The sequence below is a fragment of the Diadema antillarum genome, unplaced genomic scaffold, assembly GCF_040938485.1.
Source record: "Diadema antillarum isolate AM-2024a unplaced genomic scaffold, OU_Dant_1.0 seq00001192_RagTag, whole genome shotgun sequence".
In the NCBI taxonomy this organism is placed as follows: domain Eukaryota; kingdom Metazoa; phylum Echinodermata; class Echinoidea; order Diadematoida; family Diadematidae; genus Diadema; species Diadema antillarum.
Window position 1 is genome coordinate 423,995 of NW_027271989.1, and position 72,089 is coordinate 496,083.

A 72,089-nucleotide genomic window follows, 5' to 3' on the forward strand; every position below is an offset into this window, starting at 1 on the left:
GCAATGGAAATTTCCCGTTTTGTTAAATTTATCAGATGCCTAAAATGTCAAGGAATATTTCTACCAAGTTTCAAGTCAATCCAACTCAATATGACGTCATACGGGCCCGTCAAAGTTGAAATTCCGCGCGCGCGTCAATGGCGATATACAGTGCAACGATGCCAAAAAAACGCCAATTTTAAATCCGATTTTACTCGTCAGGATGGACGGTAACCTTCCATTTTCTTTACATATTCTGAAAGTTGATGAGTTGGATATGTTATTTCATGGGTTGGCGATGCTGGCAAAATGATTAAAAGATATCAAATTTCTTAATAAAGTAAAAAAAGTAAATTTTCAAAATGACGTCATCAAATTTCAAGTTCACTCGAGCGTATCTCACTTATCCTTTGCCAATTTACACCCAGATTTCAGTATGTTGTAGCTTATTAAATGATCTTTCATTAATATAATTACAACATTTTGATTGGAGGACGGCATCACCTCGTAAAAATGGATTGAAAGTAATATTGTCAAATTTGACCAGTTTACGTGTTATCTCTATGGGAGAGCAGTTTTTCTGGCAGTGAAAATTGACATGACTCTCTTTTTCGAGCACTAGCTCACTTATGCTTCGGTAAATTTCTCCCAGATTTTAGTATGTTGTAGCTGAGACTTTGGGCTATCGTAAGTGTGCCCTCCATTTTTTCATACGATGTCGGCATCAATTCGAAAAACTTGGTTGAAAATGGCACGAGGTTTCGATGCAGCGTCATTTTGCTTAATACACAGGGCCTATGGAGAATGAAATAGGTCATTGCGTAGCGCATCCGACTCGTAACCCTAAGGTCCCTGGTTCGAGGCTCACTCCTGCCAATATTTTTTTTTAAATTTTTTTAAACACTTTTTTTCTTCTTTTTCTTTAGTTAATCTTAATCTCCCTTTCCTTACTTTATCTTTTTCTGATTTTTTTATGCTTCTCCTTCAAATTTCTATAAAATAACATAATTTTTTCTTTATTTTTCTTCTTTCTACTACTTTCTGTGCAATAGATGAACAACAACAATGGCTATCAATCCCATATTTTGCACATGCCTAGTACATGTCACGTACATTATTTCATAAAATAACAACTATTTGATCGGACAACATCTTGGGTATGTAAATTAGGGTCAAAGGTCATAAATGTTTCATCTTGTATCTTGGCGAATTCCTGTCCTATCTTTCCCATATTTTGCACACGTATAGACGATGTCGCAAGAATCATTTCACAAAATAACCACTTTTTCCTCAGATGCCATCTTGGGAGTGTAAAGGTGGGTCAAAGGTCATATGTATTTGTTGTTGTATCTTCGTTATCTAGTGTATACGGAATTTGGTACCAAAGATGGCAGATATGACTCCCTTTTCTAAACGAGAATTCAAACATCACACGGCCAACGTTTTTAGCAACAGACGAAACCTGTATGGTCATGCCTATTGCGATCAGGACTCGAATCATTGATGAAAAAAAAAATCGGATCACCTTAATTTGTCAGTAATGACAAATTACAATCTCTAGTTCTTCTTCTTCTTCTTCTTTCTTTATTTCTGGACAAAAGTTGTGTATCTACGTACTCAGAAAGTACTCAGAGTATCAACTTCAAACTCATACCATATATGTATCATGTCCCAAAGACGACAAATCTAATGTATCATTGTGATTGGTTGATCGTGACGTCACTATGACGTCATTATATGAAAACACATTCTCAATCATATCTCATTAATGGAATGGAGTTTTTCAATGAAATTTACGTCACATATATTTCAAGTTATGCAAATTCTACTCATATTCTCAAAATTCATATTTTCTCCTAAGACGTGCGCGTACGCGCGCGTTGAAATATTTGTATGCTCAAATCGAGCTCAAATTTTTTTTGCACACGTTTCAGACCATTTGGAGCATTTTTTGAAAAATTGAAAAAATTGGACGGACGCGTACGCGCGCGCACATATTCGCACACACAGCTCATATGCAATGGAAATTTCCCGTTTTTTTACACTTATCGGATGCCTAAAATGTCAAGGAATATTTCTACCAAGTTTCAAGTCAATCCCATTCAATATGACGTCATACGGGCCCGTCAAAGTTGAAATTCCGCGCGCGCGTCAATGGCGATATACAGTGCAACGATGCCAAAAAAACGCCAATTTTAAATCCGATTTTACTCGTCAGGATGGACGGTAACCCCCCATTTTCTGTACATATTTTGAAAGCTGATGAGTTGTACATGTCATTTCATGGGGTGGCAATGCTGACAAAATGATTAAAAGATATCAAATTTCTTAATAAAGTAAAAAAAGTAAATTTTCAAAATGACGTCATCAAATTTCAAGTTCATTCGAGCGTATCTCACTAGTCCTTTGTCAATTTTCACCCAGATTTCAGTATGATGTAGCTTATTTAATGTTCTTTCAAACATAAAATAACAATATTTTGATTGGATAACGGTATCACCTCGTAAAAGTGGATTAAAAGTAATCTTGTCAAATTTGACCAGTTTACGTGTTATCTCTATGGGAGTGCAGTTTTTCTGGAAATGAAAATTGACATGACTATCTTTATCGAGCACTAGCTCACGTAAGCTTCGGTAAATTTCTCCCAGATTTTAATATGTTGTAGCTGAGACTTTACCCTACCGTAAGTGTGCCCTTTGTTTTTTCATACGATGTCGGAATCACGTCAAAAAATTGGGTTGAAATTCAGGCTTATCTTCGATGTATTGAGATATTTCTTTCTTTCTGCAACTTTCTTTGCAATAACTCAAGAAAAACGGCCTCTATCACTTCTATATTTTGCACATGTTTAGTTCATGTCACGTACATTATTTCATAAAATAACAACTACTTGATCGGACACCATCTTGGGTATGTAAAGTAGGGTCAAAGGTCATAAGCGTTTCACCCTGTATCTTAGTGAATACATGTCCTATCTTTCCCATATTTTGCACACGCAAAGACCATGTTACAAGAATCATTTCACAAAATAACCACTTTTTACTCAGATGCCATCTTGTCTGTGCAAATTGAGGTCAAAGGTCATATGTACTTCTTTTTGTATCTTCGTTATGACGTGTTATCTCTATGGGAGGGAATTTTCTTTAATGTGAAAATTGACATGATTGTCTTTATCGAGCACTAGCTCACTTACCCTTCGGTGAATTTCTCCCAGATTTTAATATGTTGTAGCTGAGACTTTGCGCTATCGTTTCATTTCCTTTGTTTTTTCATACGATGTCGGGATTACGATAAAAAATTGGTTGAAATTAAAGCTTATCTTCTATGTATTGAGATATTTCTTTCTTTCTGCAACTTTCTTTGCAATAACTCAAGAAAAACACGCCCTATCACCCCCATATTTTGCACATGTTTAGTTCATGTCTCGTACATTATTTCATAAAATAACAACTACTAGATCAGACAACATCTTGGGTATGTAAATTAGGATCAAAGGTCATAAATGTTTCATCTTGTATCTTAGTGAATACCTGTCCTATCTTTCCCATATTTTCCACACGTATAGACGATGTCGCGAGAATCATTTCACAAAGTAACCACTATTTCACCAGATGCAATCTTGGGAGTGCAAAGGTGGGTCAAAGGTCATATGTATTCATTGCTGTATCTTCGTTATTCAGTGTATACAGAATTTGGTACCAAAGATGGCAGATATGACTTCCTTTTCTAAATGAGAATCTAAACATCACACGGCCAATGTCTCTGAACACAGATGAAACCTGTCATGGTCATGCCTATTGCGATCAGGACTTGAATCATTGATTAAAAAAAAAATCGGATCACCTTAATTTGTCAGTGATGACAAATTACAATCTCTAGTTGCATTCTCATTTAGCAAAGGGAGTCATATCTGCCATGTTTGGTACCAAATTCTGCATACACTATAACAAAGAAACAGCAACAAGTACATACTAGAGATTGTAATTTGTCATCACTGACAAATTAAGGTGATCCGATCTTTTTTTTAATCAATGATTCGAGTCCTGATACTGCAAAGTCTCAGCTACAACATATTAAAATCTGAGAGAAATTCACCGAAGCATAAGTAAGATAGTGCTCGATAAAGAGAGTCATGTCAATTTTCACATCTAAAAAATTCCCTCCCATAGAGATAACACGTCATAGCAAAGATAGAAAAAGAAGTACATATGACCTTTGACCCCACTTTGCACAGACAAGATGGCATCTGAGCAAAAAGTGGTTATTTTATGAAATGATTCTTGTAACATGGTCTTTACGTGTGCAAAATATGGGAAAGATAGGACATGTATTCACCAAGATACAGGATGAAACATCTATGACCTCTGACCCTAATTTACATACCCAAGATGGCGTCTGATCAAGTAGTTGTTATTTTATGAAATAATTTTCGTGACATGAACTAAACATGTGCAAAATATGAAGGTGATAGGGGCTGTTTTTCTTGAGTTATTGCAAAGAAAGTTGCAAAAAGAAAGAAATATTTCAATACATCGAAGATAAACTTTAATTTCAACCAAGTTTTTTCACGTGATCCCGACAACGTATGAAAAAACGAAGGGCACACTTACGATAGCCCTACATCTCAGCTACAACATATTAAAATCTTAGAGAAATTCACCGAAGTATAAGTGAGCTAGTGCTCGATAAAGATAGTCATGTCAATTTTCATTTCCATAAAAATTGCACTCCCATAAAGATTACACGTAAACTGGTCAAATTTGACAAGGTTACCTTCAATCCATTTTTTCGAGGTGATGTCGTCATCAAATCAAAATTGTTCAATTACATTTATGAAAGAACATTTCATAAGCTACAACATATTGAAATTTGGGTGAAAATTGGCAAAGGATTAGTGAGATACGCTCGAGTAAACTTGAAATTTGATGACGTCATTTTGAAAATTTACTTTTTTCACTTTATTAAGAAATTTGATATCTTTTAGTCATTTTATCAGCATAGCCAGCCCATGAAATGACATGTACAACTCATCACCTTTCAGAATATGTAAAGAAAATGGGGGGTCACCGTCCATCCTGACGAGTAAAATCCGATTTAAAATTGGCGGTTTTTTGGCATAGTTGCACTGTGTATCCCCATTGACGCACGCGCGGAATTTTGAATTTGACGGGCCCGTATGACGTCATATTGAGTCGGATCGACTTGAAACTTGGTAGAAATATTCCTTGAAATTTCGGACATCCGATCCGTGTGAAAAAATTGAAAATTTCTATTTCATATTAGCTGTGCGTGCGTATATGTGCGCGCGCGTACGCGTCCGTCCAATTTTTTCAATTTTTCAAAAAATGCTCCAAATGGTCTGAAACGTGTGCAAAAAAAATTTGAGCTGGATTTGAGCATACAAATATTTCAACGCGCGCGTACGAGCGCGTTTTGAGATAAAAATGAATTTTGAGAATTTGAGAAGAATGCGCTTGACTTGAAATATATGTGACGTAAATTTCATTGAAATATTCCATTCCATTAATGAGATATGATTGAAAATGTGTTTTCATATAATGACGTCATAGTGACGTCACGGTCGACTGATCACTACGATTTTACTTGACCCGTCGTCTTTGGGACATGATACATATATGGTATAAGTCTGACATTGAGAGGCAATGCACTTTCTGAGCTAACCGATACACAAATTTTGTCCAGAAATAAAGAAGAAGAAGAAGGAAAACAAAGAATCAGTACAGATACAGAAGGTGATCCGAGAGGATACTCGGATCACCTAATGACTTTTGACCCACCTTTGCACTCCCAAGATTGCATCTGATGAAATAGTGGTTATTTTGTGAAATGATTCTCGCGACATCGTCTATACGTGTGAAAAATATGGGAAAGATATAAGGACAGGTATTCACCAAGATACAAGATGAAACATTTATTATCTTTGACCCTAATTTACATATCCAAGATGTCCGATCTAGTAGTTGTTATCTCATTAAATAATGTACGTGACATGAACTAAACATGTGGGGTGATAGGGCGTGTTTTTCTTGAGTTATTGCAAAGGAAGTTGCAGAAAGAAAGAAATATCTCAATACATAGAAGATAAGCTTTAATTTCGACCAAGTTTTTTTATCGTGATGCCGACAACGTATGAAAAAACGAAGGGCACAGTTATGGTAGCTTAAAGTCTCAGCTACAACATATTAAAATCTGGGAGAAATTCACCGAAGGGTAAGTGAGCTAGTGCTCGATAAAGACAATCATGTCAATTTTCACATTTAAAAAAATTCCCTCCCATAGAGATAACACGTCATAACGAAGATACAAAAAGAAGTACATATGACCTTTGACCTCAATTTGCACAGACAAGATGGCATCTGAGTAAAAAGTAGTTATTTTGTGAAATGATCCTTGTAACATGGTCTTTGCGTGTGCAAAATATGGGAAATATAGTACAGGTATTCACTAAGATACAGGATGAAACACTTATGACCTTTGACCCTAATTTACATACCCAAGATGGTGTCTGATCAAGTAGTTGTTATTTTATGAAATAATTTACGTGACATGAACTTAACATGTGCAAAATATGGAAGTGATAGGGCGTGTTTTTCTTGAGTTATTGCAAAGAAAGTTGCAGAAAGAAAGAAATATCTCAATACATCGAAGATAAGCTTGAATTTCAACCAAAATCTTTGACGTGATCCCGACAGCGTATGAAAAAATGAAGGGCACACTTACGGTAGCGTAAAGTCTCAGCTACAACATATTAAAATCTGGGAGAAATTTACCGAAGGGTAAGTGAGCTAGTGCTCGATAAAGATAGTCATGTCAATTTTCATTTCCAGAAAAACTGCACTCCCGTAGAGATAACACGTAAACTGGTCAAATTTGACAAGATTACTTTCAATCCATTTTTACGAGGTGATACCGTTATCCAATCAAAACTTTGTAATTTTCTGTTTGTAAGAACATTAAATAAGCTACAATATACTGAAATCTGGGTGAAAATTGACAAAGGACTAGTGAGATATGCTCGAATAAACTTGAAATTTGATGACGTCATTTTGAAAATTCACTTTTTATACATTATTAAGAAATTTGATATCTTTTAATCATTTTGTCAGCATTACCACCCCATGAAATGACATGTACAACTCATCAGCTTTCAAAATATGTAAAGAAAATGGGGGGTCACCGTCCATCCTGACGAGTAAAATCGGATTTAAAATTGGCGGTTTTTTGGCATAGTTGCACTGTATATCGCCATTGACGCGCGCGCGGAATTTAAACTTTGATTGGCCCGTATGACGTCATATTGAGTCAGATCGACTTGAAACTTGGTAGAAATATTCCTTGACATTTCAGACATTCGATCCGTGCGATAAAACGGGAAATTTCTATTGCATATGAGCTGTGCGTGCGTATATGCGCGCGCGCGTACGCGTCCGTCGATTTTTTTGAAATGCTGTAAATGACCTGAAACGTGTGCAAAACAATTTTGAGGTTGATTAGAGCATGTTTAAATTTCAACGCGCGCGTACGCGCTCGTTTACTATGAACGTGACCAAATTTTATGAAATATATCAATAGACCTTCACTTGAACTATTTGATATCTTAATTTCATTCAAAAATTCCGTTCCATTAATGAGATATTGATGTAAACGTGATTTCAGATAATGACGTCATAATGACGTCACGGTCAACTGATCACATTGATACACTAGATCTGTCGTCCATAGGACATGATACATACATGGTATAAGTTTGAAAGTGATAGGTGGGGGACTTTTTGAGTTAACCGCTGCACAAGATTTGAGGAGAAAGAAATAAAGAAGAAGACTAGAGATTGTAATTTGTCATCACTGACAAATTAAGGTGATCCGATTTTTTTTATCAATGATTCGAGTCCTGATCGCAATAGGCATGACCATACAAGTTTCATCTGTGTTTAGAGACATTGGCCGTGTGATGTTTGCATTCTCATTTAGCAAAGGGAGTCATATCTGCTATCTTTGGTACCAAATCTGTATACACTATAACGAAGATACAACAACAAGTACATATGACCTTTGACCCCACTTTGCACAACCTAGATGGCATCTGAGCAAAAAGTGGTTATTTTGTGAAATGATTCTTGTAACATGATCTTTGCGTGTGCAAAACATGGGAAAGATAAGACATATATTCACCAAGATACAGGATGAAACACTTGTGACCTTTGACCCTAATTTACATACCCAAGATGTTGTCCGATCAAGTAGTTGTTATTTTATGAAATAATGTACGTGACATGAACTAAACATGTGCAAAATATGGGGGTGATAGGGCGTGTTTTTCTTGAGTTATTGCAAAGAAAGTTGCAGAAAGAAAGAAATATCTCAATACATAGAAGATAAGCTTTAATTTCAACCAAGATTTTTATCGTAATCCCGACATTGTATGAAAAAACGAAGGTATGAAAACGATAGCGCAAAGTCTCAGCTACAACATATTTAAATCTGGGAGAAATTCACTGAAGGGTAAGTGAGCTAGTGCTCGATAAAGACAATCATGTCAATTTTCACATAAAAAAACCCTCCCATAGAGATAACACGTCATAACGAAGATACAAAAAGAAGTACACATGACCTTTGACCTCAGTTTGCACACCCAAGATGGCATCTGAGTAAAAAGTAGTTATTTTGTGAAATGATCCTTGTAACATAGTCCTTACGTGTGCAAAATATGGGAAAGATAGGACATGTATTCACTAAGATACAGGGTGAAACACTTATGACCTTTGACCCTAATTTACATACCCAAGATGGTGTCCGATCAAGTAGTTGTTATTTTATGAAATAATTCACGTGACATGAACTAAACATGTGCAAAATATGGAAGTGATAGAGTCCGTTTTTCTTGAGTTATTGCAAAGAAAGTTGCAGAAAGAAAGAAATATCTCAGTACATCGAACATAAGCCTGAATTTCAACCCAATTTTTTGTCGTGATTCTGACATCGTATGAAAAAACAAAGGGCACACTTACGGTAGCGTAAAGTCTCAGCTACAACATATTAAAATCTGGGAGAAATTCACCGAAGCTTAAGTGAGCTAGTGCTCGATAAAGATAGTCATTTCAATTTTCATTTCCAGAAAAACTGCACTCCCATAGAGATAACACGTAAACTGGTCAAATTTGACAAGATTACTTTAAATCCATTTTTACGAGGTGATACCGTTATCCAATGAGAACATTGTTATTTTATTTTTGAAAGAACATTAAATAAGCTACATCATACTGAAATCTGGGTGAAAATTGACAAAGGACTAGTGAGATACGCTCGAATGAACTTGAAATTTGATGACGTCATTTTGAAAATTTACTTTTTTTACTTTATTAAGAAATTTGATATCTTTTAATCATTTTGTCAGCATTGCCACCCCATGAAATGACATGTACAACTCATCAGCTTTCAAAATATGTACAGAAAATGGGGGGTCACCGTCCATCCTGACGAGTAAAATCGGATTTAAAATTGGCGGTTTTTTGGCATAGTTGCACTGTATATCGCCATTGACGCGCGCGCGGAATTTCAACTTTGACGGGCCCGTATGACGTCATATTGAGTCGGATTGACTTGAAACTTGGTAGAAATATTCCTTGACATTTCAGACAGCCGATAAGTGTGAAAAAATGGGAAATTTCTATTGCATATGAGCTGTGCGTGCGTATATGTGCGCGCGCGTACGCGTCCGTCCAATTTTTTCAATTTTTCAAAAAATGCTCCAAATGACCTGAAACGTGTGCAAAAATAATTTGAGCTCGATTTGAGCATGTCAACATTTTAACGCGCGCGTACGCGCACGGTTTGAGTGTAAACTGAAATGTGAGAAAATGTGTAGAATACGCTTGATTTGAACTATATGTGACGTAAATTTCATGGAAAAATTTCTTTTCATTAATGAGATATTAATGAAAATGTGTTTTCATATAATGACGTCATAGTGACGTCACGGTCCATTGATCACAATGATTTTACAAAATCTGTCGTCTTTGTGACATGATACATATATGGTATAATTTTGAAATTGATAGGCAGAGGACTTTCTGAGTTAATCTCTGCACAACTTTTGTCCAGAAATAAAGAATCAGTACAGATACAATAGGTGATCCGAAGGATACTCGGATCACCTAACTAGACTTGGAATTTGTCAACACTGACAAATTAGGTGATCCGATCTATTCGGAAATCAATGATTTACGTCCTGATCCCAATAGGCATGACCATAAATGTTTCATCTGCGTTTAGGGGACATTGGCCGTGTGATGTTTGGATTCTCATTTAGAAAAGGGAGTAAGACCTGCCATCTTTGGTACCGAATTCCGTATACACTAACGAAGATACAGAATGAAGTATATTTGACCTTTGACCCCACTTTGCACAGACAAGATGGCATCTGAGCAAAAATTGGTTATTTTTTGAAATGATTCTTATAACATGGTCTTTGCGTGTGCAAAATATGGGAAAGATAGGACATGTATTCACCAAGATACAGGATTAAACATTTATGACCTTTGACCCTAATTTACATACCCAAGATGGTGTCTGATCAAGTAGCTGTTATTTTATGAAATAATGTACGTAACACAAACTAAACATGTGCAAAATATGGGGGTGATAGAGGCTGTTTTTCTTGAGTTATTGCAAAGAAAGTTGCAGAAAGAAAGAAATATCTCAATACATCGTAGATAAGCTTTAATTTCAACCAAGTTTTTTAACATGATCCCGACATTGTATGAAAGAACTAAGGGTACATGACGATAGCCCAAAGTCTCAGCTACAACCTATTAAAATCTGGGAGAAATTTACCGAAGGGTAAGTGAGCTAGTGCTCGATACAGACAGTCATGTCAATTTTCATTTCCAGATAAACTCCACTCCAATAGAGATAACACGTAAATTGGTCAAATTTGACAAGGTTACTTTCAATCCATTTTTACGAGGTAATGACGTCACCCAATCAAAATTATGATTGAACAAAACAGAAAGAGCAAATAATAAGCTACAACATATTAAAATCTGGGAGAAATTCACCGAAGGGTAAGTAAGCTAGTGCTCGATAAAGACAATCGTGTCAATTTTCACATCTAGAAAAATTCCCTCCCATATAGATAACACGTCATAACGAAGATACAGAAAAAAAGTACATATGACCTTTGACCCCACTTTGCACAGACAAGATGGCATCTGAGCAAAAAGTGATCATTTTGTGAAATGATTCTTGTAACATGGCCTTTGCGTGTGCAAAATATGGTAAAGATAAGACATGTATTCACCAAGATACAGGATTAAACATATATGAACTTTGACCCTAATTTACATACCCAAGATGGTGCCCGATCAAGTAGCTGTTATTTTATGAAATAATGTACGTGACACGAACTAAACATGTGCAAAATATGGGGGTGATAGAGGCTGTTTTTCTTGAGTTATTGCAAAGAAAGTTGCAGAAAGAAAGAAATATCTCAATACATCGTAGATAAGCTTTAATTTCAACCAAGTTTTTTAACATGATCCCGACATTGTATGAAAGAACTAAGGGTACATGACGATAGCCCAAAGTCTCAGCTACAACCTATTAAAATCTGGGAGAAATTTACCGAAGGGTAAGTGAGCTAGTGCTCGATACAGACAGTCATGTCAATTTTCATTTCCAGATAAACTCCACTCCAATAGAGATAACACGTAAATTGGTCAAATTTGACAAGGTTACTTTCAATCCATTTTTACGAGGTAATGACGTCACCCAATCAAAATTATGATTGAACAAAACAGAAAGAGCAAATAATAAGCTACAACATATTAAAATCTGGGAGAAATTCACCAAAGGGTAAGCTAGTGCTCGATAAAGACAATCGTGTCAATTTTCACATCTAGAAAAATTCCCTCCCATATAGATAACACGTCATAACGAAGATACAGAAAAAAAGTACATATGACCTTTGACCCCACTTTGCACAGACAAGATGGCATCTGAGCAAAAAGTGATCATTTTGTGAAATGATTCTTGTAACATGGCCTTTGCGTGTGCAAAATATGGTAAAGATAAGACATGTATTCACCAAGATACAGGATTAAACATATATGAACTTTGACCCTAATTTACATACCCAAGATGGTGCCCGATCAAGTAGCTGTTATTTTATGAAATAATGTACGTGACACGAACTAAACATGTGCAAAATATGGGGGTGATAGAGGCTGTTTTTCTTGAGTTATTGCAAAGAAAGTTGCAATAAGAAAGAAATATCTCAATACATCGAAGATAAGTTTTAATTTCAACCAAGTTTTTCGACGTAATGCTGACATTGTATGAAAAAATGAAGGGCACATAACGATAGCCCAAAGTCTCAGCTACAACATATTCAAATCTGAGAGAAATTCACCGAAGCATAAGTGAGCTAGTGCTCGATAAAGATAGTCATGTCAATTTTCATTTCCAGAAAAACTGCACTCCCATAGACATAACACGTAAACTGGTCAAATTTAACAATGTTACTTTTAATCCCCTTTTACGAGGTGATGCCGTCATCCAATCAAAACGTTGTTATTATATGACTGAAAGACCATTTATTAGGCTACAACATATTGAAATTTGGACGAAATCAACAAAAGATTAAGTGAGATATGCCTGAGTGAACTTGAAATTTGATGACGTCATTTTGAAAATTTACTTTTTTTACTTTATTAAGAAATTTGATACCTTTTAATCATTTTTTCAGCATCGCCAACCCATGAAATGACATGTACAACTCATCAGCTTTCAGAATATGTAAAGAAAATGGGGGGTCACCGTCCATCCTGACGAGTAAAATCGGATTTAAAATTGGCAGTTTTTTGGTATTGTTGCACTGTATATCGCCATTGACGCGCGCGCGGAATTTCAACTTTGACGGGCCCGTATGACGTCATTTTGAGTCGGATTGACTTGAAACTTGGTAGAAATATTTCTTGACATTTTAGACATCCGATCAAAGTGAAAAAACGGGAAATTTCTATTGCATATGAGCTGTGCGTGCGTATATGCGCGCGCGCGTACGCGTCCGTCCGATTTTTTCAATTTTTCAAAAAATGCTCCAAATGGTCTGAAACGTGTGCAAAAAAATTTTGAGCTCGATTTGAGCATACAAATATTTCAACGCGCGCGTACGCGCACGTTTTAACAATGCGATGAATTTTGAAAATATGAGTAGAATTCCCTTGAAGTGAAATTAATGTGACGTAAATTTTATTGAAAAATTCCATTCCATTAATGAGATATGATTGAAAATGTGTTTTCATATAATGACGTCATAGTGACGTCACGGTCGACTGATCACTACGATTTTACTTGACCCGTCGTTTTTGGGACATGATACATATATGGTATAATTTTGACATTGATAGGAAGTGGACTTTCTGAGCTAACCTCTGCACAACTTTTGTCCAGAAATAAAGAAGAAGAATAAAGAATCCGTACAGATACAGAAGGTGATCCGAGAGGATTCTCGGATCACCTAACTAGAGATTGTAATTTGTCATCACTGACAAATTAAGGTGATCCGATTTTTTGTTTTATCAATGATTCGAGTCCTGATCGCAATAGGCATGACCATACAAGTTTCATCTGTGTTTAGAGACATTGGCCGTGTGATGTTTGCATTCTCATTTAGAAAAGGGAGTCATATCTGCCATCTTTGGTACCAAATTCTGTATACACTGAATAACGAAGATACAGCAATGAATACATTTGACCTTTGACCCACCTTTGCACTCCCAAGATTGCATCTGATGAAATAGTGGTTATTTTGTGAAATGATTCTCGCGACATCGTCTATACGTGTGGAAAATATGGGAAAGATAGGACAGGTATTCACTAAGATACAAGATGAAACATTTATGACCTTTGACCCTAATTTACATACCCAAGATGTTGTCTGATCTAGTAGTTGTTATTTTATGAAATAATGTACGAGACATGAACTAAACATGTGCAAAATATGGGGGTGATAGGGCGTGTTTTTCTTGAGTTATTGCAAAGAGAGTTGCAGAAAGAAAGAAATATCTCAATACATAGAAGATAAGCTTTAATTTCAACCAATTTTTTATCGTAATCCCGACATCGTATGAAAAAACAAAGGAAAATGAAACGATAGCGCAAAGTCTCAGCTACAACATATTAAAATCTGGGAGAAATTCACCAAAGGGTAAGTGAGCTAGTGCTCGATAAAGACAATCATGTCAATTTTCACATTAAAGAAAATTCTCTCCCATAGAGATAACACGTCATAACGAAGATACAAAAAGAAGTACAATTGACCTTTGACCTCAATTTGCAACGACAAGATGGCATCTGAGTAAAAAGTGGTTATTTTATGAAATGATCCTTGTATTCTGGTCTTTGCGTGTGCAAAATATGGGAAAGATAGGACATGTATTCACTAAGATACAGGGTGAAACACTTATGACCTTTGACCCTAATTTACATACCCAAGATGGTGTCCGATCAAGTAGTTGTTATTTTATGAAATAATGTACGTGACATGAACTAAACATGTGCAAAATATAGAAGTGATAGAGGCCGTTTTTCTTGAGTTATTGCAAAGAAAGTTGCAGAAAGAAAGAAATATCTCAATACATCGAAGATAAGCCTGAATTTCAACCCAATTTTTTGACGTGATTCCGACATCGTATGAAAAAACAAAGGGCACACTTACGGTAGGGTAAGGTCTCAGCTACAACATATTAAAATCTGGGAGAAATTTACCGAAGCTTAAGTGAGCTAGTGCTCGATAAAGATAGTCATGTCAATTTTCATTTCCAGAAAAACTGCACTCCCATAGAGATAACACGTAAACTGGTCAAATTTGACAAGATTACTTTTAATCCATTTTTACGAGGTGATACCGTTATCCAATCAAAATATTGTAATTTTATGTTTGAAAGAACATTAAATAAGCTACATCATACTGAAATCTGGGTGAAAATTGACAAAGGACTAGTGAGATACGCTCGAATGAACTTGAAATTTGATGACGTCATTTTGAAAATTTACTTTTTTTACTTTATTAAGAAATTTGATATCTTTTAATCATTTTGTCAGCATTGCCACCCCATGAAATGACATGTACAACTCATCAGCTTTCAAAATATGTACAGAAAATGGAGGGTCACCGTCCATCCTGACGAGTAAAATCGGATTTAAAATTGGCAGTTTTTTGGCATAATTGTACTGTATATCGCCATTGACGCGCGCGCGGAATTTCAACTTTGACGGGCCCGTATGACCTCATATTGAGTCGGATGGACTTGAAACTTGGTAGAAATATTCCTTGACATTTCAGGCAGCCGATAAGTGTGAAAAAACGGGAAATTTCTATTGCATATGAGCTGTGCGTGCGTATATGAGCGCGCGCGTACGCGTCCGTCCAATTTGTTCAATTTTTCAAAAAATGCTCCAAATGGTCTGAAACGTGTGCAAAAAAAATTTGAGCTCGATTTGAGCATACAAATATTTCAACGCGCGCGTACGCGCACGTTTTAAGATACAGATGAATTTTGAGAATGTGAGTTAATGCGCTTGACTTGAACTATATGTGACGTAAATTTGATTGAAAAATTCCATTCCATTAATGAGATATGAATGAAAATGTGTTTTCATATAATGACGTCATAGTGACGTCACGGTCGACTGATCACAATGATTTTACAAGATTTGTCGTCTTTGGGTCACCATACATATATGGTATAACTTTGACATTGATAGGCAATGCACTTTCTGAGCTAACCTCTGCACAACTTTTGGGGAGAAATAAAGAAAACTAGAGATTGTAATTTGTCATTACTGACAAATTAAGGTGATCCGATTTTTTTTTAATCAATGATTCGAATCATGATCGCAATAGGCAAGACCATACAGGTTTCATCTGTGTTTAGAGACATTGGCCGTGTCATGTTTGGATTCTCATTTAGAAAAGGGAGTCATGTCTGCCATCATTGGTACTAATTCTGTATACACTAGATAACGAAGATACAGCAACAAATACATATGACCTTTGACCCACCTTTACACTCCCAAGATGGCATCTGAGGAAAAAGTGGTTATTTTGTGAAATGATTCTCACAATATGGTCTTTGCGTGTGCAAAATATGGGAAAGATAGGACATGCATTCCCCAAGACACAAGATGAAACATTTATGACCTTTGACCCTATTTTACATACCCAAGATGGTGTCCGATCAAGTAGTTGTAATATTATGAAATAAGGTACGTGACATGAACTAAACAGGTGCAAAACATGGAGGTGGTAGGGGCTGTTTTTCTTGAGTTATTGCAAAGAAAGTTGCACAAAGAAAGAAATATCTCAATACATCGAAGATAAGCTTTAATTTCAACCAAGTTTTTAACATGATTCCGACATTGTATGAAAAAACGAAGGCACACTCTCGATAGCGTAACGTCTCAGCTACAACATAATAAAATCTGGGAGAAATTCACTGATGGGTAAGTGAGCTAGTGCTCGATAAAGACAATCATGTTAATTGTCACATTTAAAAAAATTCCCTCCCATAGAGATAACACGTCATAACGAAGATAAAGAAAGAAGTACATATGACCTTTGACCCCAATTTGCACAGACAAAATGGCATCTGAGCAAAAAGTGGTTATTTTGTGAAATGATTCTTGTAACATGGTCTTTGCGTGTGCAAAATATGGGAGAGATAGGACATGTATTCACCAAGATACAGGATGAAACATTTATGACCTTTGACCCTAATTTACATACCCTAGATGGTGTCCGATCAAGTAATTGTTATCTTATGAAATAATGTACGTGACATGAACAAAACATGTGCAAAATATGGGATTAATAGCCATTGTTGTTGTTCATCTATTGCACAGAAAGTAGTAGAAAGAAAGAAAAATAAAGAAAAAATTATGTTAATCTTATAGAAATTTGAAGGAGAAGCATGAAAAAATCAGAAAAAGGTAAAGTTAGGAAAGGAGATTAAGACTAATTAAAGAAAAAGAAGAAAAAAGTGTTTTAAAAAATTTAAAAAAATATTGGCAGGGGTGAGCCTCGAACCAGGGACCTTAGGATTACTAGTCGGATGCGCTATGCAATGACCTATTTCATGCTCCATAGGCCCTGTGTATTAAGCAAAATGACGTTGCATCGAAGCCACGTGCCATTTTTCAACCAAGTTTTTCGACGTGATGCCGACGTCGTACGAAAAAATAGAGGGCACAGTCACGATAGCCCAAAGTCTCAGCTACAACATACTAAAATCTTGGAAAAATTCACCGAAGCATAAGTGAGCTAGTGCTCGAAAAAAATAGTCATGTCAATTTTCACTGCCAGAAAAACTGCTCTCCCATAGAGATAACACGTAAACTGGTCAAATTTTACAAGGATACTTTCAATACATTTTTACGAGGTGATGACGTTATCCAATCAAAATGTTGTTTTTACATTAATGAAAGAACATTTCATAAGCTACAACATACTGAAATCTGGGTGCAAATTGGCGAAATTTAAGTGAGATACGCTCGAGTGAATTTGAAATTTGATGACATCATTTTGAAAATTTACTTTTTTTACTTTATTAAGAAATTTGATATCTTTTAATCATTTTGTCAGCATAGCCAACCCATGAAATGACATGTACAACTCATCAGCTTTCAAAATATGTAAAGAAAATGGGGGGTCACCGTTCATCCTGACGAGTAAAATCAGATTTAAAATCATCGGTTTTTTGGCATAGTTGCACTGTATATCGCCATTGACGCGCGCGCGGAATTTCAACTTTGATTGGCCCGTATGACGTCATATTGAGTCAGATTGACTTGAAACTTGGTAGAAATATACCTTGACATTTCAGACATCTGATCCGTGTGAAGAAATTCGAAATTTTTATTGCATATGAGCTGTGCGTGCGTATATGCGCGCGCGCGTACGCGTCCGTCCGATTTTTTCAATTTTTCAAAAAATGCTCCAAATGTTCTGAAACGTGTGCAAAAAAATTTTGAGCTCGATTTGAGCATACAAATATTTCAACGCGCGCATACGCGCACGTTTTAAGGTATAGATGAATTTTTTAGAATATGAGTAGAATGCGTTTGACTTGACATATATGTGACGTAAATTTCATTGAAAAACTCCATTCCATTAATGAGATATAATTGAGAATGTGTTTTCATATAATGACGTCATAGTGACGTCACGGTCGACTGATCACTTTGATTTTAGTTCGATTGCCGTCTTTGTGACATGATACATACATGGTATAAGTTTGAACTTGATAGGCAAAACACTTTCTGAGCTAACCTCTGCACAACTTTTGGGGAGAAATAAAGAAAGAAGAAGAAGAAAGAATCCGTACAGATACAGAAGGTGATCCGAGAGGATACTCGGATCACCTAACTAGAGATTGTAATTTGTCATCACTGACAAATTAAGGTGATCCGATTTTTGTTTAATCAATGATTCGAGTCCTGATTGCAATAGGCATGACCATACAAGTTCCATCTGTGTTTAGAGACATTGGCCGTGTGGTGTTTGCATTCTCATTTAGCAAAGGGAGTCATATCTGCCATGTTTGGTACCAAATTCTGCATACACTATAACAAAGAAACAGCAACAAGTACATATGACTTTTGACCCACCTTTGCACTCCCAAGATTGCATCTGATGAAATAGTGGTTATTTTGTGAAATGATTCTCACGACATCGTCTATACGTGTGAAAAATATGGGAAAGATATAAGGACAGGTATTCACCAAGATACAAGATGAAACATTTATGACCTTTGACCCTAATTTACATATCCAAGATGTCCGATCTAGTAGTTGTTATCTCATTAAATAATGTACGTGACATGAACTAAACATGTGGGGTGATAGGGCGTGTTTTTCTTGAGTTATTGCAAAGGAAGTTGCAGAAAGAAAGAAATATCTCAATACATAGAAGATAAGCTTTAATTTCGACCAAGTTTTTTTTTATCGTGATGCCGACAACGTATGAAAAAACGAAGGGCACAGTTATGGTAGCGTAAAGTCTCAGCTACAACATATTAAAATCTGGGAGAAATTCACCGAAGGGTAAGTGAGCTAGTGCTCGATAAAGACAATCATGTCAATTTTCACATTTAAAAAAATTCCCTCCCATAGAGATAACACGTCATAACGAAGATACAAAAGAAGTACATATGACCTTTGACCTCAATTTGCACAGACAAGATGGCATCTGAGTAAAAAGTAGTTATTTTGTGAAATGATCCTTGTAACATGGTCTTTGCGTGTGCAAAATATGGGAAAGATAGTACAGGTATTCACTAAGATACAGGATGAAACACTTATGACCTTTGACCCTAATTTACATACCCAAGATGGTGTCTGATCAAGTAGTTGTTATTTTATGAAATAATTTACGTGACATGAACTTAACATGTGCAAAATATGGAAGTGATAGAGGCCGTTTTTCTTGAGTTATTGCAAAGAAAGTTGCAGAAAGAAAGAAATATCTCAATACATCGAAGATAAGCTTGAATTTCAACCAAAATCTTTGACGTGATCCCGACAGCGTATGAAAAAATGAAGGGCACACTTACGGTAGCGTAAAGTCTAAGCTACAACATATTAAAATCTGGGAGAAATTTACCGAAGGGTAAGTGAGCTAGTGCTCGATAAAGATAGTCATGTCAATTTTCATTTCCAGAAAAACTGCACTCCCGTAGAGATAACACGTAAACTGGTCAAATTTGACAAGATTACTTTCAATCCATTTTTACGAGGTGATACCGTTATCCAATCAAAACTTTGTAATTTTGTGTTTGTAAGAACATTAAATAAGCTACAATATACTGAAATCTGGGTGAAAATTGACAAAGGACTAGTGAGATATGCTCGAATAAACTTGAAATTTGATGACGTCATTTTGAAAATTCACTTTTTTTACTTTATTAAGAAATTTGATATCTTTTGATCATTTTGTCAGCATTACCACCCCATGAAACGACATGTACAACTCATCAGCTTTCAAAATATGTAAAGAAAATGGGGGGTCACCGTCCATCCTGACGAGTAAAATCGGATTTAAAATTGGCGGTTTTTTGGCATAGTTGCACTGTATATCGCCATTGACGCGCGCGCGGAATTTAAACTTTGATTGGCCCGTATGACGTCATATTGAGTCGGATCGACTTGAAACTTGGTAGAAATATTCCTTGACATTTCAGACATTCGATCCGTGCGATAAAACGGGAAATTTCTATTGCATATGAGCTGTGCGTGCGTATATGCGCGCGCGCGTACGCGTCCGTCGATTTTTTTTGAAATGCTGTAAATGACCTGAAACGTGTGCAAAACAATTTTGAGGTTGATTAGAGCATGTTTAGATTTCAACGCGCGCGTACGCGCTCGTTTAGTATGAACGTGACCAAATTTTATGAAATATATCAATAGACCTTGACTTGAACTATATGATATCTTAATTTCATTCAAAAATTCCGTTCCATTAATGAGATATTGATGTAAACGTGATTTCAGATAATGACGTCATAATGACGTCACGGTCAACTGATCACATTGATACACTAGATCTGTCGTCCTTAGGACATGATACATACATGGTATAAGTTTGAAAGTGATAGGTGGGGGACTTTTTGAGTTAACCGCTGCACAAGATTTGAGGAGAAAGAAATAAAGAAGAAGACTAGAGATTGTAATTTGTCATCACTGACAAATTAAGGTGATCCGATTTTTTTTTAGTCAATGATTCGAGTCCTGATACTGCAAAGTCTCAGCTACAACATATTAAAATCTGAGAGAAATTCACTGCAGCATAAGTAAGATAGTGCTCGATAAAGAGAGTCATGTCAATTTTCACATCTAAAAAATTCCCTCCCATAGAGATAACACGTCATAGCGAACATAGAAAAAGAAGTACATATGACCTTTGACCTCAATTTGCACAGACAAGATGGCATCTGAGCAAAAAGTGGTTATTTTATGAAATGATCCCTGTAACATGGTCTTTACGTGTGCAAAATATGGGAAACATAGGACCTGTATTCACCAAGATACAGGATGAAACATCTATGACCTTTGACCCTAATTTACATACCCAAGATGGCGTCTGATCAAGTACTTGTTATTTTATGAAATAATGTTCGTGACATGAACTAAAGATGTGCAAAATATGGTGGTGATAGGGTATGTTTTTCTTGATTTATTGCACATAAAGTTGCAAAAAGAAAGAAATATTTCAATACATCGAAGATAAACTTTAATTTCAACCAAGTTTTTTCACGTGATCCCGACAATGTATGAAAAAACAATGGGCACACTTACGATAGCCCTACGTCTCAGCTACAACATATTAAAATCTTAGAGAAATTCACCGAAGCATAAGTGAGCTAGTGCTCGATAAAGATAGTCATGTCAATTTTCATTTCCATAAAAATTGCACTCCCATAGAGATTACACGTAAACTGGTCGAATTTGACAAGGTTACTTTCAATCCATTTTTTCGAGGTAATGTCGTCATCGAATCAAAATTATGTAATTACATAAATGAAAGAGCATTCCATAACCTACAACATATTGAAATTTGGGTGAAAATTGGGAAAGGATAAGTGAGATACGCTCGAGTAAACTTGAAATTTGATGACGTCATTTTGAAAATTTACTTTTTTTTCTTTATTAAGAAATTTGATATCTTTTAATCATTTTGTTAGCTTTGCCAGCCCATGAAATGACATTTACAACTCATCAACTTTCAGAATATGTAAAGAAAATGGGGGGTCACCGTCCATCCTGACGAGTAAAATCCGATTTAAAATTGGCGGTTTTTTAGCATAGTTGCACTGTGTATCCTCATTGACGCACGCGCGGAATTTTGAATTTGACGGGCCCGTATGACGTCATATTGAGTCGGATCGACTTGAAACTTGGTAGAAATATTCCTTGACATTTTGGACATCCGATCCGTGTAAAAAAATTGAAAATTTCTATTTCATATTAGCTGTGCGTGCGAATATGTGCGCGCGCGTACGCGTCCGTCCAATTTTTTCAATTTTTCAAAAAATGCTCCAAATGGTCTGAAACGTGTGCAAAAAAAATTTGAGCTCGATTTGAGCATACAAATATTTCAACGCGCGCGTACGCGCGCGTTTTGAGATAAAAAATGAATTTTCAGAACATGAGTAGAATGCGCATAACTTGAAATATATGTGACGTAAATTTCATTGAAAAATTCCATTCCATTAATGAGATATGATTGAGAATGTGTTTTCATATAATGACGTCATAGTGACGTCACGGTCGACTGATCACTATGATTTTACTTGCGCTGTCGTCTTTGCGACATGATACATATATGGTATAAGTCTGACATTGAGAGGCAATGCACTTTGTGAGCTAACCTCTGCACAACTTTTGAGGAGAAATAAAGAAGAAGAAGAAGAAAAACTAGAGATTGTAATTTGTCATTACTGACAAATTAAGGTGATCCGATTTTTTTTTCATCAATGATTCGAGTCCTGATCGCAATAGGCATGACCATACAGGTTTCGTCTGTTGTTAAAAACGTTGGCCGTGTGATGTTTGAATTCTCGTTTAGAAAAGGGAGTCATATCTGCCATCTTTGGTACCAAATTCCGTATACACTAGATAACGAAGATACAACAAATACATATGACCTTTGACCCACCTTTACACTCCCAAGATGGCATCTGAGGAAAAAGTGGTTATTTTGTGAAATGATTCTTGCGACATCGTCTATACGTGTGCAAAATATGGGAAAGATAGAACAGGTATTCGCCAAGATACAAGATGAAACATTTATGACCTTTGACTCTAATTTACATACCCAAGATGTTGTCCGATCAAGTAGTTGTTATTTTATGAAATAATGTACGTGACATGAACTAAACATGTGCAGAATATGGGGGTGATAGGGCGTGTTTTTCTTGAGTTATTGCAAAGAAAGTTGCAGAAAGAAAGAAATATCCCAATACATAGAAGATAAGCTTTAATTTCAACCAAGTTTTTTTATCGTGATCCCGACATCGTATGAAAAAACAAAATCAAAATTAACGATAGCGCAAAGTCTCAGCTACAACATATTAAAATCTGGGAGAAATTCACCGAAGGGTAAGTGAGCTAGTGCTCGATAAAGACAATCATGTCAATTTTCACATTTAAAAAAATTCCCTCCCATAGAGATAACACGTCATAACGAAGATACAAAAAGAAGTACATATGACCTTTGACCTCAATTTGCACAGACAAGATGGCATCTGAGTAAAAAGTGGTTATTTTGTGAAATGATCCTTGTAACATGGTCTTTGCGTTTGCAAAATATGGGAAAGATAGGACATGTATTCACTAAGATACAGGATAAAACACCTATGACCTTTGACCCTAATTTACATACCCAAGATGGTGTCCGATCAAGTAGTTGTTATTTTATGAAATAATGTACGTGACATGAACTAAACATGTGCAAAATATGGAAGTGATAGGGCGTGTTTTTCTTGAGTTATTGCAAAGAAAGTTGCAGAAAGAAAGAAATATCTCAATACATCGAAGATAAGCCTGAATTTCAACCAAAATTTTTGACGTGATCTCGACATCGTATGAAAAAACAAAGGGCACACTTACGGTAGCGTAAAGTCTCAGCTACAACATATCAAAATCTGGGAGAAATTTTCCGAAGGGTAAGTGAGCTAGTGCTCGATAAAGATAGTCATGTCAATTTTCATTTCCAGAAAAACTGCACTCCCATAGAGATAACACGTAAACTGGTCAAATTTGACAAGGTTACTTTTAATCCATTTTTACGAGGTGATACCGTTATCCAATCAAAATTTTGTAATTTCATGTTTGAAAGAGCATTAAATAAGCTACAACATACTGAAATCTGGGTGAAAATTAACAAAGGACTAGTGAGATACGCTCGAATGAACTTGAAATTTGATGACGTCATTTTGAAAATTTACTTTTTTTACTTTATTAAGAAATTTGCTATCTTTTAATCATTTTGTCAGCATTGCCACCCCATGAAATTACATGTACAACTCATCAGGTTTTAAAATATGTAAAGAAAATGGGGGGTCACCGTCCATCCTGACGAGTAAAATCGAATTTAAAATTAGCAGTTTTTTGGCATAGTTGCACTGTATATCGCCATTGACGCGCGCGCGGAATATCAACTTTGACGGGCCCGTATGACGTCATATTGAGTCGCATTGATTTGAAACTTGGTATAAATATTCCTTAACATTTCAGACATCCGATCAAAGTGTAAAAACTGGAAATTTCAATTGCACATGAGCTGTGCGTGCGTATATCCGCGCGCGCGTACGCGTCCGTCCGATTTTTTCAATTTTTCAAAAAATGCTCCAAATGGTCTGAAACGTGTGCAAAAAAATTTTGAGCTCGATTGGAGCATACAAATATTTCAACGCGCGCGTACGCGCACGTTTTAAGAGAAAATATGAATTTTGAGAACATGAGTAGAATGCGCATAATTTGAAATATATGTGACGTAAATTTCATTGAAAATTTTCATTCCATTAATGAGATATGATTGAGAATGTGTTTTCATATAATGACGTCATAGTGACGTCACGGTCGACTGATCACAATGATACATTAGATTTGTCGTCTTTGGGACATGATGCATACATGGTATGATTTTGAAATTGATAGGCAGCGGACTTTCTGAGCTAACCTCTGCACAACTTTTGCGGAGAAATAAAGAAAGAAAGAAGAAGAAAGAATCCGTACAGATACAGAAGGTGATCCGAAGGATACTCGGATCACCTAAAAAAGAAGAAAGAATCCGTACAGATACAGAAGGTGATCCGAGAGGATACTCGGATCACCTAACAAAGAATCCGTACAGATACAGAAGGTGATCCGAGAGGATACTCGGATCACCTAATCAGTACAGATACAGAAGGTGATCCGAGAGGATACTCGGATCACCTAATAAAGAAAGAAGAATAAAGAATCAGTACAGATACAGAAGGTGATCCGAGAGGATACTCGGATCACCTAATAACTGATATAAGCTGCTTTTTTTATGCCATGAACATACCTCCTTTGATGTACAAGATTTTTTTTTTCATTGTGTATAAATTTTCATTGTTTTGACTTGGCATTGAAGGATAACATAGAATTGTTATAATAATAACAATGTCTTATTTATCCAGGGTAGCCTCTTCAGTGTTGCCACTGCTCTACCAGAGGGCCCTGCCATTATTATTACCCCAGCGTTGCCAGGTACCCATTTATACACCTGGGTCGAGAGGGACATTGTGGGTAAAAACATCTTGTCCAAGGACGTAAGCACTGGGCGGGAATCGAACTCGGGTCCTCCGATCGGGAGTCGGGAGTCTTATCCACTATGCCACAGCGCCCCCACGGATGAATGAATATAAGAACGACCGAATAATTGAATGGATGAATGAACGAATGTTTTTGCTTTTGTTTTTGTCAGTACAACATGCCTCCCTCTCTAGAACCCTAAAACTGTGTGTGATCTGTTTTTGTTTGCTTTATTTCTGCATTTCATACCACAAATTATGGACAAAAATATCCCATATATATAAGGATAGCTACTCACTTCTCATTTCTCCCTAAATGGCTAAATAAATTCCGATTTTCCACACACATTTTTTTTTTTTTTTTGGGGGGGGGGGATGGATCCCGCAAAAACTTCACCCTTCACATTCTACTATTCTAGTGTGTGAACGATTGTTTTAGTAAATTATTGACGTGGTAAAAGGTCACAGTTTCTTAATCCAAAGTTCGTTATTCCGAAAATTAGATAGAGTTCCTTATTCCGAAGGTTCTTTATCCGAAAATGAGATAAGGTTTGTTCATATAAGGGTTCATTAATCGGAAAATGAAATATCATGTGTTATTCCGAAGACTTGTTAATCCAAAGGGGAAGTAAGGTTCGTAATGCCGGAGGACCATCCCCGAGTCTGTACCTTTAGGCCTATTTTGCGCTTATCTTTTATGAGCAGGGATGACGAAAAGCAATCATAAAGACCATCACACACACACACACACACACACACACACACACACACACACACACACAAAGAAACATGTGACTGGTCATTATGCAATGAGGCATCACCATACATTGTCTTCATATCCAGTTTAAATGTCGCATAGGCCACTGACATATTTTTGAGTGGAGGCATAGAAAACACGGGTTCAAAAGGAAAATATGACTGTTGTGAATCCATCTCTTGAACCTCCTTGATATACCACCATTCATGGAGCTATTAAAGCTGTTGCTACATGATACAACCAAGGAGGTCGGCCTCGATATTGTATAGGTGAGATCGCCTTTAGGCCTGCAGTGTGTCCCAGAAAAAAAAACAACAACAACCAAGGAAACCCGAGTTTCACTGCAACTTTTTGCTATCAAAATCATAAATTTGCTTTATGACATGTACACCAGTGGAAAGATATGTTTTTATTCTTTCATTTGATGCACAACTCAATGTTCATAAGTCATCCATGACTGAGTTAGAAAATGGACAGTGGTGCTACCAAATTTTCATTTGAAAGCGCAAATAGAGACTCTGAATGAATTTTTCAGACTTTAGATTAAAGTTCATATCCAAAACCATATTTTCTTCTTTCATAAGAGACCTTATGCTTAAAGTATGACTGACGTATACTCGAGAAAAAGTTGTACGGAAAATGCTTCATTTCTAGCGATACGGAAGTCGAAAAACACGCATTCAGCTTTCCAGACTGAGCACTAGACAATGTGCTCAGCTTGCGCGAGCAAATTCACGCAAATCAGCATCTATGTATGTTTAAGTACTAATCCTATGCTAATACTAGTACCAAGGAGGTACTAGGCGGCCTAGTACCTCCTTACTAGTACTAATATGTGCGCGTTCTAGCTAATATACGCGTACGTTTTTTACGAACAATATATAGGGCTCACACCCGTAAATACGATGGAATGTCCCAGACCCCTTCACAAATTCGTACCAAAGATACCAAAATAAATGAAGAAAAAAATTGATTAAAAATCAATGATGTAGTTTGGCAAAAAAGCTGTAGATATTGAGTATGAATTCCTCTACAAATTGCATTTTGGTTAGAAGATGAAAGCTTTTCTGGTGGAATTTGAGGGGACTATATTTCATTGGGTACGTGTACGGAAAATGGGTGATTTTTTGAGTGACAAGAACTCGTAGTCTGGCTTTTCGGACCCCTGGACAGAATTTGAACTGAATTATCCACCCTGAGAATTTGATGGATGAAAGGGTACATCTAACTTATCCAGGTTAGTGAAGCTGAAACACCTCATTTCTCCCAGCTATTTTACAGTATCTTTTGAAATTCGATTTTTAACACACATCCCTATGGGGAAATATTTATGGGTGTGAGCCCTATAGGTGATCGCGCGCATGCATTGCAAGTCACTATCGTTCATTATGAATTTTTGAAGAAAAAAAAAATATCGTTAGCGCGATCGTTCGATTGAAAGAATCATCCGGTGATCGACTAATCTATTTCAAGTCGTTTTTTTCTATACTTGTTAAAATGCATATTTAAACCCAAATAGATAAAATCGGAGTGACAAAAAAAAAACAAAATCTTATAACCTATATGTAGGGAGAACATGTCTCAAGCATACTCTACACATATAGCAAACATAATAGGTTAAGGATTTCAAAATCAATTTTCAAATTTTGGCAAACGTGCCGTTGTCCATGTTATAAACGCATGGGTGTCTGCATGGGCGAGTGTGTGCGCATCTATACGCGAGTGTAAACGTGCATGGGTTTGTACACGTGAGTCCGCGAAAGAGTCTCTGTTTGTATGAGGGGATAGGAGGAAGGTGTAGGATGTTTTCAAACAGAAATGGGTGAAGTGTATCTTTGGTTCAATGACACTTCGATCCAAATTCCACCAAACCCTAGTCTTTTCAAAACATTAACAATGATTAATGGAAAAGGTGCGTTAAAGAAGAAACTCCAGTTCATAGTCAATTCAATTCAATTCAATTCAATCTTTTATTTCATTTTTTAAAAGAACATGTAAACATCACTTTTTTGTAACAAAAAATAAGGTGCGTAAAACTACGAAGGATGAAAAGAATGTACAAAGATTGTAGCACCTTACGATAATCATTTATAATCATAAAACTCAAGTGATTAGAAGTAAGTAAACAATATGGATAATTCGAAAAATGAAGGGACCCTTTAAAAAGACAAAGCTTGTGGGATCTGGGCCCCTCAGAAGAAAAACATCAGTTGAAAGCAAAGAAAAAGTCACAACTCTCAAACAGGACCAAAAAAAAAAATCGATAAAGTAAAACTGATATACAAGAGTGGTAGATTGATACAGTTTTGAATAATGGCACCGGTCACAATTTCATATTTCCACATGCCACATGAATGTGACAAAAACAAAACGAACATATACAGGTTCGGAGCACAATCGGTAAATGGTTATCCACGGAATCGCGATACACTTGAAACTTGTCACAAAGTGTAATAATATGTACGTAGCTCTTTGCTAGGGAGGGGAGGGGCGTTCGCTCTCTCGGCAAATCGGCTGACAACCACACAAACAGAAAAGAGGTTTTCACATGTTTTGCTGCCACTTCTCTCAAAAAAGAAAAAAAGAAGGAAAGAAAAAATGATAAAATGAATAAATGATTAAAGGTCCTATATTTTGCTCCCAGTTCTCCACACATAATCACCATACAATCAAAGCCCCCCCCCCCCCTTGGTATAGGCATACCCCCTAACCCTCCCCCTCCCTATACTTCAGATCCACTATGATATAGATTAGACATGATCTATGATATCGAAGAGGTTCCCCTAATTACAAGCACGCGCTATTCAAGTTGAAAAAAAAACTTCTACTTCAAATAAGTCCTGTTGTATAATTCCACTGCTATTATGGCTCCACCATGATAGATTTTGTGCTTGTTCATTTTCATTTTCATCGTGTATGATTTCGAGAAGAAATATACGATAATGGTTGTTGTCATGACAGATATTATAGTTATGATATGACATGAGTTAAAAGGAAGACTTAGAAAGTAAACAACGGCAGAGCGAGAGAAAACAAAATTCACAGATGTCCCTTACACCTTTCATGATATCACTGCGGTGATTGTAAACGTGAATGATACGACTAATCAGTGTGTAAAAATTTTCTGATAATGTCGAGGCGACACCAGTTTTATAGGATAGACGCGTCCACTTTCACTCACCAGGGACTGTAAATTTTGTTTCGAAGTAGATAAGACACGTGTAAATGATAGAATTGCTATAAATAATCTGAGCTGAGTTTAAGCGTTATAATAATGATCCCCTCCTTACAAATTCCTGCAAATTTCATGAATGATGTGACACAAGTTGATTCATTAAGATAACAAACACGGAGATATAATTCTAGAATATCACGAATTTCAAGAATATCAAGAATTTTTATACTGTTTATAGCTGTGAGACCCACAGCGCACAATCAAAGTCAAATCAAAATCTTTGTATTGTTCCCCATATAACAGCCATAGTTCGTCTCTTCTTCTTTCACATTCTATCTTCTATGCGCACGCACATAATACCCCTGACTTGCCAGTGTACTCGGTCTGGACGTAACGCAACTCACCAACCAGTGAGAGTGCAGCTGTAGTTCAGAGTTGCTGGGTGGCTATCGAAACGGACCAATGAGAGCGTCTGTCTATCCTGTAGAGACAAGAGTCAAATCCGCATTCCCCAAAACTATCGCAGTGTGAAGGAAAGATCACTTTTTAATCGGGAAGCACCATTGCGTTTCCACCAGTCTGTGAAATGCACTACGCATAACAAGAGCGCTCGTGGAACTCATGTATTGCAAGTGTTCGATATATGATCGGGTTCATCGCTGCAGTTCGGATTCTATCGCTCAGCTTTGATGCGCAACGGGGTACTCAGCTTTGTTCCCGCTGTCCTAACTCACACTTCGGCGCAGGCTGTCAATAACTTGCTTGCTTGGACAGAGAAAGAAGAGTTGTTAGTCGTTTTCCAAAAACTCATCGTTTACTCATACTTAATACTTACATTGATTGCTGATTGTCACAGTTATTGAAGATGGAAAGCGGCAAAACGTCCAAGATCTCAAACTTGATTACGTCGGCCTCAAATCGCTTCTTCAGAAAGAAGAAAAGTGAAACAACTCCAGCATCATCCGGGAAATACGAGGTACGTTTCACTTCACGGTGGTTTGTTTGTGTGTGTGCGTGTGTGTGTGTGTTTTTATATCATGCTGGTCCTCATTTCTAAATTTACTCTTTAGTTATGGGTCCTGTTTACCTTTGGGAGCAGTGATTGATACAAAAAAAAAATGTTGGAGTGCTATGCATTGTGTAGGTCAGTTGTATCACACACACACACACACACAAAATCGTACCATATAAAAATTTTGCAATAAAGCCTAAAACATAAAAAGATGTCATTATTTTTCTAAATCAACTAAACGGTTTATTCTAGAAACGACTTTATCATAAATTTTGTTCACATTTTGTTTGTCTAAAAAGTACTTAGCAATGGTTATCCTGATTAACATCTTTACAGCAGCTGCTACCACCCCCAACTCACATTTTAGAACTATTTTTATGCACTAAAGCTGGATTCTTTACTTCATCTGCAAATGGTATATAATGGCCTTTTAAGAGTGAGGAGTCTTTCTTCCAGAAATTATAGCCGGTTTTACGTCCCATAACCGTTTCATATTTTGTAGTGTTCTATCTGTTCCGTTTCCTTTATTTCTTCTTTTTTTTTTGAGGAGTTGGGGTGGGGGGAAAAGGAGACACATGTTTCCGCATAGCGCGCAGAGTGCAGTCATACAAACAAAACATACTTGAGGTTACTGGTCTAGGGATTTACTTGATCTTTCAACTTGATGTTCCCTACAATGTCATGAGAACAAGAAGATTGTACGCCAGTGTATCTTATTCAACGAATCGACAACATAATGCACTCCGTTGGATAATCCGTGAAACCAAAGATGCGTTTCCGACGAAATTCGAGCGAAAGTTGGTAGGTATCAGCGCTGAGGAAGGTTAAGTTTAGAGGTCCACTACATTTTGTGGCAGGAAAATACTTCTACATATCAATAAAAATTACTGTAAATAAAAATTATCGTCTGTCAGAAGTTGTGGTACTGAATCCTTCCCATTATTCTATCTAACTCATCGAGATTACATCAAAACAAAGGACAAAACGACGAGTAATTACGTCATGTCATTTTATTCTTTGTTGAGCCGAGGGTTAAAGCTGTATAAGCATGGAAGGTTAAAACATATGAAGTATTTTGTTGGGTGATCCCGCTTAAAATTTCCACGCTCTGTTGCTTTAATATTATTATAGAAATTTATACGACTTGCACGGCTGTGAGATTTGGCAACCTTTCCCGCTTGCACTGTTTATTTTCTCACAAACCGGGGGATGGTGAGGCTTCGGGTGGGAGTGAGCACGGTATGAAAACTGAGCTGTTGTTCTCAAGCCCCATTCTTGGAAGCCAATTGGTTCCATGATTGGCCATGAGCAAATGATGGGAGAAGCGTCCTTGCACATTCCTGAAACCATTCACTAAAACGAGACAATGAAATCCCAAATGAGACCACCAAGCAATGGATTAATAGATCCATACAACCCCCGTCTCTGCATTAATGTGTTAAATGTGAGTGTCTTTATGATTAAAGATCCGGTTCCGTGGGGAAACCATGCAATGGGAAGGCTGCTACTCGACTCGGATGTATTCAGCAATCTTCGTAACGAATTGTGTACACATTTTAATCACTGAGCTCTATGCAAGTAGGCGTACATACACGCAAGACGAAGAATCTCGACCGCAGTCGAACGTTACCGATAAGCGTTTTCTTCGATGCACATAGATTTGTTAGACGGCAATTTACGATCTTACCCCACTGGTAAGCGAATGAAGATGGCCTCTCTGGTGTCAATCAAGCCAACCCGGGGGGGGGGGGGGGGGTGCAAACGGGTCTTTTAAATCGTAAGGGAACAAGACACCTTGACCCGATACTAGCCCCCCCCCCCCTTCTTTTTACGTAAGCGGTTAAATGCTATAGGCATTGCCGCCCCTAGATAACCAAATGTTCCCTTTTGTCTATTTCTGACCGAGAGTGCTTTATGTAATATATAACTTATCTGTAAGTCTGTGCATCACTAGCATTGAGCATGAATGACCTGTAAATGCCATGAGAGCCGAAACAGGACATTAGTCAGGGAGGAAAATACTCTGTCAAAGATATTTAAAAAAAGTGAGTATTTACCTAGCGGTAAGAGCAAAGACAAGGCATAGAACATGAAGTTGACATGTTTTACCCAGTCCATAAAGGTAGAAATTAGTCATACGTGTGGTAAGTGAGATAGAGGCCCTATGACCCCAATCATAAGAGAATCAATAGGGCATTAGAAATGATGTCAAAGGTTCTGTTTACCTTTGTGAGCAGTGATATGAAAAAAAAATGTTCAAGATATCACTTTTGATGCATATGTGTAGGTCAGTTGTATTACAAAACATCCTACCATATAACATTTTTGCAATAAAGCCTGAAGTATAAGGAGACATCACTATTTTTGTTATTAAACCATAACTGTAGACGGTTTAGTCTTGAAACATTTTATTCCAACTATTGTTCACATTTTACATATTTAACAATTCTTAACTTCGATTATACTGGTTCAAATTTTTACATTGGTTGTTTCTATCCCTAGCTCACAGTTTAGAACTATTTTGAAGCACTAATGTTGGGTTTTGTTTCATCTGCAAATGGTAAATTATACCTTTGAGGTGTTTGGCCCGGTCTGTGAGAGGAAGAGGAGTATTAACGGTGGAGTTAAGCAAATATCGGGTACTAGCTGCGAGTTCAGATACTTTGCCCAGCACAGAAGAGCAGGAATGCACGAATAATAGAGGAGTGTTGATAATAAGTATTGCCTTGGATTTACACCTTGACCAGGGTGACAGTGTTAATTGCTTCACTAGGATGACATAATGTTTATGTACCCCCAACCTTCACTTCTGTCGTGACGATTTTTATTTACATAAATATTTGTTTTAACACTTCCATGTGCTAATCTATATAATCAAAATGTGCTTGCTTCTATTGAGTGTTTGCAGCTCCGTATACGTATTCAACTTTGCAACAATTTAAAGTAACTTAAATCCAACAGAAATATTTTCTCACTGAATTCAGTAAACAAATAAACAAGGAAGTTTGTTTGTTTGTAGTTAGCACTGCTGATTACAGTTTATCTACAGTATTCTCTCTCTCTTTTTACATATCGGCAAAACTTATAACGATATCTAGTTAGTTCTGTTATCTGTTGGATTTCTTTGATTTGATTTGTTTCCACATTCAATCTAATACAAATTGAATATAAATATCAAAAGCACTAAACACAAAATAACAAGTGCAGTGATTTAAGTTATAACATTACACAAATAGATAATCATAAACAATTGTATTGAGCAGTATACATTATAAAACATAATAATGCAATAAGGTGTATAGTATTTTCAAGTGAATAGCAGAGATAATTGCATGCAGCTTGAAATGGATGGAACCTCATTAGGCATTTTCACATCAGCCCGATAAAAATCCAAGCTCGAGATATTTTTTAATTTCCCAAGTCAGAAAAAAGCGCGCTATTTCGAAACATCGGGCTGATAAAAACGCCTATTCTGTCCTGTTATTAATAATTAATAGTGCCTGTGGTTGTCGCGCGGGTGCTAAGATATGTTTGTTTGTTTGTTTGTTTGTTTGTTTGTTTTTTAGTTATTCTCATGTCTTTGGGGGGATACCAACCAAGAAAACCATGTTTAATCCCCAGAAAATTATGTTTAATCAAAAGAAAATGTGGAAGTTGATCAAAAACTTTCGCGAAAAAATAGCAATACGATATCGGTATGAACGTAATGTAGTTTAGAATTTGTTTTAAAATTTTAACTTTAAAACAAGTTTTAAAGTTAAAGTATATAGGATTGGCCTATATACAGATCATGCATGCCCTTCGTAAAACTTCAATCATTACAAATGGGAAATTGGTAAAAATTACGTTTCCTTGCATTCCAGATTGGAGCCTTTGATGCGAATGACATGATAACCTTGTCTAATTTTCAGGTGATAATTTTCAGTAATTTTGCTGTTTTGTGAAATGTTATGGTTAGTTTGAAAAATTCTAAGATATTTCACGTATAAATTTTAATGGAACTGTTAGCGGTATATTTGGCTTGCCACATTTCTACGTGTGAAATTGTTTGAATTTAGTTTTTCTATGAGATATTACCGCCATACTTTCAGAAATCATATTGTTACCCATGAAGTATTTGTGGAGATGTCCCTTTATTTATTTATTTTTTTTCGTTTTGTTGTTTGGGGATCGATGTAGGATGTTGCCATTTTCGTGACATAGACAGGTGGTATGGTGCGCTGCAGGACAAAAACAACAGACTCAGCAAGGCGTATAAACAAAGTACCAAGGATTGCCACAACGATCAATACATAGTAAAAGGGAATGCAGACTGTACATTATACTTCTTTACTGAATTGTTTCCTTTATTTCGTTTCTTTCTTCGATCGGTTCTCTATAAGGTTGGATTACAGGTCGTACAGAAAAACAAAAGAAAATATCCTTTGTTTAGCAGCACGTAGCTTTTTACTAGTAAACGCTTCGACAGGTAGCGACGTGGGGTGTAAAAAAGCGGATTCGGTTGATAGATCAATTGATTTCATATTGCCCACGTGATGATAATGGTTACCATACGAGCTGGTGTTGATCATCGCTTCTTACGAAGGAGAGAAACAAAAAAGGTGGTTTGACTCGGGTTCTTGTTGAGGATTTTCCTACTTTCATTCAGTCGCTCCCCGACACAAATTCATGCACAAGCTACGTGAATGAGTAGAAACTCGCAAGCCTGATGGCACCTGGATGGGCGTTTCAGGTTAGATTTCCCTCAGGTACTAATCTTGGCACGCTGAATTACATTTTGTACATGATTTTGCCAAAGAGAGCATAGTGAACGGAATGTCATCCAGGGTCCAATAAATCGCACATGCATGAACTTTCCCCAGCTCAAATCTTACAGCGAATGTCGAAAACAGGAGGAACGAAAACAAACGAAGAGCTGCACAATACCTTTAGCCTATATATCTTAATTGGTAACTAAGATTTAAAAAAAGGGGGAGCATGCACTATTTATGATACTGGAAATATAATGATATTACGATGTATTTATCGCGTCTTCAAAATTACTGCTACTAATTTTTTTTTTTTCTGGAGGGGGGAGGGATAGGTGTCATTGGAAAGAAATCTGCCTTCAAAACACATAAACTATTGGAGCTATGGTAGTTCCATGCACAAACCAAGAATTTGTTGTCTTCTGTCACTTGCAATCAGAGTGACGTCATAAAGGTTCACAGTTTGCGCAGGGCCCCAGGGTGGCATCGTGGATAAACACTGCCTTTGCTATAGATTCGAACCTACGACCCACACTATGTGTAACCACTACAAGCTTTGACATCTTCATCCGCACCGCGGGCGAAGCATACGGAGGCATGCAATGAACGCTTTCATAATTTTGAAGAATACCATGAAACTGATCGGGTATTGCTTGCAATAAGAAATGATCGGGTATTGCTTGCAATAAGAAAAAAAAAGAAATCTGGACAGCATATCAAAGCCACACGTGTGATCGAAATCACGTGCACCCCTTAAACACAGCTCTCATTCACTCTGTAAAGAGCTTTACTAAAATACAAAAACTTTACTCGAGCGTTTCGATTTTACAGGCCGTAACGGATTGGACCGCATTACTGGCGAGAAGAGATTATAGGCTGAGACCTTGCGGTTATAAACCTACAATCAATAAATCGATATTTCGTATGGCCCAACGTCGGTATTGTCAGATTTCTCGCTAATAGAATGCATATTATGTTGTTGTTCTTTGCCGTCGGTTTCATGTATAAACTAATCATTTGCACGCTTTATTGACGAAATAACGGAGAGATAGTAAGAAAAAGATCGTTAGGACGAGATTAACTTGCAACTGATCTTATCCTTAAAAAAAGTTCTTTTCCAATGTCTTTCTCTTCCCTTTTCACAGAGCAAAGACTATAAATCCTCTTATTTTTTTAAGTGTTGATTTATATTAGTAATACATGAATGTCGATGTTTGATGTTTTATTGTAACTATCACATCTACGTTCCTCTGTAGCCAACATTTTTCTGTACCTCATTAAAATTGCTTTGAGGGGAATGCGTATTTCTCTAACAAGCCTTGCTTTTTAGCTTCACCTCAATTTTCAACATTAATTGAATATCATCCATCTTTCCTTAGCAACCTATAATTGTGATTATATTATATTCTGACACATTTAGAATATATACATTCTTTTATTTTCCAGTAGGATATGTTTTGTAAATTCATATTTTCTGTTTAAAGTGAAAATGAATAAATGAATAAATGAATAATGCCAGAAAAGTGTTTGATAGTGCATATTCAACGAGTTTCCATGTTGTGTGTTGTTTATACAGTATACAACAGAAACATGCGTGTATACATTTACAGGGCCTAGGTACCCCTTAAGCTATATATAAAAAGAAAGCTTTATGCTATGTGGAACCGACGTAGGAATAATTATATTCCCAACCTGTGCATCACGCCATTAGTCATCTTCATTCCTTTAAAAGACGAAAGTTAACAAAAGAAAAAGCATGATCAATCACCATAATTATACTTTGTTGGATTGGTGTGCTATCAAAGGTACAGGTTCTATGTGACAACGTTAGAGAAACCGAACTAGCACGGGAATTCTTTGTATCGTCTGACATGTTTTTTTTTTTTTCATTGTTGTTTGCTACCATCCCTCGTTGGAATTAAGGTATTTGGAGCGGAAGAAAAGAATAAAGCAAGTAAAAAATGTGAAATCTCTGTGGTGCTTTGGAATCAAAAACTTTGTTAACGGTCTCAGTAATTATCGATCGTTAGGCGTAGTGAACGCGGGGTCATTCGCAGGGTACGTGATTTTCTACATTCCTTTTGTAAGCACGCTGACCCAGATAATGTTAGAGGTTCATGTGGCTCCCGACAGCAAGTGAAAGTTGATTTATTCAAAGATGGCAGGGTTTGAAGAAAGTTAACTTATGCTTTAGCTCCAGAGGAAATACTGTGCAAACAACGATATCTACCACCGGTGTATCATATGCATGCAAAATCAAGAAATCATATTGAAATATGAAGACAATAAAGACCAAATTTCTGCGTTGCGATATTGTGGTAAGGAATACATTGCTATATAGATGTATTTAAAAGGACTGATTCTAATCATACATAATTATGTATACATGTCGCAAAAATGATATAACGACACCACTAATCATCGCTGTCACTCGTTAGCGTCAGATTGCATGTTGTTTCATAATCAAGTGACCATTTCTGTAGTTTATAATAATTTATAATGTTTTCCTAAAGCCTGTAGTAACAACATGTTTCTTTCACATGTTCCCTCCTGTCCAACCAATATTATGTTCCATAAGAAGAAATTCACCTAGACCTGGCTAGGTCGGGCAATTCTTCGGCGGCAAGCTCTATAGTTGTTAAGTGCAACCTCTGTGAACAAAATATGCATAAAGTCTGAATACATTACAGAACCGGCCTATCACAAGTCCCTGCACCATAATAAGCTCGTCGCCTGCATTTTGAACACAGAAATCAATAATTATTTTTCCCTGCATTAACTTTTTCCATTGGGACCAATACAGCGCTGCGTGCGCCGTGAAAGTAACAATGAATGAAATTGATGATGTCGATGGGTGGTTAATGAACTCTTGTAACTTCGGGGAGTTGGATCAGGAAGAAGATGGAGAAATAAAGGAAAAGAAATTGGAAAGAGAAGCCAGAAAAGAACGGTAAGGAGACGTAAGCACAGCAGGTGAGACTATAATGAACTATTATCCTGAGGTCCTTGGGTTCAAGTCCGGGGGGCTATTACTCCCGGCGGCGATACCCTATATCCTCATCGTCATGTCCTTCGGAGGGCCATAATCCTTCGTCTCCCTGGTTGCATTGCTTACAAGCATTCACTGCATGATAACTAAATGCCGACCCATTCCATAAGAATAGGATAATGAGTAGACCTTCTTCTATAAACAGACCACAAGTCACACGTATACAAAGCACTTGTCGAATGACTTATGCAGTATTGAAGAATATGTTTCTGGTGTTAAATTACCAAACGGTAAGACCCCAACAAAATATGAGTAGAAATATAGATAATGCAGCCTCAGCACATTATTTTACTCTTGAAACGACGCTTTGTTTGTCATTGACATATATCAAGGCGAAAATTAATTCTAATGACGAAAATATTCCACAAACTATGGAGAGAGATACTCTGTTCTTTTTTTATTCCTCTGACACAAACAAGATAGTACATTCCATCTTGTAGAACGCCCATCAAAGGAATTTGAATACACAATAGGTAATAAACAGTCCCATTTCTTGTTAGTTCCTATGAGTATCACGTTGGTTTCCTGCATGGCATTTTCCAGCTTAGCTTTCTGATAAAGACTGGTCAACAAGAAAATGAGTATAACACGGATGATAGATTTTCACAGGGATGGGAACATAAAGAATGTTCCACTCGAGGCGTTTGTGAACAGCGTGAAACCTTACCTTCGGCGTATGATATAATGCCCTGATATCAAAAGTTGATCGTCTGTTTTATTACATGGTTAAGTCAGTGTACCCATGGACCTACTGCAGTTTTTGTTTTTGCTTGTTTTTATACTAGGTTCAAGGTGCACCACACGGTTATAGCTGTAGCTTTATCTCATCTCTAACACAAAAACACTGCTAAATCCAGTCGTCTAGTGCTAGCTTTGCATAGAACATGGTATCTATTCACTCTGTTGCGCGTGAAATAACATTTCATTGCTTATACTGTTGTCTGTTATTTTATTTAATGGGAGGACGCACTGTTCCCATACACTCTTACGTGATCATGGGGATTGTCTAGCCCAACATTGTCCGCCATTTGAATCGAGCCATGAAGTCATATTGGGAAGTAAATCAACATCGACTAGATCGAGTAATGTGGTGTGAGGTTACATCTAATTTTCCTCGATGACCTGTTACAGTTTCCACCTACAACATTCATTGATTATATATATATATATATATATATATATATATCATATATATATATATACTCTCTAAAAAAATCGAGTGAAAATTTTCACTCTTGAAGTAGTGAATACAAAAAATAGTGAATTTAGAGTGAAATTGAAGTGAATTTTGAGTGAAAATGTTCATTTTCACTCGTTTTAGAGTGACGTCAGGGATCACTCCAAAGTCTTCGAGTGATCCCTGACGTCACTCCAGAATGAGTGAAAATGAACATTTTCACTCGAAATTCACTCCTATTTCACTCTAAATTCACTATTTTTTTGTATTCACTCCTTCAAGAGTGAATATTTTCACTCGATTTTTTTAAGAGAGTATATATATATATTATATATAATATCAATGATTATAGATCTTCATGCGTATTTTCAGATATCAATTCACGTAATCTCATTGTGGTTTTGTGACATGTGCTTCGGAATTCTTAGACTACATAATGTTATAAAATGAATGTTTAAAAGCTCGTATCGATAACCGCCAGATTGTGTGGCTAACCCGTTTAAGTGATTGAAAAGGTTTGTTGGGAAGTTAAACCCAAACCATATCGAGAATTTTCTCACGCATATCCTTTGATTCATTTCCTTCTAAAATCGAACAGCAGTTGTGTAAACTGCAAGTTAAGGTCGGACGGCACTGTGAACTAACTCTGCCATGGTACTCACTATGATTAACTAATAACAGCTAACTTTGTATGAGGTCTAGTGTATTCTTTCATTCAGGTAGTTTATTGAAGGGTTTGAAGCAGGGAATGTAGGAAGGCTAGGTCGAGTTGTCGAGAGTCGAGGTAGACTTGTACCTTTGAAGCATAGTTTATAGCAAGGGCTTCGGAGCGTATAGAGTTCTAAGTGAATTTCAGTCAAAGAAAGGGGAAAGACGCCCATGGAGAAATTTCTAAACTTTAAATAGGTTCAGTCGATTGCAACTAGTCTCACCACATAAGATTAAGTAGGCCAAAAAAAGGGGGGGGGGGGGGTTGGGGTAAAGCGACGCCGGAAATAGGGGGCCTACAGCATTGACATTGCACAGAGCTAGTGAGGTTCTCAAGCCTTTTGGAAGCTTAGAGTGTTCTTTTCATCCTTCCCATAAACCAAACATTTATAGACAGGGCAGACGGTTTTGGGGTAAAAGCTGACTGATGTTAATGTAGTGAGGCGTACTCTTTGACGCCATAAAGCCAGTATCTAGTGACAAGTCTGCTTCCGCATGGAGCATCTGTACAAAATGTATATTATACTGGTAGTTTCTTTTCGTGTCGGTCTTCTTATTTGCGCAGAATGACTTGGACAGCTTTATCAATTAATTAACGCAAACAAGTCGGAAGAGAGTTTAACCCTTCCTGTGCGAAGGATTTTTGGCATTGTGCGAAAACCTTGTGGAGTTTTCTGCGCTTATCTGCATCAAAAGCACACAAATTCAGGGTTAAAAAATGTAGGTCAACTTCTCAAGCTGTCCACACGTGCGAACAAATCACATGCCTTTACAGCTATGTGGCCAAATTTCCCTTTGCAGGAGAAAGAACGAAATGAGCTCACTAACAAGCCTATTGGGATATAGCAGAAATCGGGAAAATGTGTACTAAATAGTGATCTCTTAGAGCTACGATGCTTGACTGATTTTGTAATTATATTGGTATGTACTCGATTGGCTGCAGCGCTGCTGTGTTTTGTTGTTGCGTCGTGTCTTCCCGCCTGCTTTCTTGGGCCATTAAAGTTTTACGCCAAAGGTTTAACTTGCTGAACCTCAAAGAAAATTACGGATAAGCCTCTCTTAAATAGCTCAAAAGCGACCAGGAACCAAACACTTTCGTCTCAACTTCTGTTCTTTAGTGTCTGATGTGCCCCCCCCCCCCCCCCCCCCCCCGCCATTGGTAAGCTCCTTTCTGTCCTATAGCAGATGGGCTAAATACACCAACCAAACTGTCTCATTTTACACTGTTATGTGCTTATCATCCATGCAATCTTATTTTGGTCGACGCAACAGTTTCAGCTATAACTTTTTTTTTTTAATGTGACCTCCTGTTTCTTGCTATACGTTGTCGTAAGCCTATTTTGTCTTTATGCTCATGTACCCACATAATACGAGGTAAAACGCATTCAGCCATTTTAGTTGTTCTCGTTATACAATCTACGGTACTATAACATGATTTTCAGATGGGTAATCTATTTGGCTGCGTGTCACATAGAAGATTATTTTTACTTACCGATTGATAGTGCTCACGTGCCTTTTACATTTATTGTTATCCTGAAATTCCTTACGTGTGATCCCCTCGATCGTCTGTAAACAAAGGTTGATTTTTGAATACTTACACTCAGGTCTTATATACTGGCATCTTCCCTGCCTCGATCTGCTCTTGGGATCCTGCACGAGACAACGTGTGCACGTGTTCGGAAAGTATTCCACGTCGAGAAATTCATCATGGTTCCATGGTTTAGACCACCGAACTCTCGACTGTGAGGTTCTTGGTTCGATCCAGTCCGCTGGTACCAATTAGGCCAGCGCTGTGCCAAGACAGTAATTACCAATGCATACTGTCCTTCACTGGAGACTCGGGGCCGTCATCACCGTGGTAGCTTGCTCGTTAGAGCCTTCCTAACATTAATTAAATCCACCTCCTGCCGGCTAAAATCCAAGGAAATTTAGACATTTAAGTCGGAGACTGAGTTTTATGGCTACAAGGCATCGCGATATGTTCATAAACGAATGATTATGGACAGCAAAAATTATACATCAGCAGTCATAAAATCAACAATGGAAAACACGTAAAAGACATCCATGAACCTGGCAGTCAAGGCAGCACTTTCGGGTTGGGAGAGACAATAAAAAAACAACAACAACAAAGAAACAAACAAACAAAGTGCGTACATATCGCTTGATGATTATTCATGACATCGCGAAAGAAATCAGCCACGCCTAAGAAGGTGTAAAATTTTTTGAACAGCTGCTCCACTTTTGTTTACGCGCATTCCGCGAAGAACTCACACCTGTGATCACAATAGATCAACTCATCTTTGTGAATTCTCAACGAAAGTGCTAGACAACACATAGCAAGAGGCATAAGGAGAGTGAGGGGTAAATGGAAACACTACAGTTGCCAGGGACCATTTTCATTTTCTTCGCGAAAGCCATTCACCTGATATTGAAGGCTGAGGATGCTTGATTATTGGAGAGACTCTTTGTGTGTGTGTGTGTGTGTGTGTGTCTGTCTGTTTGTGTCTGGAGCAGATACTCAAAACATGAACAACTTTTAAGTGAAAAAAACCCTCCCCCGATACATAGAAAAGAAATGTGTAGGCTGCAGTTTGAGGCCGCTTTGAGGATTAGAATGGGATTTCACTAGAAAACATGCTGGAATTTTTTAGAACCGGAATAAAATAGGGCCTCCATGGGCCCATGATGTACTTTGAAAACAGATATGAAATACCTTAACTCATTAGCTTTTTTACGCAGTTCTTCTAAAGGGACTGTGTAAAGCAATTGCATGTTAACCTGAGTTAATTTTTATTCATAATACCCTTATCATCACCAGTAGACGCTGCGACTATATTGATTTGGAATAGTGATTTTGATGGCTCTATTTCATAGGACATCCCCGATAATTGTGTTGCTGCAAATTTCTTTTGAGCTTCTTCTTTCTTTCTTTCTTTCTTTCTTTCTTTCTTTTTTCTTTTTTTTTTTTTTGGTCGTCGGAAACGGATGATTCTATGATTAACAATAGCCTGATTCATCAATGATAGTCACATTATGAAGGCCAAGTGAGTTTAGCCGTACTGATGTTAGACGAACTGGGAAGTAGACCACCTGATATTAGACCAAGTTGCAACAAACTAATCGGTCTATTGTATATATGCCATAATTTGCCAAATCAGAACACGGGGGTGAATGTAACCAGAAGAGAAATCATTTCCGCGTTTTAAGCTATATACATGCCTTTTGTTTCAACTTCAATCATGTACCACAGTGAGTGCAAGACTTGGGTTTTGTATAGCAACGAAAAAGGAGTAAAAAATAACAGGTAGCATGTTCGGTATAGATGTACTTGTAAGGGGGACTATGATAATTATGCATTTGCTATGCAATGAAAGTTACAAACAGCGCATTCCGGAAGTCTCCCATGAGTCAAAGACCATTCATAACGTGCTTAAAGGTTCTTGCATGACGTAATCACACAATAGTAATCCCTGCATGGGTAAATAGCGCTCTTCACAAGTAGTAAGAAAAGGTTTTGCATAGTTTGAGGAAAAGAACGAAATTCTCGTTCAACCGCACGGCGTTTCGTTCAATAGCATTCGGGTTTAACGCTTTAATTGGCGCCACAAAAGAGATGACGAAATACCATTTCCTCCAAAGGAATGTTTAGCTTTCCTTGTTTCGACAGGCATACACCTGTACACAGGCAGTGAAACAGTTCCAGCTCAGGGAACATTCGAAAGGAATGAGCATCTGCAGCAGTATTTGACTATTTGCACGTCAAAATATCGACCGATTATAGGGTGTTATATTATGGACATCTTTAACCACCAAAGTCTTCCTTAAAAGTGATTTTGCTAGTAAATGATCATCTTATTTTCCTCATATCAAGGTCATTATCTTATTTTTCATTCTTTTTAACTTCACGTCTTAACTCGTTGTTTTTTTTTTATTCTATTCAGATAGAAAGTACTCAGTAAAATATTGAGGAATGTTCCCGTGAACACATGATAATTACCTCTTACAGAAGCCTTTAATGATTACGATTCGCTCTTTTTTCTTCTCTCTGCAGGCAGCCAAAAAGGAGCGGAAAATGACGAGATACCTCATACGGCAGGGTCATGCTGGAGACTGTCCTCAAATTTCCGTCCTCATGAAGAAGTTGGCAGCCAGCGAAGATTACGGAGATCGGGTGGAAGTCACGGCGGAAGGTATGTCGTACTCTACAATAATTTTTCACTCGCAAAATGTCACGTGATCTATAGGGGACAGCTCTGTTATCTGATTTGCCATGAAATGACGGAAGTAACCAGGATGTGGACTTATTCCTTGACTGTATTCGCGATGGCCAAATCCATAGCCTTACAAAATAATCAGTTTGGTAATTTTTCAGCTTTGTTTTTGTAGCATGCCGCATATTTTGCTTCGCGTGCAATATACACCAGAAAATTGCACAATGCCAATTCTCATCATGGATTAGTCTGCGCTAAGTCTTCAAAGCCGAGTCCATGACGTTTATATGACAAACCAATACAATCTGGTCATCAGAGGTAGACGGGACCACTGAAATGGAGTTCATATACGGACACATGATGTAATTCCATCACTATGTGTCTGATATCATTATAACAATGTAATCAGTGCTTACAAAGACATAATGCCATAATTATACTGCACAGTCTCTATGTAATCATGGAAACATAATTCATACAAGCATTTCAATATCCTGATATGAACAGCATAATCAACAACAACAAAAAAAGATTATATATTCCGTCATGTATAAGTATACACAGAGTGCATTTTACATTGATTTTGTTGTTGGAATATGCCGACTTGTTTGGTAAAATATGAGGAGTAAGGGAAATCGTACATCGTACATGTTAATCCACGCCTAAACAGTAATAAGTGCTGTAAATTGAAACATTTTTAGGTTGATGGATTCTGCCACGTTGTGCATTAATATCGCCAGCTTGTTTCTTTATCAGTAATGTCTCGCCAATAAATACTCTTTAGTTTTGATACACGCTGACGTGTCTACCATTTATGAGAGTGTGATGTGAGAGGGATCATGTTATTAGATATATGGGTATTTACAGATGTCAGACCTGTAACAGTACAAATCGCCTTCTTTTTCCTTGCTACAGATCTCCGTCGAGATGGCTTCGGTGAGAACCCCGTGTTCGAATGCATCGTTCTCGAAGACAAGGAGGCGAACGAAGAGTCCTCCATCTTGGGTTACGCCCTCTACTTCATGGGGTACTGCTCATGGAAAGGGCGCCTCCTCTATCTGGAAGACGTTTACATCAATGCAGACTATAGAGGTTTGTCTCAATGTTTGTATTCCCTATAATACACAGTGTTTATGGTAGGCCATCGACTGGGAATCCCGTAGCACTTCGGGAAAAAAAGTCTACACACTTTGCTATCGGAGCCGAATATCGAGCCGCTAGTTTCTGTCGGCCAAATTTCCAGAGTCTAAGATATTGGTAGGGTTCATTCTGTAATTCACGTCTATGCACACTCAATTATAACAGAGCTGATGGGCAGTTCTATTCTTAATAGGGTTCCTATCGTCGGATATTTGAATGGGCAGTAAATGAAGGTCGAGTCACATGAAGAGTCTCTGTCAATAGTATAGGCCTATCTGTCAATCGCCCATAACACACACATGCTTTCTTATCGACACTTTCCTCCCTACCCCCCCCCCCCCATCTTTCTCTCTTATTCTGTCAATTATTGTGTCCTTTCGTTTGAGTCTCATATAGTCAGACTGAATGTATCTGCTATTGACATGCGACGGCGGAACCGGAAGTGATGGTCTACTCTCTCATGAGGGCGTTCCAGGTTTATATTCCGGGTTTCACACTTGTAAAAAAGTTTAACACAGACAAGATTATAAACACTAAGAAAAATATATCAGTAAAACACAATGAGGTATAAGATTGTGCGTAGACGTGTAATTTTATAGATAATTATTGTCAGTTATCAATTAATTTGTTTTTCATACAGACGAAAGAGAAAACCTACTTTTGATCTGTTTTGTTCACAGGAACTGGCCTTGGACTCGCACTTCTTCACACAATAGCCAGGGTAAGTCACATTTGTATTCATGAACCTTTTGCTGCTTTCAACAAAACACATGCATATAAGAACACACACATTATGTATTATATCTACATATATATCATTTACTTTGTATTCGAAACTAACATTTCAGCGGGTCTTAGTCTCGATTTCTTATGATACAGTCAGTGGAATAGCTTTCTTCGTCACTCATTTCCATGTTTATGAGAATGATCAGTCACACAAGCTGGTGATGTGACGTAATCATTGTCCTCCCGCACCTTGAATAGTCTCTTCTTGGTATCATTGATTAGTTTATTCTATTGCACCGTGAATCGGAGCGCCACCAGCTTTTTTCAAGGGGGTGCGTTTATACTAACGCACCATCCCCCCCCCCCCCCCCCCCCCCGCCCCGTGACGCCCAAGGTGACTGTAGCTTTGTGACTGAGGCGAATATGGGAAATGGGGCGAGTTTCAGAGAATGTCAAAATGGACATTGCCTTGAAAAACTTCTCCCACGCTCCCTTGTCCCTCTCTCCCCTGTCCCTCTCTCCCCTTTCTCATTTCTTTTCCTGAATATCTCTTTTTCTATTTCCCCCCCCCTCTCTCTCTCTTTTCTGTCTCTTCCTCTCTTTTATTCTCTTTTTTCTGCATCTATCTCTCTCATTGTCTGTCTGCGCGGTATTCATTATGCAATACGGTGCTTCATTCTGCCATTTTTAGTGGATCACTATTTTCCATGATCGAATTTATTTTCCGCTCGCCCACGTAGTATTTGTACAGTGTTCCTCTTTATTATTGTACATATATGTTGTTCTATAATATATTACATGAATCTTTTGCAAGCGTTTGCACAATATCATTTAATGACATGTATACATTGTACTATGTTTTTGATTTTCGTTGATTGGAAATAAACTATGATTGAATTGAATTGAATTGAATTGAATTGCCCTTTAAACCTAATCCACTCACATAATACGTCATTTTCAGCGATTTCCATACCAATTATTCTGAAGAGGTATGAGAAGGACAGCATATCCTTCACCGCCTGCTCACCACCATTATGTTCTCTCTGTGGTTTTTAGGTCTTTTGTCAAACTTCGAGAAATGCCTACTCTATTTGCCTCTCACTGACATTTCTTCTGCATTATCATTAATGTAGTCCGTCTCATTGGTGTTGAGGTCACCACCTTGTATACCGTCAATAACTCTCATTGGTTTCTTTATCATTCCGTAGAAGCAGTACATAATAGACGTTATATAGGCCCTACTTTTACACACATGGCGAGTGCAAGAAATAATAGTTATAGAAACAAATTGAGCAAAACAATCGATTTCAGTATCGGATCACCTTTTATTTGCAGTCCTTTGGTTTCCGTCCTTGAATACAAAATAAATACCTTTCTCAAGTTGAAATAAGGTGCATGACTGACGTTTAAAAAGAACCGAAATCGATTCATGTATGGTAATGAGTCTCCATGTACCTTAGATATGACTGTATAACTTTTTAAAGACAGCGCTGTGATAAATTTGTATGTATCAGAGATATGCGAGATTTTTGGACAGTTTGGTCACTTGCAACATAATGCGCAAAAGATGGCGACCCCGTGTGGTTCGCCCTCCGTGGGTCTAGGTGCTTTCACGGAAGCACGTGATCATGTAATCTTCCATCTTCTTTCTTTTCACTTTCTGCTCTCATCTCCTCTTTCTATTTTAATGCCAGACATCTCCGAACTTTTACCTCGTTTCCCGCTTATCTATCACAAATCCTCTCCATTCAGTTGATTCATTCCCCGGTCACTGTCTTTCTCTGTCCGTGACACTTGTTACAGCCCATACTATTTTCCCTGCTTAGATTAAAAAAAAAAAAAAAGTTCAATTGAGACACGAAAACGAAAGCTGAACATGGATAATGATAATTTGTGCATGGAACTTCACATTCATAAAAGAACTATAGCTGCTTCTAAACCTGTACACGTTTGTTAATGTGTGTGTGTGTGTGGGGGGGGGGGGGGGGCTGTAGCATTGTAGATATGATTTCGGACTCGCAAACAGGACAAATTGCAGTCCCGATTCATTTCTATTGAAAAGTTATTCAGATATGTATAAATCTATACCCGGTACCTAGCAGTGGTTGGGTAAGGATAATAAAATGCCTTCAGGTAGAGCAGCGAAATTAATGCCCTTACATTAGAAAGCCGAATACCATTCCGTCTTCATCGCTATTTTTGGTTCTCACATACGTAGTCTTGCTCTGTAGAAATAATTTCTCAGTGGTTTCGTTCTCTGTGTTTCGTGATCTTTAGATATCAGAAGAGAGAGGCTGTAAGGCCATTCAAGGCACTGTGGTGGAGTGGAACACCGACGTGATGAAGCTCTACAAGAGGATAGGAGCGCGAGACATGACCGAGAACGACAAGTACCATCTCGTAGCCATCAGCCGCGGGGAAGTCTCCCGGTTCTCCAAAGCAAAGTTACCCGTCTTCCACAACGGCTCGCAAATTGTCACGTGCGACCTGTGAACCCTTGGATTTGAACATTTCAAACGCACAGCAAGTTTCTGTCGACGAGAACTTCGCGGTGGTATTAATGCGCGCAGTTTGGGAATGTCAGACAATGTTGTTACGACATCGAGTGACAAGCTTCGTCGTGACCTCAGCTCAGATGTGAACGTTTGTCATGGGAGTGGTTTAACTCCTCAACCAGCCAATAGAGTGGGGGGATTCAGCAAGCTCCCCGGGATTTGATGGTAGGCCTACACCTGAGCTTTTAAAGGTTCAAGAAAGAGGTGCAAACTTGCTGCAACCTCAAAGCAGAGCGTTGGCAACAACGAACTTCAGCGATGAGGAAAATGACGGGAAGAGTAAAGCCTGTGAGATGGGCAATGAAGTGATGTAAAAAAAAAAATAATAATAAAGGATCCGAGAAGGGACTCCGGAAGCAGGGATTATGTCATGATATAGGACAAGTACGAAGAGACAACGAGTGATCATTGTTGTTTGTTGTCCAAGCAACCTATAGCTAGACTTTCGTTTTCAACATATATTATCATGCTATCACGGTGAATTGAATGTGGACAATAAGGGATGACAAAATCCGAACTCCCAAATTATCTCTTTGCGGTGTACACAGGACCGACCCGTCTGAATAGCAGGTAACAACTACAGATAATCATTCTGTTTCCAAGGTTACTGACCCCGGGAATCATCCAAGGGTGAATGTCTACGATTTTTATGTTGAGTATCTGTATGACTGGAAAAGTAGAATGCGACTGTGGCGATGATAAGATTATGACGGCCGTCACGTTTTGTTCCACGAGCACGATAAACGGTGCAATCAGTAATTACTATCGCCGTGTGGACTTTCATCTGCCAACTGTTTCCGCCCGGCACACTGCGGTACCAGTGGCGCAAAGTTGGTCAGGCGATCATCACGTGTTTACGGAAGATGTGTTTGTGTAGACATTTCGATAATCATTACATTCGCTTAATTCAACCTACATACTGGTTGTGATGCCGGTCTCTCTGATCGAAAAAGAAAAGAGAGAATGTTTGCATGCTACTTGGCATTTTGTGTTGTCTTACCATATCATGCAGCAAACTGTGCAGTTACGCAGTAGATATTCCCGCTTCAGTTTACATTCACAGTGTAGTTGTTTTAATTAGCGTTTGTCCTTTACGTTAAAAGCTATGAGAGCGGGGGAAAAAACCCAGAAAATACTAGATATCATGCCACTTCCACTCAATCGTTTATTGGGTATTTAACCAATCAATATATATTTGTAAATATTTTACTATGTGTATATAACATATTTATGCACGCAGAAATTAATGTACGATGAAAACCAATGTTTGTAACATTACAAAGACATTAAGTTGTCATGATTTACTGAGATGTTGAAAACTATGACAAAAGTTTTGATGGTTTGTTTTTGTAAATACAGCAACAATCTAAGTATGTTCAAACTTACATGAGTGTCCTTCGCTCGTTTTTTGCTTTTTTTAATTCGATGTAAAATTTATCGGAATTATTTTGGCCATGCTTTAAAAGTATTTCAAAGAGATTGAATCGTTTCTGTGGTTAAGTACTAGGTCTTTTGGCCATATGGCGAAGAAAGGATAATTATGAGTGTTTTATCGTATGTGCATATGATGGAAGTATGTGTATTATAATGTTTATTATATACATACATATGTATTTTTTTCTAAAGACATGTCTGCATATTGGTGCATTTAGAAAACAATCCTAACATTTTAAGTATAGGCGAATGGCTATCACGCTAGCGAAGATATTGTCAATGGCCAAAGGTTTAAGTTTAAAGAGACACTAATCATATGATGCCATAATGTTGTTTTTTTTTTCTCTTTTTTTCTCTTTTTTTTTTTGGACTTTCAGTTATCCTCTAGTTTTGGTACACTAGTTGCACTCAAAACAGCTCTTTTTCAGGGTAGGCCTACTTTCTTCATATTCTTCACACCAAAAGATTGAAAGGCATGTCGTAAGCCCTGGGAAAATGCTTGACGCTTGTAAACGCGCAAAGCTTCCTGCGAAATGATTATATTTTGAATTTTTGCATTCATCATGAAAGAAATGTTTTGAATCCATATTGAACCAAAACATTTTTTCTTTTTAGTTGTATGCTGCTGTACGCTTGCTATGTACATGTATGCAATAAAGAATGTAAGAATTGTACAAACGCAACTGTGAATACTATACATAATCCTTTATCTTCCAATAAAGTGCTATTTATTTTTCAGATGATACACTGTGTGCAACTTCCATACATTCGAACATTTTTTTTTCGCTTTTCACTGTCTAGACGTAGAATTTTGTGTATTCGTATAATTCGTATAAATGTCTGTGTATATGTGTATGCGTGTGCGTTTCTTTTTTTATGTGTGCATGTGTGTGTGTGTGTGTGTTTGTGCTTTCATAATCTTGACATGTTTGACGAATGCTGGCTATTTTGTGTTGGCGCAATATTATATATAAGGATGTGCAGAGAGACACAATTTGTGAGTGGAATATCCTTGTATTTGTGTTTAAGACGTAAAAGCATTTTGTGACAAAAAAGTCAGAAAACGAGTATATGTCACTCTCTGTCAACCATCCTTTTGTCTTTGATTAAACTCGAACACTGGTCCTGGAAATGGGTGCTGTTCTTTATTCCGAAGGTTCGCTATTCCGAAGGGTCGTTATTCCGAAGGGTCGTTAATCCGAAACACACAAATTCCCTATACCTAGAGGTTCGTTAATGCGAAAATGAAAAGGGGTTCGTTAGTCCGAGCATTGGTGGTGTTATTCCGAAGGTTCGTTATTCCGGAGATTTGTTAATCCGAAAATGAAATTCGGAATAATGAACCTTCGGAATAAGGAATCTTCGAACTAAAGAGCCTTCGGAAAAACGAACCTTCGGAATAACGAGCTGTAACCCCTGGAAATATCTGGCATAAATGTTAAAGGTCCTTTTTGCCTTTAGGAGCAGTGATTTAAATATTTTTTAGGATATGACATTATTTTTAATGCATATGTGTAGGTCTGTTGTACCACAAAACATCCTATCATATAAAATTTTCGCAATAAAGCCTAAAATATAAGGAGATATCTGTATTTTTCTCAATAAACCGTTACTGCACACGGTTTAGTCTGGAAACATTTTATCATAACTATTGTTCACATTTTGTATTATCAACAATACTTAGCATCGATTTCACCAATTCAATTTTTTTACAGTGGTTGTTTCTATCACTAACTCACGTTTCAGAACTCTTTTAAAGCACTAATGCTGGGTTTTTGTTTCATCTGCAAATGGTAGATTATGCCTTTAAGTCTTTCAAGGTTTCTGATATATATAGCAGGTTGGGGAAAGTGCGTGGATAAAGCCTATCTGCTTTAGTTGATATGTCAATGTGCATGTAGACTTTGATAAACGGAGTTGAAACAGATAAACAAGCAGGATGTTTATGTGCTGGTGTATGGTTGGAGTAGTTACGCTATCGTCATTTCGTGAAAAAACACGTGTGAAACTCCAAAATTCCGGAGTACTTACTGTACTTCACGTTGAATTCACTACACAGTGAATGAAAATCCAAAGTGGGTTAATGGATAAAACCATTAAGGCATTTAAATCCTTTAAGGTCCCTTGCTTAAAGGGATTGTAGTGTTTCCGTTGAAATCGGGGTTTGAGGTTTCCAACATTTTTTACAATTTTTTTTAAGATAATGAGAAACCTCTTATGAAACATGAAATATGAAAGAGCATGTAATTCTATGAGGAATTCAAAGTTTATTTGATGAAAATCGGTTTTGAAGTGGCTGAGATGTCCAAAACAAAGCGATTCTAATAAAAGGTGGGATCCACCTTTCATTAGATCGCTTGCTTTACTTTGTTTTTGGATATTTCAGTCCTTTCAAAACCGATTTTCAGCAAATAAACTCTGAATTCCTGTTTTTTGATATTTCAGTCCTTTCAAAACCGATTTTCAGCAAATAAACTTTAAATTCCTCTGAGAATTGCATGATTTTTAAAATTTCATATAATGGTTCCTAAGTATTACACAAAAAGTTAAAAGCTGATATTTTCACCTCAACCAATACTACATCATCACTTTAAGTCCGCAGGCGTCCTCATAGGCAATTAATCCCCATTGACCACTGTTGACTATACGTGTATAGTTCTTTGAAGACTTAGCCCACTTTAATAGCATTGCGTAGAGCCGCTCATAGTACTTACGTATCAAAGTATTCGCATTCCTTTTGGGTGGGCCCTAACCATCCCCAACAATACACCAGCAAACGCGAATAATTCTTTGTTGATCATGTGCGTGGCTATCATATCACACAAGAAAGAAAGTAGTTATATTGTGGCATAATGGACAAGACTCCACCCTAGGATATTATAGATGTCCCTCTCGACCTAGTGTATAAATGAGTATCTGGCAATGCTAAGGGTGATGATTATGGCAGGGCGTTCTGATAAAACATTGGCAAAGGCTAAACCATATCGTTATCTTTGTAATCATAATCATTTTCATTATCACTGTTTTGCCATTATCATTATTGATATTATTACTATTCTTATCATCTTATTACCATAGACACAATCTCGATTATTATATTCGCAATCAGTCTGCCATGTATCTCTATTTGACACACACAAACATACAAGAACACACATACACATACACATACACACAAAGACATACACCCACATACACATACACATACACATACACTTACACATACACATACACACACATACACATACACACACATACACATACACATACACACACACACATACACTTACACATACACATACACACACACATACACACACATACACATACACATACACACACACATACACATACATATACACATACGTAAGGAAGAACTTTTTTCGTGTCTATGGAGTTGGAACTATAAGTTGTAGTTGAACTCGTTTTGCACACAATCCGTATAAACGAATCCGTGAAAATAATTTTTCTTGGTTCTTACAGGCATTTCAATATGCATTCAATTACATCAATCTTGTCGTGTGGTGTGTTCGATTAAGTGGCATGCTATCTAAATGCAATATGCACTTTAAATCTAAATATTAAAACGTTCCAACATAATAATAATGATAATGATAATAATGATGATAATAATAATAATAATAATAATAATAATAATAATAATAATAATAATAATAATAATAATAATAGTGGCCTCTTATAGTGCGCTGAAGTCCATCAAGAATGATGCTCATGGCGCTCTTACATAACCAGCATGAACAGTACATAATACAACCATACAATATTCAAATACGATAACTTATCAGAGCAAATGAAATACCCAACAAAAACAAAATGCAACATTGTGTTCCTTAAGATTGATCGTAAAATGGACATTCTCAGGACGTGTTTCTTTATTTCTATCACTATTTCTTTGGCTACTCGACAAAAGTCCCAGCAGGATTCGTTGAACGTATTCCCACTGCATGTGATCAGTTTTGAACGAGCGAAAACAGCAGAAGTAGGCAAATAATCAACGTTGGTGAGGGTGATGGGACAAACTATCACTTCCGAGGCGATCTGGATGTAGCTATCTTTCCGAAGTGCAGCTGAGGAAAGATAGTGGACACATTCAGATCGCCGAGGAAGTGATATTTTGTCTCATTGCCTGAAACTAAAAGTTGATTATTTGCTTTATATTCCACATCTAGGGTCCTAGATATTCCCATTTTATTTCACATCTGAAACCGTTTTAGCTGTCTTAGGGTATCCTCAGGGCTTAGGCTACGTCTACGTAGTTTACTTTAGGCGTATGCGCGTAGATGACAAAACAACGAATTTGCTCCGCGCCCCACGCGTGGCACCGAAATAAAAGTGCGACGACTGTGGTCTATCACTTGACCCCGGTCAAATGCTAGCTAGACCACAGTGCAACGCACTTTTATTTCGCGCGTACTCAAAATTGTAAGTTATATCACGCGTTAGGACTGTGTGGAGTAAGAGATCAGCAAAACAAAATGACTGTCATCATAGAGTGTAACGAACTTTTCTTCTCAGGTGATGTGATGGGCAAAACTACGCTTTATCACGTGATCAGCTCTTGACCAATCCTATAGCAAGATTCCTAGTATGTGGAATAATATGATTCATAGTTTAATGGACCTGTTCATCAGGGTTCAGACTGCGGTATTACCATGCACTGTTGGCCAAGAGGCCCTACCGTTATTGTCACCCTAGCATTATCCAGCATTACCATCCTCCTAGTCCAGGTCAACTTATCTGCTTATTTAATATGAAGGTGGTCCCCTGCATTTCCGACATTGTAATATGATACCATATATATATATATATATATATATATATATATATATATATTATCTATATATCTATATATATAATTGCATATATATATATATGTATAGATATATCATATATATATGCGTGTGTGTGTGTGTGTATAAATATATATATATATATATATATATATATATATATATATATACATATATATATATATTTATATATATACATATATATATATATATATATATATATATATATATATATATACATATATACATATATATCTTTACACCCAATTTGAAGTGTTCCTTAATACCGTACAATTTACATTCAATTTGACATTGGTGCATGATTTTTCCCTATACGTTTTCTTTGAACAATTGTTCCCCATAATCTGTAATGGTAATGGAACAATACATAATGATTTATAACATATCGTCGAATTTTGTTATATATCGTAATGAAAAAAGGAATGCAAATATAAACTGAACAGAACTGAACTTAACTGAACCATACCTATTTCATACTTGAATTGGTTGAGAGGAACATAATGACAATGCATGTGTAAAAACATTTTTTTCCAAGAACGTCCGCCCTTGTCAGAATTCAATTTCGGGACCTCTGTTTGAAAGTCATAAGTACTTTCCATTTTCATTTCATTTATTTCATTTCATTTATTTCATTTCCAACGAAAGCATATAAAATGACAATTGCATATAAACAGTTAAAGTAAAGTACGATGTAACTTTTGCATATCCAAACTAAATTTAGATGCACGTCATTTGTTTACAATGAGAAAATACATGGACAAACTGAATCAAAACAAAGAAAAAGTCGGAAATGGAGAATACAGTCCCCTCGTGAATAGTAAATAGTAGTAATAATGCAGACACAGACAAAAACAAAGCACCTCTCTTACATAGGGCCTACGCGTGGAAAGAATAAACAGGTCACAGTTCCTGCGTTTATGTAACATATGTGATTGCTTGATTGGTGATCAGTTTCATTAATTTAGCAGAGTTGTTCCAATCGTTGTAGTATTGTTGTCAATCATTTTTTTTTTCTAAATGATATCTTATCAAGTTCCGTATATGTTTTCTTAATGAGAGCATGACAATGCAAAGTCTGTCATAAAAAAAAAAAACATACTTAGACATAAAATAATCATAAACATATTAAAAAAAAAGAGTGGGCAGTCAAATGAAAGTGGAAAGTCAAAATCTGGAAAAAGCCATTTCAGTTTCACAAAGCGAAGCATATGATGGCGCTGTTTACTGAACAACTTTCTTTGACAGAGCAATACTGAAATTACTGAAATTAGTCCTATGTCCTATATAAGATCAAATGACTTTAATAAAGATTGAATAACTCGGCTGTGAATCATCTAGAATTACATGAAATCAATATTAATCTGAAATAAATGATACTAGGACTGATAAAACATTTTCATCAAGTTCAATTTATCCGTTTTCTAAGAAATTCTTAACACAGATTTTCATACACTACCCATGTCCGACTATTTCATAATGATTACGTGTGGCGAAGAAGAATTTGGATCTTGATTTGGTTCTGAAACACTGAAATTTGTAATTCCGTTCATTTCAGAATTGTAAGAAAAAGCATGGATGATAATGTGTCTTTGTTTGATCTCCCTGAAAGTATTTTAATCATGTGTATTATTTTTTTTCCGTAGGGGTGTATGAATATGTAATACTTGTATACGCATTTATAAGCGAATAAAGAATGTAATTAGAATTATTAGATTCTTAGGATATATTGGGAATATCCCTATTCATTAGTCGTACACGACGCAGATCATGAATAAGAAAACACTGAAATTGTTACTTCAAATGAATTCTTATCACTTTGGACGACATTCTTAAAATTCTGTACACAATCCTACAATCTTCTCTTTCATTTCATTTTATGTCTATTGATTTAAAAAAGGTAACTACACTTGAATCATTAATAATAAAAAAGGATGAGAAGCATAGTATGCAGTAATTAGTACACATTTTATGTAGAGTATGACACAGGAACCTTCCATGCCAAATAACATATCGATTTTAACCTCCTATAAAATTCTGTAAGGTTTTGTCTTTTATCATTACATTTACATCATGTGTTAAAACGGGTCATGTGCGTATATGCGTTTGTTTACAAGTTATTCGAAACTGGAAAAAGGAGAGAGTTTCAGAACCAAGTTTTTCATTCACCAATGTTCAATAACAAAAAATGAAAGCCAAGAATAGAACACCCCAATTGGTTATGACAACTTATGTTATCATTATTATCATATATCGTTGCGCCCATGATTATAGCTTCTTTTTCTCTTAAAAAGCAACAATAACAATATTACTGATAAGATATTTCAAAAAGCCGAACAAAGATTGCAAAGATAAAGAAACAACGAAACACGTTTCCACTCTTTAAGTGTCACCATTTCGCCAACCCTTCTGTCCAGGAGATATTGATAAGATAAGTCCACGTCACGTTCAAGGGAATTTTCGTTAAGAGTAGATTTTTGATCCTCACATGCAGACCAGCAGAAAAGCCTAATGAAATCACACAAAGAAAGATAATATGAAAGTTTTACTACACCTCCCATTCTATTTGTTTTACTGCATTCCATGCTTCTAAAAAGCAAACTTTACGACAGAATACTATCAGGCACTATAATGGGTTTTGAAATCTCTTCTGTCATGCAAGAACAAATATCCCCGGAAAGATAAGGTATTACTTGCTGATTCATATTTTATGCTGTTCCTGAGCCGTTTGCTTTGCGTTTCATATCGTCGTACAATCAATTATAATGATGTATAAACGCATTAAATGCTTTGCTGACTAAAATCCATGCATTATGCCATCGAATAAGCGTGTTTTGGGAATACAACCAGCTATACACACTTGGGTTGAAAGAGTAGATTTAGAATCATCCGGATCAACATTTTTTTTTTTCCGTTTGATTTTTTACTTTCGAAAACGATTGATATTTCTTTGTCAATCATTTACAAGGTTTCGACAGGATTGGACATATTTACACGCTCTCCAAGTAAATAATTCAAAAGCCTGCAAATTTATAAGAAGTCACGTTTTACCCATCTCAAAGTTCATCAGGCTCCAATAACCTTACATGTACAATGGGTCACTTATATCTGTCGACACCAATGATTGATTGGATTGATTGGTCGCTGGTCACTTCCTGTCATGTTTGGGCGTATCTCACGAAAGAATGAACTATAGTTTGCTTGCCTTGTGTGGCAGCTTCAAAGAAAAAAGGAATGACAATCAACCACCTTCGAGATCATCGGATGACCGAAAGTGACCAGCTGAAAGAGGTGAGATCCATGCCTTCCCCAACCCAGATAGTTTGACCCATGGCCCTGGTCAAATATTCAGGCTAAGTTCATGGCGTTATTGGGTCCCTCCGCCCCACCCAGCCCCACCCCGCCCCTCCCTTCATTAACTTGTATCTTTGCTTGGCTGACCGAATTATTTAATCTCGTGAAATCCAGTCAAGAATTCTCATTTACTTTCTTTTAAAAGTAAAAACGTATCCTGTACAGAGCAAATGCGAGGAAAGAGATGGGGTCTCGTTTTAGCACTGAACTCCAGACATGTGACTTTATCAATGTACTCTAAAATTTCCCGGTCAATGAAGGTCAATGAAAGTTCAATTTCTCAATCTGTCACACAGTTTTTCGACCAATTATTTTTTGACTAGAATTTGCTGAACGGGTGCAGCTGGACTTTGAGACTCCATTTCTTGTTAACAACAGTAATAATGATGTAACTATTAAGGCGTGGCCTGTCGCCTTCTATTATTATCACACTTTTGGATACTCAGCCATTTGAAAACCAATTTTCATCAAATAAATGTTGAATCCTTTTTAAGATTACATGCTCTTTCATATTTCATAAGAGTTTTCTCATTATCTCACTTAGGAATGTTCAAAACATGAATCCCCACCTCAACCAGTACTATACGATCCCTTTAAACGGTCTTCTTCTTTCCACTTCTACGACTACGACTACTACTACTACTACTACTACTACTACTACTACTACTGCTACTACTATTACTACTACTACTACTACTACTACTAATAATAATAATAATACTATTACTACTACTATTGCTGCCACTACTACTTTCTTCCTCTTCTTTTATAATTGATATTTATTATCATTATCATCGTTTTGTTCTTGTTAAGGTGTTGCCGTTACCATAATTATTACAACTTTTCCAGGGCCGCGGAACAGGGGGGGGGGGGGGCGACTCGAGGCTGCAGCCGTTACGGGGTCCCTGTATTTGGGGTCATCCAATGAGCTCAACATCTGCGAGTCATGCGGCCCTCGAGATCAACATTGAAAAAAAGTATAGGGCCCAGGAGTCGTATTGGTGTTATTTGTTTATTTGTTCTTTGGTTTGTTGTTGTTGTTGTTGTTGTTTTCTTGTCAGTGATTCACGTCCTACAGGCGTTGCTCTTTGGTGGAACACTCTTTTCCATACTTTCTTTTTGTTATAATTACAAAGTGTGCATTGTTCTTTTTTTACGCTATAATACCATTCAGACATACCCTATATTTTGCATTATATCTCATGATTTGTCCTTTAAAAGTGCTTAAAAGTTGAGTTGGTATATGTATCATCTTTTTTAATGTATTTCCTTTTATTGATGGAAAAATGAATAATTGAATTGAATTGAATTGCATTGAATTGAATTGAATTGAATTTAAATTGAAATTGATATTGATATTGAATTGACGCACAATCAGAGATGTTGACCCAGTCAGTTCGAGGCAAAATCTTTAAAAACACGTGTTTCCATCGTTGCAGTTCGATGATGAGAAGCTATGCGTTGACGATGCGTCAGAATTCGAGTCATCGGACACCACAAGCGAAGCGATTTTCGGTCTTACACCTGTAAATCATCTCCAATAAAATCTTCCCCGCGAGTAACCCCAAATCAAACAACAAAACCAAAAAGTGTGTGCATTCACCCAGAGAGGTGACCTCCTTGATGCACTCGACGAACAAAATTATATCTAAAATATGGAGGACAGCTACTTTCAAAACGAGATGAATTCTGACGGGAGACACTCAATATACCCAAATATTAGCATATTTTGGTCGTATTCTTAGAAATACAATACCTAAATGGTTAAATTTTATCACAGTGTACTAAATGGAGCAAACTGTTTTAGCAAGTCCCTGGCTTTTAACTGAATAGTTCCTATTGTACACTGTTCACACTGTAATAATGAAATGTATGATTTCATCACTCGAAAATAGGTTTGACTGATTAGACTTGTCTTGAAATGATTTGTTTCGCGTCACCACTACCGTGACTACGGATGCAATCACTAGACCGACTGTATAAAGTCACCTCCAAAAAACTTTAGAATACTTTTTTTTTCCTGTATGATTTTGGTTCCTTCCGCAAGACAACGTAACGGGGAGAAGGAAATATTTCTTTTTTTCACAGGTGTTAGACCTCATAATCTTGCCTCGGGTCTCACTGTCTTAAGATGTAGATGTTGCGTAGGGCCAGTCTGTGACACTCGTGACTCAAATTGCAACAAGATCCGGTTCACGTTCAGGATCTGCATGACATTCAAATTCAAATTCAAAAGGGGAATGAAAACGATCAATACATATATATATATATATATATATATATATATATATATATATATTATGTTGACAGAATTTAGAAATATTAGAAAAACATATCAGTGAGGCTTGGGGAAAATTAACTTATCCTTGCGAAAGTTATGATTTTTTTTTTGAAGTTTCTGCACCGCTATCGCTGGAAAAGGGGACTACAGAATAATTTGTGATGTCACAGTAGGAGAAATGTAAACAGGAAATATAAGGAGAATTTGACATATTAAGTTCATTTTCTTACAATAAGAAAAGTGCACATGCATGGTTTACCATACTGATTCAGGGGAAGTCAGGGGAATGATATCACCCTCAACATTATCTCACTTCCAAGTAAAAGAAAATAAGACTTTACATTAAAACAAAATCAATGTTTGTCATGTTTGTCCCTTTGTCGTGATTGTCTCAATATGAAAAGTAAATACATATACAAGTAGTAATGACTTGCATCCGTATATTCAATAGATTTCCCTCCCTTCTGTTTTTTAACGTGAATGTGAATGCCAAAAGAAGAAATTGCACGATTAAATCGGAATTGCTGTACAGTAAATTGTAACATTTTGGAAGTTATGCTTCTGTCAAGGGAAAGTCATGTTGCTGAGTTTAAAAAAAAAAGTGGGGGGGGGGGAGAGTATCAAAGTAGCGCAAACTAGACGGTAGGCCATGAATGAGGGCGTGTTGGCATTTTCAACTTGCATTTGTGTAGATAGGGCCTCATCAACGTCAAGCTCTGCTAATGATGACGGTCCCCTGTGTTGATTTCTCCTTTGTTCATTAATACAGTATGCCTTAATATGTTGTTTTGATTCATATGTCATTACACATCGATGTTGTTATGAAACTGACATTGCTTGTATTGATTTGTATGTTAAACTCTCCCCTTTTTTGCATACTCTGTATCACACTCTTTTTTATTTGTTATTGTATTTGGAGAAAGAAAATGCAGAAATAAACCAAACCAAACAAACTAAACATTCATGTGATTGCGATTAAAATCGCTGTTTCACGATACATGCTGCCCTATACGAGGTACAATACGTTTGTTATCTTATCTCTTGTTTAACAGACTTTACAGACTCTTTGACAGTCCTGTCCCATAAACTTTATTAAGCACAATGTTAAAGACAACTTCAGCAGAGTTTTATTTTTATGTTATTATTTTTCTTTAAGGAAGATGTCTATCGACAATCTAATACTTTTAAAAAGGTCTGTGGATTTCTGTCCTATGAATTTGATAATTGACACGGTCAATGTCCTATCTTCTTTAACCTTACCTTACTTTTGAATAAGGTTTCACCGCTGCACCTTCGCGCTAAGTCCTGCTTATTACGTGGTTGTTGTTTATTTTGTACTTGAGTTGTACTTTTGGAGATTCTTTCAAGGCACTTTGCAACTCGGTGCGCTATCGGACAAAAGGTCATTGACATCAGGATGCAGAAGATTGCATATAACGGATCGGTGGAGGGGCTATCCAATGACAGCCGAAGACAAATGGTTATTTTCATCCCCTTTTTTCTACTTTCATACGCAATCGTATATATGCATATAAAAAGAAATGATTTTCACAAAGTCACATCAAGGTTAGTAGGATTTCATCATAAATATCGGTGAGTCTGGTCCTTAATCGGGGTCATGTCAGTTTACTCGGTCACGTTTAAGGGGACGCAAAGGAGAGTGGTGACCCACTTTATTTGGAGCATGTATGCATGCATCTGCGTCATCACAGTAGAGAGTTTGGTATAAAAACGGGCACAGCCGGTAAGGGGGATCTCATCGCAGCGATCAAATTGACTATATAAAATTAGTGAAGGTGTAATTCTATGAAGAGAGAAAGCTGTAGAAATGTATCTTTGACATCATGATTTCAAGACACAAAAACTTACGCTCACAAGCACAGGCATTATCCAAAGAGTCTAGCAAGGAGAGAGATTGTGCACATTTCGTGAATTCTATTCTTGTTTTTATATCAAGCATTCGATAGGACGGAAGGCCTAGGAGCACTGTGGAACAACAGATATAGCTTTGAAACAGAAGGTCAGGATTCCATTCCTTCCTGGCACGAACGTTATAGGACAACGTGTCCTATTTGTGAGCCCGGTCTTCGTGCCGGTCTTAATCCAAATACATGCAGGCATCTCCCGTTATAAAGAAATCCTCGGGATCGTAAATTTTCTTTTGTTGTATGGACATTACTTTATAGCCGAACAGAAAAGTATATGAAGATAAATGCTTTGGTAGATGAATATTTGGGAACCTGAAATTTTGCTTCGTTGTAACGAGAATTTCGTTATTATACCATGCCGGGAGTGCGCTGTGTACAAAATTATTAAAGGATACCTGGCAATGCTGGATAGGAACGATTATCATATAGCAGACCGTACTCCCCCTTCCTGACAGAACAAAGAGAGCTCTTCAAGAAGACTCTTATCCTCGTATTTGTCAAATTGTAATATCTCAACCAATAAAAAACTCCAATATCATTCAAATTCTTCCTACATCTATACAGTATTCGAGTACAATCCATATGACCTGGTGTGTTCATTGAACGGAGGTTAAAATATCGTCGCAAGATCAGCGAAATTCAAAATAATAGGCATTGCTACAGACATCATCTAGATATCACTGCAGACATATGAGGATGGACTCTGCACAATTTACGATATCAATCTTCCGAATCTTTATCAAAGTTTACTGAAATCAGTTTTCTTCAAGAAAAAAAAAGAAGAAGAAACCTTTCATTTTTTTTCTAGGTAACATGTATTGTGCTCCGGTATTGAATTATATTGCCCGGCTTCTCTTCTGAGGCCTGGATTTACCCTTTTCCCCACCCTATCAAAATTGTGCTATAAAATCAAGGTTATTTCTAGTTGAACTTCCATCAGTAGGGGCCGCGTTCCAGGATTACTGAGTTCGTAACTTCCAAAGATCTACGCGTCAGAACTCTGAGCCTTTTCAGAATTTTCGCAGAATGATGTGTAAATATCGGATTGACAGTGCAAACTCTTGAGGCTACGCTTAACCCAGAAAGAGAAGGAATCGTGAACTCAAAGACGCACTCGAGGGAAAGAAAACGTCCACTTTAAGCTCTCTGCGAGTAGACTTACACAAAAAGTTTGACCAAGGAGGTGCCAGGTGAGCCTCATACCTCCTTGGTTTGATAGTGTTGCGGAGAAATTTCTACCAAGCTTATTATGCCAGTGTTGCGATTGAGTACGAGCCCAACTGGGGAAGAATTAACAAAAACGAAGACAAAAATCATTCAGGTATTTACGCATCATTTCAGTCGTCATGCAGCAATCAAGATAAAGATTGGCATGTTAGAGGTTTTGTTTACACCAGGCAAACTTTCTTAGAATTCTCCTGAATAGTAATCCTCGTCACTTGTGGGAACATGAAGCCTATGAACCTGATAACAAAAGATATAAAGGCGTTACAAGCAACAGAGATATACAGAGAGAGAGAGAGGGAGAGAGAGATAGAGAGATAGATTGGAGGAAGGAGAGAGAGGACTTGAAAAAGGATAGTAAAAAAAAAACAGGTACGACGGAGTAGTCCTAATGAGGGTCCCCTGTTGTGATGTTTGTGCCATTTGAACCCGGGTTAAAAAGAAAATGAAAAAACACACATTTCAAGGAATATAAAGACAAAAAAAACCCACACATATCAAGGAATATGAAGACTATGCATTTTGCTTGGAGAAGAGAATCCGAGGGCCGAACATTGCCGAAGGGAACCGGAGATGATTAATTTGAATAGATGCGGAAGAAGCATCGGTACATCCGTTGTTCCGGTATGAAATTGCCCGCGCCCCGCGGTGTTCACGCCTTCTCTGAACGAATGGCCGCCTAACAAGCTGCGAAGCCTGTTGTCTCAGCCTATGGAAATGGCTTCCATCTCCCTGCTCAGTCCTTTCTGCTTGACGCGACCAAGGAGGTACCAGTCTGGTACAATAGTCCCCCCAGGATGAGACCGACTTCAACAACGTTCATAACAACTGACCAGTTATCTGTATAGATCGAGAATTTCACACCCCCTTACATCAGCCCACGGCCTCTCTCGAACCGCTTATGTTAATCACCTTGAGTCCTTTGTAAATCGTCGAAAAAATAACGATCTCACTGATCCTTTCGGAATGTACCCGCCTCTCGTCTTGTGAGTGATAATAACACATATTTCATTCATTGATGCACGCATGCATTTGATTTATGCATCAAACTTTGTAAACAGACAGATAATAAGAAGAACCGATGCGCGGTTCTTCTTCATGTTTTCTTTGACATGTGCCGTTGCTGTTGTTTATCTTCCTTGATTTGTTTGGGACTCTGTGTTGACAACACGTCGCGATGTCATAACGTGTGTTGGGTTTTTTTTTTTCAAACGGAATATTCCCCTTATTTTGATGATGATTTTTTATTGTTATATTGAAGAAGAAGAAGACCATTCCTCAGAAAGTTTCTTCGAAGAAAACACAAAGATTTTCCGATCAACCGGAAGGTAATTGTTCTGAAAATAAAGGCCTTGTACTGCAACATGAGTTTGTGGTATTCACAGCATTTTCTTCGTTCAGATTTCTTGAAAATTTTCTCTCGTTTTTTTTTTCCGTGTTCGACGCCTTTATGATGTTCTTTATTCTCTTAATTTACATACTTATGATCTGTTCGCATTCAGACAGGTTAATTTTTTTTTTTGAGAGAGAGAGGAAGTCCATCGCTTCACGCTTTGACTTCTGTTTCAGATGAGCTGTATTAGCTTTACACAGTCCTATAGATCTTACTTACCTGCCCGTTTGTTATTGCCAACGCTATTTTTTTTTCTTTTCCACTGTAGCTAGTAGTATATATACTCTCTCAAACATAATTATATGGTTGAATTAACATGCACTCCCTACTATCGCTTACATATAGTTGGAAAAAAACCCACCTATAAATAAAAAGAAATAATTATCAAAAGCAGTGAGCAATGATTTTTTATGATAAATCTGGTACCACTTCTTTATGATTATGATACGGACAAATAGGTCATAGCTCTAGATGATTTAGGCATTTTGCAGAAGTCGTCGGTCAGAGACTTTTTTTATTTTTACTAAAATCCACATTAGCTTATTTCTAATTTTTCATGGGATACTGGCTGATAGACAACTTGCTCGCACTGCAACGAAGCCACTCGTCAGTCATTGCCATCGACAAGCCGAGGAGTTCTCAGAAGTTAACTGACCGATGTTTAACTTTTGACCCCGATATTGGACCGTCATGAGTGACCTTTGAGTTGTCCACCCAGATTCCCCCACTCCCCAGCGTGCCATTAGCGAAGGTATATACTGATGAGGGTCATATACTTCCAGGCATTCTGGCAATGATTGAGATGCAAATCCAATGAGTCGATATTTAAGGCACTACTCATGTTTGCAGTTTGAAAATTCTGAGCTTGATGGTCCTACAGTATGCGTGTTATTACTGTCGCTGGACATTATGCTACTGTTGTCTTTGGAAACTAGAATCATGCTACGATTGTCGCTCTATATTAGAAATATATAGAAATAAGGAAGTCATGACATTCTGAAATGTCATTTTTTTTAAAGGAAAACACTCAATTCTTGACCAGTCGTTTGAATATTCAAACCAAGTTGATGATGTCATACTCGTACAATTTCTTATTCATTTCCTTTACAGAAATGACAAAAATGTCATATTTCAGCTGTATCAATACAAAACATGCCATAAACCACCCAAAATAAGGAAGAACAAATGTTACCTCTGATGTATTCTAGGATGGAAATATGATTTTACCTGTATCCAGCTAAAAATAACAATTTTCTTAATTTCATACATAGCAATTATAATTCATACGTGGAAAATTGTAAGGGCATGAAGTCATCAGCTCCCTCATTTTTGAATATTCAAAAGTGACATTTCAAAACGTCATATCTTCCTTATGAATAATTACTGATTTTGTCGTTTTTGGAACGATTTCTTTAGATTTTTTCTCTTTCTTTTAGAGTTTATCTATTTTAAAGTGGATTTTTTCTTTAATATTTCGATCGATTGTAGTGCTACAATATGCCAAAATGGTTATTTACCATGGTCATTTTTTGTTTTGTAAAGATCGCTTGGTAATGCCAGCATGATTCTCAAAGTGTTTTGTATGCTATTTGTTTGAGCATATCGTGCATATCAGTCAGGCAAGTGAGACGTATGTGTGTCTTTAAGCGATTGATACTTTGATAGGGGAGGGGGCAGGGTGGATCACCTGAAGTACGCACCGACTGGACATCACTGGAACACACAGGAGGTGGAGAACCTATATGGACTCCTGCGATGATAAGAGTGTGTTCAAAGAGGTATAGGAGGTGGGAGCAAAGGAGGCACTAGCATCTCCTTTTGTGAAATAGCTCCTAGTAGCTCTCTGGCTTAGTCTTACAAATTGGCCATGCACAAGTTTACACTCCGGGGTTTACACACAACTACTCCATCATGTCCATGCTCAAGTAGACAATAATACACAGAGTAAAATCAAACGAAAAGGATGGTAGAAAGTCCATTTGTTTGTTTGGTTTTATTTCTGCCTTTTTTCATACATACATTTTTAAAATGACATTACACGACGTACCACGCTTAGCATACTGTCTTACAAATTAATTCAAAATACATACATACATAATTAGCATAACAATATTCCACGTATATTAAGACGTATAGCATAATATCACAAAGAAGTTCAGAAGGAAATCGTGAAAATAATGATTGTAAATTAACCAGGCAATGATTGATTATTTATTCAGAATATGTTATGTCGTTACGATAAGCAAAATTTAGGGGGAAAAAAAACTAGAGAAAAGGATGAGTTAAATAAATTGATTTGGGAATTGTGTATTTCTAGACATTGTAATAACAGAAAAGCAAGTGACCGCGATCATAAAAATTAAATTTTAACTTAGATTATTCCAAACATCTGGTCAATGGCGTCATTTCAATGGGACATCAGTGACCTTATATGGAAGTTTAGAGTTTCACACGTTTATCACAAAACAGTAATGTGGGTCAAAGCCACATGATTCATCCATGTTTAAAGAAAACGTGATGTAATTCATATTACTTTCATCAGCTTATCATACCTTACTGACATTTTTTTTTTTGTGAAAATCGAAGTTGCTGATTGCAACTTAATGACGATATCATATCCATACACAGTGAATTACGACATTCATACCAAGGTAGTCAAGTTATATATGACACGTTTTTGTTGTTGTTTTCGTGTGGGGTTCGTTACCGGGGTCCGGCACAATAGTGACCAGTCCTGAATGAAGACTAAACGAAACCTTCTATCGTGTTGCTGAAGCATGGCAAACAAACAAACAAACAAACAAACTAACTCACACATGGAAAAATGAAAGGAGCAACAACCTATGAAAACATACAGAACATCAGAAATTTTGAAGCAACAGGTAAGGAGACTTTATATACATGTACAGTAGGCCTATTAGTCCATGGGCCAAGACCCGAAAAATGGGTTGTTGGTACCACCTGAGTTGGCACAACCTTTTTGGTGTCATTTTGTTTGTCGGGCATAGATATGCTTATCAAGCTATGATAGCATTTCCAAATGAGTAGCTTAGTCATAATAAATGATTTTTTAACCAATTTGGTCTCGTTTTTATATCCCTTTACTTCTGAATCGAAACTAACTGCTATACAAAGAAGAGCACTATCTTCCGTATGTCCACAGGTGTTCTGTTGTAAACGCGGTGCGCTTAGTCTTTATTCAAGGCAGCGAAGGTAATATCCAAAGGGTTATGATGTCCACAGCTGTCACGCGGTGCGCTTAGTCTTTATCTAGACCAATATACCGTTATCATATCTAAAGTTCCTCATAAAAGGGATTATCTATACTGTTTTTATACTACCCTATCAACAAATACTACATTTTGAAACAAAAATCACTCTGTTCATTTACAATATTATTCATTATAATGTATCGTAGTGTACCGGTACATTGTTTTTGCATTATCTTATATAGTTGGATGGAAATAAAGCGACATTGGCGTGGTATTAGCGCTTTCACCGTAGCGTTTTCGCCGGAAAATGATAAATAATTGAAAAATACGGTAAAATTCACGAGGAATTGCTTTTTTGTTGTTGTTGTTGTTTTTAGATAAAAGGATATACACTGTATCATACGCTTTGGATATTCCCTTCGCCGTCTAGAATAAAGAAAAAGCGCTGTAGACATCAAAACCTTTGGATATTCCCTTCGCTGCCTTGAATAAAGACTAAGCGCACCGCGTTTACAACAGAACACCTGTGAACATACCATAGAGCTGCATTTTACAGCTCTATGGAACATACAGAAGACAGTGCTCTTCTTTGTATAGCGGTTAGTTTCGATTCAGAAGTATAGGGATATAACAACGAGACCAAATTGGTTAAAAATTCATTTATTATGACTAAGCTACTCATTTGGAAATGCTATCATAGCTTGATAAGCATATCTATGCCCGACAAACAAAATGACACCAAAAAGGTTTTGCCACCTCAGATGGTACCAATATCTGGCCTGGCCCATGGACTATATGTGTTGATAATGAACATTCACTTTTAAAAAGATATACATGTTGTAGACCACAAAATCTAAACAGAATAAACTCCTAAACAGCGTGAATCAAAAAATCCAACATAACCATTTTTTTTTTACACATTATCAAAGGCACTCACTGTTATGATTGATCGCAGTTATGAGCAAAGCCAGCCGAAGCCAAACGCGTTGCCAGCGTCCCTAGATCTGCTGATTTCATTGCTATCATTCATTCATAACACTTCCGGGTTACAGTTCGTTATTCCAGAGGATCTTTATGAAAATGATATTAAGTTCGTTGCTCCCGAAGGTTCGATAGTCAGAAAATTAAACAGGTTTGTAATTCCGAAGGTTCATTAGGACGCACCGTCCTTACATTTTCAGATTGACGTACCTTCGGAATAATGATCCTCTGGCGCGTGTCTGGGTGTTATTCATGAGCATCTTCCAGGCAGAGCTTTGCCGATTGGTTGTGACTTTTGCAATCACACGCCAGTAGCAAATTTGTTAATGCAAACGGGTCTCTTAAGAGGGTTACAGTGTGTTAAAGCCAAATAAGTTAATCTTTCGAGCTAACGGTAAAAATTGGACTGAAATCGGATGAAAAATAAGGAAGTTATGACATTTTGAAGTTTTGCTAATTTCTGCAGAATAATTCTTGTACAGGAGATATGAATATGCAAATGAGTGAACTAACCATGTCATAACCTCACACTTTTCCACTGATTGTCTATAAAAAAAAAATGACGAAAATTCAATTTTTCTGCCATTGAAGTGTGAAACATGATATTGTTCCTGATTGAATAACTTCAGAATAGTGATCAGTTAGATATACCAGGATTTCAGCTTCGGGCATAATTGCGTTTGAATGAAAAACTGAAAATTTTAAATGATTTATGTACAAACTACTAGTATATGGCAAGTTGTTAGGGGATGACATTCTCACTTTGCTATTTGCATATTCATATTGACTGTTCATGAACTGTTTCCTGACAAATTAGCCAAACTTGAAAATGTCATAACTTCCTTATTTTTTCACCCGGTTTCGATCAAAATTATGCCGTTGAACTCGTGACATTTTGTTCTTTCTTATCACAATAACTTATATTTGGATTTGATTTACCCTTTAATGCGAAGATTTGTTATTCTTCAACTTCGTTAATCCGAAAATTAAATTTAAAAAGGTTTGTTATTCCAAGGTTCGTTACTACTTACTCACCTTTTTGAACTAGTTTGAAGCACTAGATCTGGGTTTTTTGTTTCATTTGCAAATGGTAAATAATGCCTTTAGCATGTATCTTAAAGGCATAATTTACCATTTGCAGATGAAACAAAAACTCAGCATTAGTGTTTTAAAATAGTTCTTAAATTTGAGTTAGGGATAAAAACAACCACTGTAAAAATTTGAATTGTTAAATATACAAATTGTGAACAATAGTTAAAATAAAAATGTCCACAGTTACGGTTTGTTGAGAAAAATACAGATATCTCCTTATATCTTAGGCTTTATCGCGAAAATTTCATATGATAGGATGTTTTGTGGTACAACAGACCTACATATATGCATTATATGTCATATCTTGACAAATGCTTTTCTTTTGTTCCTTTGCTTTTAAACATGGGAAGAAAATGCTTTGGACATGATAGACAATTAAAAAAAAGAAAAGCTGAAAATTAGACTACGTCACACCAGTTCCTCGTGAACGAACAGTTGTCTGCTAACAAAAGAAACGGGGTGGTCCTGGGGAGAACAGACACGCCGCACTCCATGTGCTACTTTACAAAGGACTTCAGATACTTAATTTCCTTTATTACCATTCTCGCTGTTTCCGACAAATACTTGAAGGAGGCAGCTGTGATAAACCAAAACTGAACCATCCATATAAAGGGATAGCCGAAAGTTAACAAGTGTGGGAAACAGAGTGAGCGAGTGAGGATCGTTGGTGAAAGAAATATATGACTCCCTCAGAAATATCAAGGGTAGAGGTTTGGTTGGCGATCTCATGAAAGAGACATGTGTTGTTCATTTCACACATGCATGTTCACATGCATGTTTTTTTATTTTCATTTCCAATCAAACACAGGTAATACACTTTGACATGATTACATATATTGGAACATAATAATACATATTGGTTCTTAAAAGAACTTCATGGAAATGGAAATTGAGGGGCTGCTAAAAAGCGAACTTGTAGATTGCAGTCCCCTCACTTACGTTACATTACTACAATACATTAATTGTATATGACTTTATAACACAATACAACGATACATGTACCGTACAAGCTAATCATTGAAAGTATACAGTTTTCATTCAATCAAATCGGATGGTTACATGAAGTACAGTGTATACGCTTTCACATGTATACACATACACATAGACATAGACATAGACATAGACATACACATACACATACACATACACACACACATACACATACACATACACATACACACAAGCACACACACGTACCCACATACACATACGCACACACACGCACGTACACACACATGTATGCATCCACATACATTGTGCACACACAGAAGAGAGTAGGGAAAGAGAGGGCGGGAGGGGGAGAGGGGGAGTAGAGAGAGCGAAGGGCAGGTCAACATTCTCGATACAGGGTGAAGAAAAAGAACAACAATTCCAAACAGTCAAACTAATCATGGGGTACATATGAGCTAATCAAATATTTCTTTAAATTACTAGAGAATGATTTCAAACTAATGGAATCTTTTATATTTTTCTCAAGGGAATTCCAAAATTTTGGGCCACTGTAGATAAACGTGGATTTTGTAAATAGAGTTCGGGTAAGGGGCAAATGATATTCATCTGTTTGACGAGTGGGGTATTTATGAATATTTTTATTCTTATTAAACATATTCTCAAAAACTGAAGGAAGTGACTTATTGTACAAACTGTACATAAATTGACCAAGGTAATAATAATACAAATCCCTTACTTTTAAAACCTTATTCTCCACAAATAATCCGTCAGTACGGGAATATTTGGAGGTATTACATATTACTCGAAGTGCTTTT

The 72,089-nt window shown here is 37.0% G+C and overlaps 1 protein-coding gene across 1 annotated transcript; it reads left to right on the forward strand.

The window, feature by feature from the left end:
• The first annotated feature begins 29,839 nt into the window (after positions 1–29,839).
• LOC139744591 (thialysine N-epsilon-acetyltransferase-like) lies at positions 29,840–48,576 on the forward strand. The gene is made up of 5 exons (XM_071655020.1): positions 29,840–30,245; positions 44,015–44,153; positions 45,090–45,266; positions 45,995–46,035; positions 48,318–48,576. Exons 1-5 carry the CDS (start codon positions 30,135–30,137, stop codon positions 48,531–48,533), a joined length of 684 nt encoding a protein of 227 aa, XP_071511121.1. The 5' UTR covers positions 29,840–30,134; the 3' UTR covers positions 48,534–48,576.
• Positions 48,577–72,089: the final 23,513 nt, after the last annotated feature.

Coding starts and splice junctions, on each gene's coding strand:
- LOC139744591 (XM_071655020.1), top strand. CDS start 30,135: ATGGAAAGCGGCAAAACGTCCAAGATCTCAAACTTGATTACGTCGGCC. Junction 44,154..45,089: donor GGTGGAAGTCACGGCGGAAG/GTATGTCGTACT, acceptor TCCTTGCTACAG/ATCTCCGTCGAGATGGCTTC. Junction 46,036..48,317: donor TTCTTCACACAATAGCCAGG/GTAAGTCACATT, acceptor CGTGATCTTTAG/ATATCAGAAGAGAGAGGCTG.